This window comes from Pseudophryne corroboree, chromosome 12 (genome assembly GCF_028390025.1).
Source record: "Pseudophryne corroboree isolate aPseCor3 chromosome 12, aPseCor3.hap2, whole genome shotgun sequence".
Classification (NCBI taxonomy): domain Eukaryota; kingdom Metazoa; phylum Chordata; class Amphibia; order Anura; family Myobatrachidae; genus Pseudophryne; species Pseudophryne corroboree.
Window position 1 is genome coordinate 163,176,681 of NC_086455.1, and position 62,399 is coordinate 163,239,079.

Below are 62,399 nucleotides of genomic sequence, written 5' to 3' on the forward strand. Positions count from 1 at the left end.
GTGTTATATACAGGGTGTAGCTACCATAAGTGCAGGGAGAGCAGCTGCTATGGGGCCCAGAGCTGAGAGGGGCCACCTTCCCTGTCACAGTTACATGTGTTATGTACAGGGTGTAGCTACCATAGGTGCAGGGAGTGCCGCTGCTATGGGGCCAGAGCTGAGAGGGGCCACCTTCCCTGTCACAGTTACATGTGTTATATACAGGGGTGTAGCTACCATAGGTGCAGGCAGTGCAGCTGCTATGGGGCCAGAGCTGAGAGGGGACACCTTCCCTGTCACAGTTACATGTGTTATATACAGGGTGTAGCTACCATAGGAGCAGGGAGTGCAGCTGCTATGGGGCCCAGAGCTGAGAGGAGCCACCTTCCCTGTCACAGTTACATGTGTTATATACAGGGTGTAGCTACCATAGGTGCAGGGAGTGCAGCTGCTATAGGGCCAGAGCTGAGAGGGGCCACCTTCCCTGTCACAGTTACATGTGTTATATACAGGGGTGTAGCTACCATAGGTGCAGGCAGTGCAGCTGCTATGGGGCCAGAGCTGAGAGGGGACACCTTCCCTGTCACAGTTACATGTGTTATATACAGGGTGTAGCTACCATAGGAGCAGGGAGTGCAGCTGCTATGGGGCCCAGAGCTGAGAGGAGCCACCTTCCCTGTCACAGTTACATGTGTTATATACAGGGTGTAGCTACCATAGGTGCAGGGAGTGCAGCTGCTATAGGGCCAGAGCTGAGAGGAGCCACCTTCCCTGTCACAGTTACATGTGTTATATACAGGGTGTAGCTACCATAGGTGCAGGGAGAGCAGCTGCTATGGGGCCCAGAGCTGAGAGGGGCCACCTTCCCTGTCACAGTTACATGTGTTATATACAGGGTGTAGCTACCATAGGTGCAGGGAGTGCAGCTGCTATGGGGCCCAGAGCTGAGAGGAGCCACCTTCCCTGTCACAGTTACATGTGTTATATACAGGGTGTAGCTACCATAGTTGCAGGGAGTGCAGCTGCTATGGGGTCCAGAGCTGAGAGGGGCCACCTCCCCTGTCACAGTTACATGTGTTACATACAGGGGTGTAGTTACCATAGGTGCAGGCAGTGCAGCTGCTATGGGGCCAGAGCTGAGAGGGGACACCTTCCCTGTCACAGTTACATGTGTTATATACAGGGTGTAGCTACCATAAGTGCAGGGAGAGCAGCTGCTATGGGGCCCAGAGCTGAGAGAGGCCACCTTCCCTGTCACAGTTACATGTGTTATGTACAGGGTGTAGCTACCATAGGTGCAGGGAGTGCCGCTGCTATGGGGCCAGAGCTGAGAGGGGCCACCTTCCCTGTCACAGTTACATGTGTTATATACAGGGGTGTAGCTACCATAGGTGCAGGGAGTGCCGCTGCTATGGGGCCAGAGCTGAGAGGGGCCACCTTCCCTGTCACAGTTACATGTGTTATATACAGGGGTGTAGCTACCATAGGTGCAGGCAGTGCAGCTGCTATGGGGCCAGAGCTGAGAGGGGACACCTTCCCTGTCACAGTTACATGTGTTATATACAGGGTGTAGCTACCATAAGTGCAGGGAGAGCAGCTGCTATGGGGCCCAGAGCTGAGAGGGGCCACCTTCCCTGTCACAGTTACATGTGTTATATACAGGGTGTAGCTACCATAGGTGCAGGGAATGCAGCTGCTATGGGGCCCAGAGCTGAGAGGGGCCACCTTCCCTGTCACAATTACATGTGTTATATACAGGGGTGTAGCTACCATAGGTGCAGGGAGTGCAGCTGCTATGGGGCCCAGAGCTGAGAGAGGCCACCTTCCCTGTCACAGTTACATGTGTTATGTACAGGGTGTAGCTACCATAGGTGCAGGGAGTGCCGCTGCTATGGGGCCAGAGCTGAGAGGGGCCACCTTCCCTGTCACAGTTACATGTGTTATATACAGGGGTGTAGCTACCATAGGTGCAGGCAGTGCAGCTGCTATGGGGCCAGAGCTGAGAGGGGACACCTTCCCTGTCACAGTTACATGTGTTATATACAGGGTGTAGCTACCATAAGTGCAGGGAGAGCAGCTGCTATGGGGCCCAGAGCTGAGAGGGGCCACCTTCCCTGTCACAGTTATATGTGTTATATACAGGGTGTAGCTACCATAGGTGCAGGGAGTGCAGCTGCTATGGGGCCCAGAGCTGAGAGAGGCCACCTTCCCTGTCACAGTTACATGTGTTATGTACAGGGTGTAGCTACCATAGGTGCAGGGAGTGCCGCTGCTATGGGGCCAGAGCTGAGAGGGGCCACCTTCCCTGTCACAGTTACATGTGTTATATACAGGGGTGTAGCTACCATAGGTGCAGGCAGTGCAGCTGCTATGGGGCCAGAGCTGAGAGGGGACACCTTCCCTGTCACAGTTACATGTGTTATATACAGGGTGTAGCTACCATAGGAGCAGGGAGTGCAGCTGCTATGGGGCCCAGAGCTGAGAGGAGCCACCTTCCCTGTCACAGTTACATGTGTTATATACAGGGTGTAGCTACCATAGGTGCAGGGAGTGCAGCTGCTATGGGGCCCAGAGCTGAGAGGAGCCACCTTCCCTGTCACAGTTACATGTGTTATATACAGGGTGTAGCTACCATAGTTGCAGGGAGTGCAGCTGCTATGGGGTCCAGAGCTGAGAGGGGCCACCTCCCCTGTCACAGTTACATGTGTTACATACAGGGGTGTAGTTACCATAGGTGCAGGCAGTGCAGCTGCTATGGGGCCAGAGCTGAGAGGGGACACCTTCCCTGTCACAGTTACATGTGTTATATACAGGGTGTAGCTACCATAAGTGCAGGGAGAGCAGCTGCTATGGGGCCCAGAGCTGAGAGGGGCCACCTTCCCTGTCACAGTTATATGTGTTATATACAGGGTGTAGCTACCATAGGTGCAGGGAGTGCAGCTGCTATGGGGCCCAGAGCTGAGAGAGGCCACCTTCCCTGTCACAGTTACATGTGTTATGTACAGGGTGTAGCTACCATAGGTGCAGGGAGTGCCGCTGCTATGGGGCCAGAGCTGAGAGGGGCCACCTTCCCTGTCACAGTTACATGTGTTATATACAGGGGTGTAGCTACCATAGGTGCAGGGAGTGCCGCTGCTATGGGGCCAGAGCTGAGAGGGGCCACCTTCCCTGTCACAGTTACATGTGTTATATACAGGGGTGTAGCTACCATAGGTGCAGGCAGTGCAGCTGCTATGGGGCCAGAGCTGAGAGGGGACACCTTCCCTGTCACAGTTACATGTGTTATATACAGGGTGTAGCTACCATAAGTGCAGGGAGAGCAGCTGCTATGGGGCCCAGAGCTGAGAGGGGCCACCTTCCCTGTCACAGTTACATGTGTTATATACAGGGTGTAGCTACCATAGGTGCAGGGAATGCAGCTGCTATGGGGCCCAGAGCTGAGAGGGGCCACCTTCCCTGTCACAATTACATGTGTTATATACAGGGGTGTAGCTACCATAGGTGCAGGGAGTGCAGCTGCTATGGGGCCCAGAGCTGAGAGAGGCCACCTTCCCTGTCACAGTTACATGTGTTATGTACAGGGTGTAGCTACCATAGGTGCAGGGAGTGCCGCTGCTATGGGGCCAGAGCTGAGAGGGGCCACCTTCCCTGTCACAGTTACATGTGTTATATACAGGGGTGTAGCTACCATAGGTGCAGGCAGTGCAGCTGCTATGGGGCCAGAGCTGAGAGGGGACACCTTCCCTGTCACAGTTATATGTGTTATATACAGGGTGTAGCTACCATAAGTGCAGGGAGAGCAGCTGCTATGGGGCCCAGAGCTGAGAGGGGCCACCTTCCCTGTCACAGTTATATGTGTTATATACAGGGTGTAGCTACCATAGGTGCAGGGAGTGCCGCTGCTATGGGGCCAGAGCTGAGAGGGGCCACCTTCCCTGTCACAGTTACATGTGTTATATACAGGGGTGTAGCTACCATAGGTGCAGGCAGTGCAGCTGCTATGGGGCCAGAGCTGAGAGGGGACACCTTCCCTGTCACAGTTACATGTGTTATATACAGGGTGTAGCTACCATAGGAGCAGGGAGTGCAGCTGCTATGGGGCCCAGAGCTGAGAGGAGCCACCTTCCCTGTCACAGTTACATGTGTTATATACAGGGTGTAGCTACCATAGGTGCAGGGAGTGCAGCTGCTATAGGGCCAGAGCTGAGAGGAGCCACCTTCCCTGTCACAGTTACATGTGTTATATACAGGGTGTAGCTACCATAGGTGCAGGGAGTGCAGCTGCTATGGGGCCAGAGCTGAGAGGGGCCACCTTCCCTGTCACAGTTACATGTGTTATATACAGGGTGTAGCTACCATAGGTGCAGGGAGAGCAGCTGCTATGGGGCCCAGAGCTGAGAGGGGCCACCTTCCCTGTCACAGTTACATGTGTTATATACAGGGTGTAGCTACCATAGGTGCAGGGAGTGCAGCTGCTATGGGGTCCAGAGCTGAGAGGGGCCACCTTCCCTGTCACAGTTACATGTGTTATATACAGGTGTGTAACTACCATAGGTGCAGGGAGTGCAGCTGCTATAGGGCCAGAGCTGAGAGGAGCCACCTTCCCTGTCACAGTTACATGTGTTATATACAGGGTGTAGCTACCATAGGTGCAGGGAGTGCAGCTGCTATGGGGCCCAGAGCTGAGAGGGGCCACCTTCCCTGTCACAGTTACATGTGTTATATACAGGGTGTAGCTACCATAGGTGCAGGGAGTGCAGCTGCTATGGGGCCCAGAGCTGAGAGGAGCCACCTTCCCTGTCACAGTTACATGTGTTATATACAGGGTGTAGCTACCATAGTTGCAGGGAGTGCAGCTGCTATGGGGTCCAGAGCTGAGAGGGGCCACCTCCCCTGTCACAGTTACATGTGTTACATACAGGGGTGTAGTTACCATAGGTGCAGGGAGTGCAGCTGCTATGGGGCCCAGAGCTGAGAGGGGCCACCTTCCCTGTCACAGTTACATCTATTATATACAGGGCTTAGCTACCATAGGTGCAGGGAGAGCAGCTGCTATGGGGCCCAGAGCTGAGAGGAGCCACCTTCCCTGTCACAGTTACATGTGTTATATACAGGGTGTAGCTACCATAGGTGCAGGGAGTGCAGCTGCTATGGGGCCAGAGCTGAGGGGCCACCTTCCCTGTCACAGTTACATGTGTTATATACAGGGTGTAGCTACCATAGGTGCAGGGAGTGCAGCTGCTATGGGGCCAGAACTGAGAGGGGCCACCTTCCCTGTCACAGTTACATGTGTTATATACAGGGGTGTAGCTACCATAGGTGCAGGGAGTGCAGCTGCTATGGGACCCAGAGCTGAGAGGGGACACCTTCCCTGTCACAGTTACATGTGTTATATACAGGGTGTAGCTACCATAGGTGCAGTTGCTATGGGGCCAGAGCTGAGAGGGGCCACCTTCCCTGTCAGTTACATGTGTTATATACAAGGGTGTAGCTACCATAGGTGCAGGCAGTGCAGCTGCTATGGGGCCCAGAGCTGAGAGGGGCCTCCTTCCCGGTCACAGTTACATGTGTTATATACAGGGTGTAGCTACCATAGGTGCAGGGAGTGCAGCTGCTATGGGACCCAGAGCTGAGAGGGGCCACCTTCCCTGTCACAGTTACATGTGTTATATAAATTTTTCGCCATTGGGTGGTACTTAGGGGTCCTTTCAAACTTTTTCCTTGGGGCCTGCAATATATCTAGGTATGCCCCTGGACCTGCTCATTGTAGTGTGCTATAAAATGAACTGGAGGGCATTATAATGTTATATAATATGAACCGGGGCACTGTGATGAGGCACAATATGAAGGGAGCACTATATATCATAATGTGAATTGGGGGCACTGTGCGGCATAATGTGAATTGGGGGTACTGTGCGGCATAATGTGAATTGGGGGCATTGTGCGGCATAATGTGAATTGGGGGTACTGTGCAGCATAATGTGTACTGGTAGCTCTGAAATGTGACATAGGGTGAGCTTAAGCACTACTGCGATTCATAAAAGAAACTAGGGCACTACTATGGGGCATAACATTAAATAAGGCTCTGCTATGGTTCAGAAAATGAACTAGGGCACTATTATAGGGCATGACATTAACAACTGCTGCAGAGAAGTGTCTCTCTAGAAGCATTGGGACGGGGGCCCTTCAAAATGTGGCTATAGGGCCCACAAAGTTCTGGCTACGCCCCTGCCAACAATGAACGACCGCAGGGCCGCACATCGTTCATCGTTGGTGCATACACACTGAGCGATATGGATGATTTCTCGTTCATTAATGAATGAGAGCGTTCATATCGCCCTGCAACATTGCCCAGTGTGTAGGGCGCATAAGAGGGAACTGCAACAGATATCTCCAATATCTGCTGTGCTCTATTTTCTATCACATACATGCCATAGAGGTCTGTGTGTCAGGTGTGTGAGTGGGGCCGTCACGCAGGGTCACGTGGGTGGTACCATCATGCCCATGGCACTCGCATTTGGCTTTAAGACAGTAACACTGCTGCAGAGCCACCCGGAGCATCTGGGCAGTGCCTTGGCGGCCCTGCCTACTAAGCATGACATTATGATGTCACAGATCTGGGAGGCGGAGCCAGCACATATAGCCCTGCTCCGGGGACTGTGATCTGGCCATGTATATGAAGCTCCAAAAAGGTTAGCATTATGGAGATTACCTCCATGCCCGATAAATCATCACTTTACTTCTTACACTTCATTTTGATCGCAGCAGGAAATTTTTTAGCAGTTGGGCAAAACCATGTGCACTGCAGGGGGGCAGATATAACATGTAGAGAGAGTAAGATTTGGGTGGGTTATTTTGTTTCTGTGCAGGGTAAATACTGGCTGCTTTATTTTTACACTGCAATTTATATTGCAGATTGAACTCACCACACCCAAATCTAACTCTCTCTGCACATGTTATATCTGCCCCCCCTGCAGTGCACATGGTTTTGCCCAACTGCTAAATAATTTCCTGCTGCGATCAACTTGGAATTACCCCCAATGTTCCTGCATTAACTTTCTGACACGTTGCACATTCATTTATTATTGCTGTGATATGTGTCGATAAGGAAGGATAGTTATCAAGGCTTTTATGGCAGCGTTGATAATATACGCCCTCTGGTAAGGAATGTCCGCTCCATGCCCAGCGTATTCTAGCTCCATAAATAAGGCTGGGCTATTTATGTTGTTGCAGCCCAAAAGCTGGTGGCAGTGGTGACACTTAGTGCCACGTACCTCAGTGATGTCACTAGCCCCTCGTGAGCTGGAGGGCGTTTGACACATTAGCCGCTGACAGCTCAGCTGTGATGGCGACGTACTCTATCACCGAGACACAAATGAAACATGAAACAGTGCATGGGGCTGATTCAATTAGAGCTGACGGGGGGCGAATTGGCCCCCGAGTGGCCTGATGGGGCTGCAAACAGAAATCAGCGAGTCCGGAGCTACCGTAAGTGCGGCGTACTACAGTCACAGTAACATGGGCTTCATACCCTCCAACATTTTACACACAAAAATCGATACAAATTAGAAAAAGGGGCGTGACCACGGATAAAGGGGCGTGGCCACGCCCCTTTTCCTGTAATTTCAATGGAAGTTTGGAGTGCCAAAAATAGGTACAGACCATAAAAAAGGTACAGTTGGAGGGTATGGGGCTTGTGGGGCGAGTCTAACCGAAACTAACCCTACCTGCGGCCCATAGCAGCCCATACTCACACGGTCTTGTGGAGGTGAGTCAAATGCAGGCGTGTCAAACTCGAAGCCCACCAGCTGTTGTGAAACTACAAGTCCCAGCATGTGTGAGCGGCTAACAAGGATGTACCGCCTGCTGCTGTGCAGGTGTCGTCACTCCACCCACCTGTGCAACGCCGCCGCAGACGATTTCCAGGCACGCCAGAGACTTCACTCTCGAGACCACTCCTCAGGGCGGACACCACCTCACCGCGGACGACAGGGGTCTGGAAAGAGAGGAATATGTCGGTTGAGACGTACGCCCGACCTCCGCCTGGAGTACGGGACACGTCAGGGGTAGCCGCGACCTTAACCGGCTGGGCGGAAGGTCATCACTGGCCAATAGGCCTCAGCTACCCAATTCTCACACACTCGCACTCTCGCACGGTATACAGGGGGGATGACCGACAGACAGACACAGGGTGATACTCACTTCCAACTTGCGGGTCACCTTGATTGTCGCACCTCTCCACTCCTGTTGGGACAAGAAGAACAACCTCCCTACCTGCAGGCTACTCTACGGCTAACAACGATACAGCCAACTACGCCTGCCTAACAAACTAACTCAAACAACTGGAGGCTACTGGTTCTGCCCCAATCAACGGAGACTGTACTAATTAACACGTGCACTACCCGGCAAGTCAGTGGAACACTTCCCCGGCCTAACAGTATACCCCGATTTACTAGTCCTACCTTCCGGATGTTGGACACCAGCCGGTGCCTTCGGTTCACAAGGGAGGGCGGGGGTCTGGAACAGACTGGCCCACTTCCGATGACCGGGGGATGGCGACGTGTGGGACGGGAACGTTACTCCACACTTCCAATCCCCTGGGTCATACACCGCGTGGGGCCGGTCGGCTTCAAACAGCAACCTCTGACCCCTCGAGAGCTGCTGCACAGCCCACTTCCAGCCGGAAGGGCGCAGGCAGGAGCCTGAAGGAGGGGCACAGGCCTGGGGCCTGGAGTGAGGGCACAGGCCTGGGGCCTGGAGTGAGGGCACAGGCCTGGGGCCTGGAGTGAGGGCACAGGCTTGAGGCCTGGAGTGAGGGCACAGGCCTGGGGTGAGGGCACAGGCCTGGGGCCTGGAGTGAGGGCACAGGCTTGAGGCCTGGAGGGAGGGCACAGGCCTGGGGCCTGGAGTGGGCACAGGCCGGAGGCCTGCCTAACGTGCACACAGGCCGACAGGGCCTGACTCTGCCCGCAGGCCTAGTGCCTGTCCCTGGTGCTTTAGGGAGGATTATATATAGGTAGAGGTGGCCCAGGGCCGCCTACCTGTCGCGGAGGGAGAGGCTGCAGCGGGGAGCTTCGTTAGCTCTTTTGCTCTCCACACGCTGCAGCACTCTCCGCCGGACATCCGCCGCTGGTCGCCGTCTTCCGTCTTCCTGGGTGCCTCCGCCGACGTCTTCCTCCGCACCGCCGACGTCTTCTTCCGCACCGCCGATGTCTTCTTCTCCGCCGACGTCTTCTTCCGCAGGAGCTCTTCTTCCTCTTCTGTCCTCGTCCGCCGTCCGACTGACTGGTCCCGCTCCGCAGCGCCTCTTATATGGCGCCGGGAGCGGGCGGAGCTATGACGCGGCGAGCCCCGATTGGCTCGCCGCGGCGAGCTCTGATTGGCGGCCGAGGCGCGAGCCCTGATTGGCTCGCGCTTGGCGCGCCGTTTGAAATACGCCGCTGGGATTGGAGGGGCTTGAATCCTTTCGGATGCAAGCCCCTCCAGACTGGAAACCGCCCGCCGCTCCTCCGCCCGCCGCTCTGCCGCCCGTCGCTCCGTGGAGGGGAAAGTGGTAATCCCCTTCACATTTCCCCCCCCTTTGTCCTTTGTGGTCTCCACAAAGCAAGAATCCGACCACACAAAGTTCGGATCCGCGTAGCGAGGGCCCGGAACGCCCCTATTTGAGCGCAGAGAGCGCCTTGGCAGGGGAGAGGCCACTACTTCGGCTGGGGGTTGAGGTTCCGATGCCTCCTCCGGATGATTCTCCTCCACCGGCAACCACCATTCCTCGTCTGACAGAGGGGTCAGAGCGTCCTCGATAGGGGCCCCTAACCCGTCCTCCGCTGCCGGGGACTCAGCCCCGCTCGCCGGATCCGGGAACGGACAAGGTCGCAGTTTACTACGATGTAACGTGCGCAGGCGTCTCGTCCCATCGGTAGACTCCACTTGATACACTGGTCCCCCCGGGTCCAAGCGACGGCGAACAAGGTATGGGGTTACTTCCCACCGTTCGGACAATTTCCCCCCTGGGCGAACCTTTCGCACCAACACTCGCTGGCCCACGGCCAACGATCCAGGCTCGTGGGACCTCACAGGTGGATGCTGGTGGTCGGCGATCAGCCTCCCAGCCAACTCGTGCGCCGCCTTCAGACGTAGGCGATGGTCCTCGACCCATTCGGCAGGGGCGAGGGGCGTTACCTCCTCAGTCCCGGACAGTTGTAAGTCGTGTGCCTCCCGTCCGGGTCGGCCGAACAACAAGAAAAAAGGTGAAAATCCCGTGGTGTGGTGAACTCTGTTGTTGTAAGTCCAGACCAGCTCCTGAACACGTTCGGGCCATCGCTGCTTCTCGGCACGCTCCAACACGCGGAGCATCTGCAGCAGAGTCCGGTTGAATCTCTCGCAGGCGCCATTCCCCTGCGGATGGTAAGGTGTCGTGCGGGACTTTTGAACGCCATAAAGCTGGCAGAGGCGCTCCATCAGCTGCCCCTGGAAACAGGCACCCTGGTCCGAATGGATCCGCTCAGGACAACCGTACTGCCGAATGAAATGTTCGACGATCGCTCGTGTTGCCGACTCTGCGGTCTGGTTTCGGGTGGGAACCACTACCGTGAATTTAGTGAAGTGGTCAGTCATTACCAAGGCATACTGGTGCCCACTTACAGATTCCCCGACCAACACGTAGTCGATCATCAGCATCTCCAGTGGCCGACTGGTCCGGATCGTCTGGATGGGCACGTGTTGTTCCGGTGGTTTAACTACCGCACACCGCCTGCACTCACGACACACCTGGTCCACGACCGCTTGCAGCCGGGGGGCGAAATATTGGCGTCTCAACCAATGGTATGTCTTATAGGGTCCCAAATGGGCCCCTTGCTCGTGCGCCTCTTCCACCAGCGACCGCACCCGGGCTTCTGGCACGACCATCTGCTCCACAGTACGCATTTCCTGTTCCAAGTAGCAGCGTCTCCGCAAGGTACCAGCGCAGACCCGCAAATGGTCCCAACGACGTACCACCTTCCTACAGAACCCGGTCAGTCCATCCTGCTCTTGGCGGGATGGCACATGACCCCTCTGTACCCACTGTCGAACGAGGTCCAAATCCTCATCAGCCTGCTGTTCCTGTGCCCAGTCCATCTCCGTGTACCTAAGCAAGGCAGTCTGGGCGTTTTGTCGGTACAACTCTCCGGCCGTGGCCTGCCGCACACGAGTGAGATCCGGCATTTCTTCGCCGCAGTCCTCTTCTTCCCCACCAGGTTCGGGGGTTTCCACCGGAAAACGAGACAGGGCATCTGCGTTGGCATTACTCTTCCCCGGTCGATAGCGGATTTTGTAGGAGAACTTGGCCAACCTGGCCACCCATCGTTGCTCCAAGGCACCCAACTTGGCGGTCTCCAGGTACGCCAAGGGGTTGTTATCCGTGAAAATATCCACGTGGGTGGCGGTCAAGTACTCCGCAAACTTCTCGGTCACGGCCCACACCACTGCCAGTAGCTCCAACTTGAAGGAACTGTAGTTGTCTGGGTTCCTTTCGGTCTCTCGCAGGCTACGACTGCCGTAAGCAATCACCCGCTCCTGCCCATCCTGGACCTGAGCCAAGACCGCGCCCAACCCCTGTAGACTCCCATCCGTGTATAGGACGAAGGGCTTCTCGAAGTCTGCGTACCCCAACACTGGAGCTTCCGTGAGACTTCCTTTCAGTTGGTCAAAGGCCAGGTTCTGCGCTTCTCCCCAAGTCTCCAGGGCAGCTTTCTTAGTGGTCGCAATCCCCCTAAGCAAGGCATGTAGGGGTTCCGCGATCCGGGCGAAATCCTTGATGAAGCGCCGGTAGTACCCCACCAAGCCCAGAAATGCCCGCAATTCCGTGACGGTGGTGGGCACCTTCCATTCCTGGACGGCCGCCACTTTGCTGGGGGTTGGGTACACCCCATCACGTGACACTACATGCCCGAGGTACTCCAAGCTGGATTTCAACAGGTGGCACTTCCGGGGCTTGAGCTTCAGGCCGTATGCTTCCAACCGCTGAAGAACCAGGTCGAGTCGAGCAAAGTGTTCCTCCAAGGTCGGGGCGAACACAATGATGTCGTCCAAGTAAATCAGCAAGGCTTCAAAGTTCAAGTCTCCCAAGCACCGTTCCATCATCCGCTGGAATGTGGCGGGTGCATTGTTTAACCCAAACGGCATGCGGCAGAATTCGAACAACCCCATGGGAGTGACGAATGCGGTCTTCTCCCTATCCTGGGGGGCCACCGGCACTTGCCAGTATCCACTGGCCAGGTCCAGGGTCGAAAAAAACTTCGCATTGCCCAGTGCAGCTAGGGACTCCTCGATCCTAGGGAGAGGGTAAGCGTCCCGGACGGTGCAACTGTTCAGCTTCCGGTAGTCCACACAGAACCGGATAGTCCCGTCCTTCTTCCGGACTAAGACTATGGGTGCAGCCCAGGGACTTTTGCTCTCCTGGATCACGTGGTTGTCCAGCATCTGACGCAACATGCTCTTTACTTCCTGGTACAACCGGGGCGGTATCGGCCGATACCGCTCCCGAACCGGGGGGGCGTCTCCGGTGCGGATCTCATGCTGCAGGTCCTCCGTATACCCAAAATCTTCCTCATGCCGGGAGAACACCTTCTGACGGTTCCAGAGCATCTGGTCCAGCTTGGCTACGTCCCCGGCCGCGCACTCTTCCAGCGACACGTCCATCTGTGTACGGATCATGGTACCGTTCCACTCGGGGCAGGGCCCCTCCTGCTCCTCCACTTGAACGGATAACGCCCATGCCTCGGAAGCCTCTGGCCGTAGGGACAGTTTACGCATACCCTGAACGCTATTCTCGTGAATCGCCACCACCTGAGCGATAACTGTCCCAGCCGGGACTCGGCAAAGCTGGTCGGTAAGATTGCAAAAGCGGACGGAGACCTTTCCACCGGTCGCCACCGACACGGTCCGTGCCACCATCACTCCAGACCCTACCCTCAGCACATCAGTGGGCTCGACCATCACCTCCATGCCATTTAGGCGCTGATGGGTCCGCACTTCCAGAGGGATCAGGACTTCCTGGCGAGGTGGCAACTCCAGGCGCTGGTGGTGACCGACCTTCAAAAGGCCCAGGTGCTCTTCGATTGTCCCTAGGGCCCTGGTTCCCCGTCGTCCCACTTGTTGGAGTGCCTGCTGGACGGGGCGCTGGACTCCCAGGTTCCTCCAATATTGTGGCCCATTTTCCTGGAACAAGAGCTGGTCGAGATGTCGGAGTACATTCATCCCGAGGATCACTGGGCCATGGCTCAGTCCCGGGCTGCTGACTACCAGCAGCCCCTTCCTACCCAGCTCTCGGCCACAAACTACCATCTCCATCCACACCACCCCCACCACGGGAATGGGTAGGTTATTAGCCGCCGTGAGGGTAATGAAGCTCTCGGACACCTCACTTTTAAGATGGGCGTAATGTTCAAGAAAACAGGCCTCAGAAATGGTGGATACCTGAGAGCCGGTATCCAACAAGCAGGACTGATCTTTCCCGCCGAGGCGGCTGACTACCACGGGACACTCTCCTACCAATTCAGCCTGTTCGTTAATGGCTGATCTCTCCCCATCGCTCCCCCCCACGGGTGGTCCCGTTACCGCGAGGGAGGTCAGTTTAACTGTGCCTCCGGGACTGCTTCGGTACAGGTCCGCGCAATATGCCCATACCGATGGCATCGGTAACGACGAGGGCCCCGGCCCTCTCCCGGACGGCCGTCCGGTTCCGCGCCTCGCCCACGGGGCCGCCTGGTGTCCCGCTCACGGGACTCCGTGCCCCGCTGGTCACGCCGGTACACTTCCTCCCTCAGCTGGGAGACCTCTTCCCTCATTTCTTTAGTCACCCGAAGGAAGGCCTCTTTCAGGTCTTGCACGCAGGTCTCTAAGGGATTGGTCTCCCGGCTAGCCACGGGCGCGGAGATCGGCTGTACCCACTGGGGAAAAACGGCGTGTGGCCCGTAATTGGCATTGCGGTCCCTGGCTACGGCGTCGATCTCCACCTGATGGAAGGTCAGGGTGTCATCCTGGGATATCTTATCCAGCATCATCTGCCTCAGGGGCACGTTCCGGAGTCCCATGGCGAACTGGTCCCGCAATATTTGGCTGGTGTTGGTGAGCGCCCCAAACCCATCGGGGTCTTTCCGACGCACTTCTCCCATCATCTCTTGGAGCGCGTTTGCATACTGGGGGATGGACTCATCCTCCCTCTGGAACCGGTCAAACAGACGCTGCCGGAGGGTCCCCGCCGAGGAGGTGTCGCCATAAATATCCCCCAGGATATTATAGATCTCCTCCAGCTCCTCGCGTTCATCGTCGGGCCGCAAGAGAATCGTCCGACGAGCCTCGCCTTCCAGAGAATTCAGGGCGAGGGGCACCTGCAGGTCGTCGGGCACCCGATAGATGAGGAATGTCGCCTCTAGTCGGGCCTTCCAGTCCTCTAAGGTCATATTGCGACCGTCGTAACGGGGTAGGTGGGCGAGGGCTGGTCCGACGTTGAGTCGACGCGATGACCTCCGTCGCTCGTCGTCCGTTCCCCTCGCCACCACATCAGTGGAGCTGGCAGTCGAGCCTCTCCGAGTGCGTGGTTTCGGCGCATCTGTCCACGGCTTCTCGGCCGTGGGTAGTGACCGATCTTCGTCCATCCTGCCGACTACGCCAAGTGTGAGCGGCTAACAAGGATGTACCGCCTGCTGCTGTGCAGGTGTCGTCACTCCACCCACCTGTGCAACGCCGCCGCAGACGATTTCCAGGCACGCCAGAGACTTCACTCTCGAGACCACTCCTCAGGGCGGACACCACCTCACCGCGGACGACAGGGGTCTGGAAAGAGAGGAATATGTCGGTTGAGACGTACGCCCGACCTCCGCCTGGAGTACGGGACACGTCAGGGGTAGCCGCGACCTTAACCGGCTGGGCGGAAGGTCATCACTGGCCAATAGGCCTCAGCTACCCAATTCTCACACACTCGCACTCTCGCACGTTGTGTGGTGAGAGGGGGGTCCTCGCGTCCGCGAGCAAACCCTCCGGACCGGTATACAGGGGGGATGACCGACAGACAGACACAGGGTGATACTCACTTCCAACTTGCGGGTCACCTTGATTGTCGCACCTCTCCACTCCTGTTGGGACAAGAAGAACAACCTCCCTACCTGCAGGCTACTCTACGGCTAACAACGATACAGCCAACTACGCCTGCCTAACAAACTAACTCAAACAACTGGAGGCTACTGGTTCTGCCCCAATCAACGGAGACTGTACTAATTAACACGTGCACTACCCGGCAAGTCAGTGGAACACTTCCCCGGCCTAACAGTATACCCCGATTTACTAGTCCTACCTTCCGGATGTTGGACACCAGCCGGTGCCTTCGGTTCACAAGGGAGGGCGGGGGTCTGGAACAGACTGGCCCACTTCCGATGACCGGGGGATGGCGACGTGTGGGACGGGAACGTTACTCCACACTTCCAATCCCCTGGGTCATACACCGCGTGGGGCCGGTCGGCTTCAAACAGCAACCTCTGACCCCTCGAGAGCTGCTGCACAGCCCACTTCCAGCCGGAAGGGCGCAGGCAGGAGCCTGAAGGAGGGGCACAGGCCTGGGGCCTGGAGTGAGGGCACAGGCCTGGGGCCTGGAGTGAGGGCACAGGCCTGGGGCCTGGAGTGAGGGCACAGGCCTGGGGCCTGGAGTGAGGGCACAGGCTTGAGGCCTGGAGTGAGGGCACAGGCCTGGGGTGAGGGCACAGGCCTGGGGCCTGGAGTGAGGGCACAGGCTTGAGGCCTGGAGGGAGGGCACAGGCCTGGGGCCTGGAGTGGGCACAGGCCGGAGGCCTGCCTAACGTGCACACAGGCCGACAGGGCCTGACTCTGCCCGCAGGCCTAGTGCCTGTCCCTGGTGCTTTAGGGAGGATTATATATAGGTAGAGGTGGCCCAGGGCCGCCTACCTGTCGCGGAGGGAGAGGCTGCAGCGGGGAGCTTCGTTAGCTCTTTTGCTCTCCACACGCTGCAGCACTCTCCGCCGGACATCCGCCGCTGGTCGCCGTCTTCCGTCTTCCTGGGTGCCTCCGCCGACGTCTTCCTCCGCACCGCCGACGTCTTCTTCCGCACCGCCGATGTCTTCTTCTCCGCCGACGTCTTCTTCCGCAGGAGCTCTTCTTCCTCTTCTGTCCTCGTCCGCCGTCCGACTGACTGGTCCCGCTCCGCAGCGCCTCTTATATGGCGCCGGGAGCGGGCGGAGCTATGACGCGGCGAGCCCCGATTGGCTCGCCGCGGCGAGCTCTGATTGGCGGCCGAGGCGCGAGCCCTGATTGGCTCGCGCTTGGCGCGCCGTTTGAAATACGCCGCTGGGATTGGAGGGGCTTGAATCCTTTCGGATGCAAGCCCCTCCAGACTGGAAACCGCCCGCCGCTCCTCCGCCCGCCGCTCTGCCGCCCGTCGCTCCGTGGAGGGGAAAGTGGTAATCCCCTTCACACATGCTTTGCCAGCATACCTTCCACTAATCAGCTGGTAAAGCATGGGTTGGTTCTAGCTCGCCACGCTTCGGGCACGGTGGCTCGCTCCACTCCGCTTCGCTCACCACCTAATTACTAAAGGTAATAGTTGGTGGGGTGGATAGTAGAGGAACTATCCCGCTGGCCTAGCTCCTCCCCCTTGCGTCGTAACTCCTCCCCCTTACGGAAAAGGTCCCTTAGCCCACTTGATTCTAGCATCTACCGTAAAGCATGCCGGGACTTGTAGTTTCACAAAAGCTGGATGACCACGAATTTGACATACCTGGTCTAATAGAATTAACCCTTGTGTGGTCATTATATGTAGGCTTACCATACTGTCTCTTTAACCCGGGACACTTATGAATTACATAGGTTCTGGGGCTGGCTGACTACAAGCCTACATGTCACCTGGTTTTAATCAGCCCCAGAACCTGTATAATCCATGTGCGCCCCGGTTTAAAGGGACAGTATGGTCAGCCTAGTTACATGCTGTATATCCTGACTGCATTGCTGCTCTGTTACTTGGCCCATGTGCCATGTGCTGTATGTAACTTAACACTTTCCTACCAGGGGCTGTTCTGTGCAGAGACAATGTGGCAGCACACTCACACACATCATGTGTAACACTTTCCATTCTGTGGGAGGAGGGATTTCCCCGCACACACCTCACTTCCTGAGCAGGAGGTACACATACAATGTGCACAGTCACACAGGATGGACAGAACAGACCTGTGCACTGTGTAATTACTATGTGCTACACTGAGAGAGAGTTGTGCTGCAACAATGTTACCATAACATTCCCCTCGCAGCAGCAGCAGCAGCCGGGTGCTGGGATTGGGTGTGACACATATAGCTGCAGCCTTTGAACCTGGGCTGGGTTAGCACTGAGCAGGCTTCCTCTTCCTGGGAGGATCACCCAGCAGCTCTCTCCGCTCAGACCCCAGACTCAGCAGCTTGTCCTAGAGGTAATGACATGTACCCCCCTCCCCCACTGCTATAGCCATGTCTCTCCCCTGCACCCCCCTCACATACACCACTGTCTGTATACATATAGATTGAGCTCCCCCTGGGTAACATTGGGGGGGTCTGCAGATTGCTAGCTCACTGGGTGATGGCTCACAACTGTGGCTGAAGTTTGAACAGTTGAATTTCTGCACAAATGTATCACTTGTGTGTGTGTGTATATATATATATATATATATATATATATATATTAGTTCAGATGTGACCGTTGCAATCTCTCTGCATGTGTGTCCATCTAAATTAGTTACATATGTGTGCACCACTCCTTCAGTGACAGAATATTTCCATTGAGATTCATAGGGGGGAGATTAAATTGTTTGAAAAGTCAGTTGGGAGTCTGGTTTTTTTCCTGTTTATTAGATAGGAAAAAACAGACACCCAACTGACATTTCAAACATTTGAATTCCCCCCATAGAATCCTGGTGGGTGGGCTCCTGAGTGGTCTCCTAGTTATCAACACCTTGCACCTGCAATGTACAGAGTCACACACCTGGTCTATCCACCTGCAGTGCTCTTGCTGTATATAATAGTGGATGCGTATGCTGCACTGATGAGCATGCAGCTATATCTCTATTTATATTATAGGTTTAAGTTTAGAACATGGGACCCCCCCCCCCCCCTCCCTCCCTCCCCTCCTCCCCCCCTCCCCGGGTTAGCATAACTAAACTGCTTCAGAACATCATTGAGTAGGCTTACCGCACTATGCCTCTAAACCGGGACACTTATGAATTACACAGGTTCTGTGGCTGGCTGACTCCAATGCTGCATTTTCCCTGGTTTTAATCAGCTCCAGAACCTGTGTAATCCATGAGCGTCCCGGTTTGAAGGGACAGTATGGTAAGCCTATTATTTAACTTGTTCAGAACATTAAAACGTGTAGCTTTGCTCGCCGCACTTTGGGCAATGAGACTCGGTCCACTTCTCTCGCCGCAGGATACTGTTCCCGATAGGTGGTCACTTGGATGACCGTAGTAGTTGTTGTGAAATAGTTTAGTTATGCTTTCCTAGGGGGCCCATGTTCTGAACTTGAAACCATGGGATATAAATATACCATGTTCTAAACTTTAACATATATAAATATAGTAAAATTTTGCGTAGTGTTCTGTACCCTGCTTTTTCCTATATTGTATATGACGCTATACTTTTATAGGTCACACCAGTTACAGGGCATATAACCTAAATTACTTGTTGCCTTTTTTATAAAAGCATTATTTAGAATATTCCCAGTTGTTCATGCAGAAGTTTCTTCATTTACAACCATGTAATGATAATAAATAAGTATAATTGTAGGAACAGCATGCTCAGTGGTGCAATAGTGCAGGGCTGTACAGGTTACACAGTGGGTAGCGGCAGCTGTAATCTCTTCATCTTGGTGTAACACTTGCTAGCAAACGGGTCAGAATACAATATTATGTAATACAGAGCAGACCAAAGTGACTGACGGCTTTGCAAACTCACTGTGCAGAAATGCATTAACTGGGGCCAGTTCAGCTATGTCACAGCAGCTTCAGTGACTGCAAACCCAGCAGCTTCAGTGACTGCAAACCCAGCAGCTTCAGTGACTGCAAACCCGGCTTTTATTTTATTTTTTTAAACCTGTTTAACATCCCATTAGTGTTGACAGGTTCATTTTTAACTTCTTAGGGATGCCATGTCATCATGAAACAATATGTTTTTCCATTATGGTTCATATCTGAAGATTTTAACTTGGTATTAGTGGATCATGGGAACAATCTTCTACCTAAAATATTGAAGTCTAAAATTGTTCTAATATACCAAATATGTTTGTGGTAAAACAGTTTGTAGCCTCCAATTCACACTGTGGATTTGAAGTTTCTGACGCATGTTTCAGGTTCACAGTGTTAAAATGTTGGTCTTTTAACTTTATTTTTTTATTATATTTAGCTTCTTGAAATGTATTTAACTTCATTTTTAAAATTGTCCTGTTTGGCGTCTACAGTTCTTTATGGGGGGGATGTACTAAGCAGTGATACAAGTGGAGAGGCGAGCCATTGGAGAAGTTGCCCCTGGCAACCAATCAGCATTGACGTAACATCTATAATTTTGCATACTGCAAAAAGTATACAAAGCAGCTGATTGGTGGCCATGGGTAACTTCTTCACTGGCTCACTTCTCCACTTTTATCACTGCTTAGTACATGTCCCCCTTTCTAACTGAAAAGGAGAGAGGTTTAAAATTGAAGTCACTATTTTTTTTGCACAAGATTGCACAACTGTTGATTGAACAGGCGCACTCCTTTCAGAACCTGCTGGTTAGACCGAATCAATAAAACCTCTTTCAAATTAAAAATCCAGGTTGCAAGTTAATATGGAAGCTGCTCAATCAAATTAGTAATGCCCCTCCGGTGCTGAAAGGGTCGCACCTGGGATTTTGTACATGGGTTCCACCCAGATGCGACCCCTTTCAGACAGGCGGCTGGACGCGGCTTATTCCCAGCTCAGTGACATCACTGCACGCAGATGAGACCATCTCCAAGCGCCGTCTGTTCCTATGCTGTTAATGGGTCAGATCGACCTGGGTTACCAGTTTGACACCGGCATCCCAAATGTAAGTATAGTGGGCGGGTTAGGGCTTGGGGAGGGGGGGGGGGGGGAAGCTTAGGTGTAGGTGCCACCTGGGGGGGGGGGAGAGAGAATTTAGGGTTAGGCTGCAGGGGAGGGGGGGGGGGGAGAGAGAGAATTTAGGGTTAGGCTGCAGGGGAGGGGGGGGGGAGAGTTTAGGGTTAGGCTGCAGGGGAGGGGGGGGGGAGTTTAGGGTTAGGCTGCAGGGGAGGGGGGGGGGAGAGTTTAGGGTTAGGCTGCAGGGGAGGGGGGGGGGAGTTTAGGGTTAGGCTGCAGGGGAGGGGGGGGGGGGGAGTTTAGGGTTAGGCTGCAGGGGAGGGGGGGGGAGTTTAGGGTTAGGCTGCAGGGGAGGGGGTGGGTTTAGGGTTAGGCTGCAGGGGAGGGGGGGGGAGTTTAGGGTTAGGCTGCAGGGGAGGGGGGGGGAGTTTAGGGTTAGGCTGCAGGGGAGGGGGGGGGAGTTTAGGGTTAGGCTGCAGGGGAGGGGGGGGAGTTTAGGGTTAGGCTGCAGGGGAGGGGGGGGAGTTTAGGGTTAGGCTGCAGGGGAGGGGGGGGAGTTTAGGGTTAGGCTGCAGGGGAGGGGGGGGAGTTTAGGGTTAGGCTGCAGGGGAGGGGGGGAGTTTAGGGTTAGGCTGCTGGGGGGGGGGGGAGTTTAGGGTTAGGCTGCTGGGGGGGGGGGTTAGGGTTAGGCTGCTGGGGGGGGGGGGTTAGGGTTAGGCTGCTGGGGGGGGGGGGAGTTTAGGGTTAGTCTGCTGGGGGGGGGGGAGTTTAGGGTTAGTCTGCTGGGGAGGGGGGGGGGAGTTTAGGGTTAGGCTGCTGGGGAGGGGGGGGGAGTTTAGGGTTAGGCTGCTGGGGAGGGGGGGGGGGAGTTTAGGGTTAGGCTGCTGGGGGGGGGGGAGTTTAGGGTTAGGCTGCTGGGGAGGGGGGGGGGAGTTTAGGGTTAGGCTGCTGGGGAGGGGGGGGGGGTTTAGGGTTAGGCTGCTGGGGAGGGGGGGGGGAGTTTAGGGTTAGGCTGCTGGGGAGGGGGGGGGGAGTTTAGGGTTAGGCTGCTGGGGAGGGGGGGGGGAGTTTAGGGTTAGGCTGCTGGGGAGGGGGGGGGAGTTTAGGGTTAGGCTGCTGGGGAGGGGGGGGGGAGTTTAGGGTTAGGCTGCTGGGGAGGGGGGGGGGGGAGTTTAGGGTTAGGCTGCTGGGGAGGGGGGGGGGGGAGTTTAGGGTTAGGCTGCTGGGGAGGGGGGGGAGTTTAGGGTTAGGCTGCTGGGGAGGGGGGGGGGAGTTTAGGGTTAGGCTGCTGGGGAGGGGGGGGGGAGTTTAGGGTTAGGCTGCTGGGGAGGGGGGGGGAGTTTAGGGTTAGGCTGCTGGGGAGGGGGGGGGAGTTTAGGGTTAGGCTGCTGGGGAGGGGGGGGGGGAGTTTAGGGTTAGGCTGCTGGGGAGGGGGGGGGGGAGTTTAGGGTTAGGCTGCTGGGGAGGGGGGGGGGGAGTTTAGGGTTAGGCTGCTGGGGAGGGGGGGGGGGAGTTTAGGGTTAGGCTGCTGGGGAGGGGGGGGGGGGAGTTTAGGGTTAGGCTGCTGGGGAGGGGGGGGGGGAGTTTAGGGTTAGGCTGCTGGGGAGGGGGGGGGGGAGTTTAGGGTTAGGCTGCTGGGGAGGGGGGGGGGGGAGTTTAGGGTTAGGCTGCTGGGGAGGGGGGGGGGGGAGTTTAGGGTTAGGCTGCTGGGGAGGGGGGGGGGGGAGTTTAGGGTTAGGCTGCTGGGGAGGGGGGGGGAGTTTAGGGTTAGGCTGCTGGGGAGGGGGGGGAGAGTTTAGGGTTAGGCTGCTGGGGAGGGGGGGGGAGAGTTTAGGGTTAGGCTGCAGGGGAGGGGGGGGGAGAGTTTAGCTGCAAGGGGGGGTTAGGTTTAGGCACCACCGGGGAGAGATTAGGGTCATGCACTAAGGGGGGAGGTTATGGCTAGGCTGCGGGAAGTTAGGGGGTAAGGGAAAGGGGGGAGGACGACTCTTACCTCCATCCGGTCGGGAATTCAATTATTGGGATGCCTATGTCGGTATCCCGTGTGCCGACAAATCATACTGAACCCATCTACCTGTTTGTATTGTATTCTACATCATAGTATTAGGTTTCTATGTAACAATATAACCCATTCTCCCTAAGTGAAACAGGAAAATGACGTATTTCCTCCTTTACATGAAGTAGACTATAGGTGACAGATTGGATAGACGCAGAGGTGAAGAATGTGAACGTATGACCTTTGCTCGCTGTTTCTAACATTCCACTACATTGTCATTTGGGCAGGGCCGTGGGGGCCTCCAGGATATTGGCCATTGGGCTATACAAGTTATACTTTCCTTAGTGGTAGTTGTGTACAGTAAGTTCTGATCTCTGCAGCATCCCCTGTATCAAAGAGCTTGCAATCTATACAGCAGAGGAGGCTTAGAGAATAGGATAAATTACCTATTCCTGGGGACTGAGCAGTTTTTGGGCTGCACCGATGCCTATGACCATGCAGAGTATAAATTCAGAAGTTACTAGTAACAGATCATTGAGGCAATCGGTGCCTCATGTCTCAATGGTAACACTAGTCCTAGTAAATTAACAGTCTGACAATATGTCCAGCCTATGATATAGCTGCCCTCACTGGGGCCTGTGTAGAGATGAGCGCACGCCTGTTACTAATTTTGTACTTGGAGGATTATCTGGATTAGGCAAAAGCCACTTCTGTGGATTCAGAGTGCGATTTGGACGGGGTGATCTGCTGATTGCGGTGGACGAGTTGTATGATGTCATGTCTAATTTAGGCAGGGGCTCAGTTACTATGGGTCGTGTCTTTCCAAATTTAGCGCAGTTTTCTGGATGCGGTTGCAATGTGTCTTATAAAAATAGATTGACGAATATCCGGAATTGGTTCTCTAAATTGTATGTTTGATATATAATATAATATAGCAAGAAGCTATCGCACTATTCGGCTCTGCTTGTTACTATCAATGTCTAAAACACCTCCGAAGCTTGCACGTCGCGGACCTGCGGTGACTGCCTCCTTCTTGCGGTACCAACCAGTTCTCTGCCTATAAATTCCTAAAGAACCAGTGGCGGCACTGAGGTACGAGGTGCATATTGGTAGAACGCACACGGTAGCTGCCTCCATTCAGCATTGGGGGTCTAGCCATTCTGAAAGCTCCTTCCTTTCTGACTTTTGCTGCGTTCTTTAGGTTTACATTTTAAGATCGTCAAACAAGTTTTTCATTAGCTGCATAGGTGACATTTTTACCCGGCAACACCCATGGTTTATGGCAAATAGAAGAAGTCAAGGATAGGGCTGTGCTGGATTATTCGTAAGGCAGCCTAATAACTCTTGTGTCCCCAGGGAACAGGTTGTACGACTGAAGATTGCCTTGTGATATTAGTGGAGATGAATGAAGCCTTAGAGAGAGATGAAGTGGAGACATTGCCAATGGCAACCAGTCGGCTGCTAACTGTCATTTATCTTGCACAAGTAGGGATCACTTGGTGGTCTGTTAAGCTGTCGATATAAGTTTTAGGACATGTGTGAAGAAATGGTGGCGGGAGGAGAAAGTGTTCCATAGGTTAGGGGCAGCATGAGAGAAGTCCTAGAGGCAGAAGTGGGAGGTGGTGATGGTCACTGAGTGAGAGAGGAGGAGGCTTAAGATTGGAGATGTTGAGAGCTTTGTACGTGAGCCAATTGTGTTATGTCGCAGTATGTGGCCATCTTAGTTCCTTTATGTAATAGAGTAACAAAGTCTTCAACGCCACAGACTCTTAAAGGTCTCCTGAAGGCTACAGACTCTGTAGTCAGTCATCTTTTTTTTGGTGTCCTTTAGGTTAAAAAAGTTGAATAGGTGTTAATTTAAAAATTAAAAAAATTAAATAATTTTGTCGTGCTTTCCACCACCCTGTTTTATTAACGTTTATTATACTTGCCTTACAGTACGATGTCTGGAGAAGATGAATTCTCGGTAAGTAAATTAGTAAATATCCCATGTGATTGTGCTGTGATACACTGGGGAAAGATTCCTGAACCTGCACACCGCAGAAGCAACCATTTTGTAGTCTTGCCAATCTGCAAGGGATCGGTGACTTCACCGAGGACCTGCCCGGCTTATATCCAGGAGGACTGATGTCCGTTACTGGCCCCTAGTTATGTGACGGGCTACATTGTCATGCACAGTAGTACAGGCCACAAAATGGCTGCCTCTGCCGATTGCAGGTGACATTTTCACAGAGTAAATGTAGTTGTCCCTACAGTCCGCTTACGTACTTTCTTAAACTTTATATCAGTGACTGTGTAAGGTTGATGCCGCACCAATAGATCTATGGATCTGCTTCTACTACAATAGTGACCTCCTCATTACCTTGAGTAGCAATTCTCCATACAGTTACTGTAGGGGGAGACTGGTGTTGACCATGTTTGTGCGTTACACCCCGTCCTTGATTAGTTGAGTAACTCTAGTGCCTGGAGAGAGAGAGAGGGGGCACTAACCTCTGTAGAATATAGGTTATGACCATGTCCTGCTGGATTGCTGGCGGTCTTATATAGGTTATGGGGTTTATACAAATTAGAGATTTGGTGGAGGCTTTCAGGGAAGCTTGCATTACAAGTAGAAATGTTGTTAACTTATAGTTTTTTTTTTTTTTAATCTTTCTATATCCTCTTCCCTTTAAAGTTGTCTGATGCTTTACCAGATAAGTCACCTGCCAAAACGCAGAATGTAGGCAACCAAAAAGACAATCAACAGCAAGGTGGATGGTCCGGATCAAACCCCTGGGGCTCTGCTCCTAGTGCTCCTTCTGCCCCTGGTGCCACGCCTTACGGACAAGGTCAAGGAGGATCATATCCTGGTGCTCCTTCTGCCCCTGGTGCTACGCCTTACGGGCAAGGTCAAGGAGGATCATATCCTGGTGCTCCTTCTGCCCCCGGTGCTACGCCATATGGACAAGGTCAAGGAGGATCATATCCTGGTAGTGGGATTCAGCCAACTGCACCAACGCAACCATATCCATCTGGTCCCCAGCCAGGAGCACCAAGTGCCCATTCAGGGCCTACTGGGCCATATCCAGGAGCTGCACCTGGGCAACAGCCACCTGCACCAAATGCACCATACTCTACAGGACCCACCGGACCGTACCCAGGAGCACCTGCTGGACAGCAGCCACCTGCACCAAATGCCCCGTATTCTTCAGGACCCTCTGGACCGTATCCAGGAGCACCTGCTGGACAGCAGCCACCTGCACCAAATGCCCCATATCCTTCAGGCCCTACTGGACCTTATCCAGGAGTACCTGCTGGCCAGCAACCGGCTGCACCAAATGCCCCATATCCTTCAGGTCCCTACCCGGGAACACCTGCTGGGCAGAATCCAACTGCACCGAATCCCCAATATCCTTCTGGCTCTACTGGGCCTTACTCAGGAGCACCAAGTGGGCCACAGCCAGGAGCTCCATCTGGGCACTATCCTACTGCACCTGGGCAGTATCCTGGTGCACCCTATCAATCGGGGCCTGCTGGAATGCCAGGATCATATCCTAACCCTTCTGGAGCCTCCGGTCAACAATATCCAAATCCTTCAGCCCCTTATGGTCAATCGGGTCCCACAGGACCTTCACAGCCTTGGGGTTCTAGTCCATGGAGTTCCCAAGGTGGGCAGTACCCCACACCCCCAAATGTGCCATACCCAGCCACTGGTCCCTTCCCAACTCCTGGTGCTGCATCATCATCCATACCATGGGGTAATGTGCCGCCTGGTCAGTGGGGACCTTCGGCTTCATTTCCTGGAGGTCCTGGAACATACCCAAATCCAGGCTCCTATCCCTGAAGTCGCCTGATATTTGTGATTTCCTCCTGATCCTGCTACCCACCATGTAAGTGCATTGTTCTTTCCTGATTCTGTTTAGTGTCAAATGTTTACACGGCAAGATGTAAAAAGGGAGACTCTATTGGTCCAGATTTATTAGGTTGTTATACCATTAGGATGCGTTTATGTGTAGGTTAAGCTGGGACTTCTAGTTCATCAACATCGATAGAGAAACCAGGGGCCTGACCCTACTGGGCAGATTTAAAATGGGAGTTAAAGCATCATGTAGCGTAGACAAAAAAAAAACTTTTGTCGTGTAACCCTTCGGGAATCTTCTCAAAGTTTTATCTGTGGTCCATATTTGAGGCTAACCTGGGAACCACTAGTTTGCTGCACAAAACACTTCCTGTATTTCAGAAGATTTGTCTGGTGAGAACAAAAATATGGTAACGGATGGGAGCCAATGATGACCAACCATTTGCTACCACATGCTGGAAAACATACAATGGTTCAAACAAATCGGTTAAATTAGTTTGATTTAACAAATTTAAATAAACAATCGCTTTTGTCTGTTTTCCAGTATTTGGGAGCAAATGGTTGAATGTCATTTGCTCCCATCCATTACCAGATTTTTGTTCCCACCACACAGATAATTGGACAGATAAATCTATAGATGTGTACCCAGCTGTAGTCCATCCATGACACACATTAAGGGGGGGAATTCAATTGTTTAAAAAGTCAGTTGGGTGTCTGGTTTTTCCTGTCTATTAAATAGGAAAAAAAACAGATGCATCGGCGCAATAGGCTGTGTGTACGGGCGGTCCACCAAGTGCCCGTATACTTGCTGCAGAGGCCGCCGGTGACTAACGGCACAACTAGGTGGACGCATGTAAATGCCCGCACAGTAGTGACATCGGGCACAACGCATTGGGCCGACGACCAGTAAGTGTGTTTTGCACTTGCCGATCCTCGCGTAGGTCGGTGGCTCAGCCAGACGGACGATCTGTCGGCCTAGTGTGTACCCAGCATAACTTATTTACGCTCTCGCCGAATCCTTTTTCTTGCACAGATGTAAGATCAGCCGTGTAATGATACATTCATTCAAGGAACTTTGATTGCAGAGCGCCATCATCTTGCGTTATCGGTGGCAGGTAGCGGGGGAGAGTGAGCGGGCAGGAGCCAGGTACAGCCCCGTGTTAAAGACATTTATAACATTATTAGCAAAAATAACCCTGGTGGGCGCCCCATAAATCTAAGTACAATATGAAAAGCAAACTGCACCCGTAACTCAGAAATGGAGAGTAAAAAGATTACTGCTGAGCAATTCAAAAATAAACTATATTCTTAACACTTTGGGGACTAGCGTTTGCAAGTCGACGATTCTCGGGCAGTGAAATTTTAAACTGCATGTTTTGCATTTCGTATAAATGCCGTCTTATCTTTTGGGGTCAAACCAGATCTGCTGTGTGTACGGCAGCCCGGTGAATGTTGCATCAGTGTATACTGTATATAAGGTTTAGAGACTTTTTATTTTATTTTTTTGCATCGTAATAAATTGTTTTACTTTTCCAGATCTCTGCGCAATGGAAAAAAAAACAACAAAAAAAAAATAAGAATCATCGTCTGGACCATTTAAAACTGAGATTACAAAAACATCAGTGTCAAGATCCGCGGAGGATTTGAAACCCGCCTAAATCAGATCTCTTGTTAACATTCTCATTTGTGACACTATTTAATGCTGTAGAACAGACCTGAAGATAAAACCATATTAAATTGACCGCAGATGATCTGTTTGTCCATAGACAATTCAGTCCGGAATCTATAGAGAAAAGCACCAAAAATTATATATCTGAAATACGAGGGATTATAAATTTTTTTTTTTTTTTTTGTATTTTTATTTAATTTTCTTTTGGGGCATCTTACTAATGAAGAGTTTCTGAGCTATACTTTATGTAACCCTATATCTCATAGGCGAGTAAGTAATGTGTGCCATTTCCACATCCACACTGTAGATACATTGGGCTCGATTCAATTCACTGACCGTTGAATAGCACGGGGCACTTATGTTGGAGAATACCGGTTCTCCCGACAAAACACCCTGTATAGTCCGAGAGAATGGGCGGTCTCCTACTTACTAAGGCGCAGAATTGAATAGCGCTGGGAGCTAATTCCAGGTGCTATTCAATGCTCAGTGAATTGAATCGAGCCTATTATTTTTTGCAGGTATGCAGTAATCTAGAAATGTAACGTTGCTTCATTTTGCCGAAAAGCCTAAATGGTGGTCCAACCGTGTGAGGTTTAACGGGAAACTCCGCTCCTCCCTCATTAATGATTCCCCTTGCCCCAAGTATGTCCAAAATTAGCATCATGTGGGGTAATGGTTAAATGAATTTAATAGGTCTTCTATGCGTTAACCAGCATGATCTGGCACTTCTAAGAGATCACTGGCGCTTCCATCCTTCTTTGCGCTTTGACTTATGATGTTATTGTAGACCGTTGGGCTTTATTTACTAGAACCCAATGCTTCTGATCGTGCTTATGCTTGCAGTATAAAAGGGATAATGCTTTTACTAGGCAAACATAGATAGTAAAAGCACTGCCCTTAAAATTTCAGGCATAGAAACGATTGGAAGTGGCGAGTTTTAGAACCCAACGCTTAGTAAGTAAACCCCTCGGGGTTCCAGATCACCAATATGTTAATGAGTTACAAAGGCCCAGATTTATCAAGCCGTGGAGAGTGATAAATTGCACGGTGGTAAAGTAACAACTAATCCGCTCCTAACTGCCATTTTTCAAACGCAGCATGTAACATGGCAGGAGCTGGTTGGATGGTACTTTTATCCCGGTACTATTTATTACTCTCCAAGGCTTGATAAATCTGGGCAACTATTAGATCTTAGCAGAGCAGCCTGTGCCAGTCTGCATGACCGATCGCTGTCAGGAAAGTACAATTGCTAGGGGGGGAATGCCTGATGGAGCTTGTTTGGCACTGACTGGCCATGGCCCTAATTCAGACCTGATCGTAAATGTACTACATTTATCACATCTATGATCTGCTTCCCTGACATGCGGGGGGCCGCCCAGCGCAGGGCTAGTCCGCTCCGCATGTCAGGCCCTACCCCTCCCCCCGCACAGGTACAAAAGCATCGCACAACGGCGATGCTTTTGTACTTGAAGTGTAGCTCCCTACCGGCGCAGCTCCTGCGCGCTGGCAGGGAGCTACTCGTCGCAGTGGCTGCGTGTAACGTCACGCAGCTGCCGCGGCCCGACCCCTGCACGGTCCATGCACGCCTGCGTTGCCTGGACCGTACCCCTAAAATGGTGGCCAAACGCCGCTGGCCCGCCTCCTCCCACCCAGGGACCACCTCTGCCTGTCAATTGTGCAGAGGCGATCGCAGGGCTGAGATGGCCATCGGCTGTCTGGCATGTGCAGTTCAGACCTGCTCGGCTGACCCAATCAGGTCTGAATTGGGCCCCATGACCGCACAGCGGATGTGGTTCTTGTCCAACTCCAGCAATGGGTGTGGCTGCTCACCGTACGTAGGTCAGACACTTTCTCTGTGCTCCCAAATGCTGCGATTGACCACCCTTATGTTGCAATCTGACCTGGCTGCAAATAGTTAATTCACTAACACTGCTAACAGGTGCAAATCTGCACTACAGCCGCGGTCAGACCTGGCGTGTTGTCTTACCCTAACCACTCACCTGACCATCCAGACACCCAACAGATTTGGCCAGGAGTTTGCAGCTTGTGTGGAAGCTTTAACTTTCCCCAGTTAGACACAACTGGTTTATTGCAGATTTGCACCTCTCGGCAGTGTTGGTAAATAAGCCTCAGTGATCACACTGTTCTGAATTTCTGACTATCCGCTCCTTTACAAGGGCACAATTCTAAACCCCCCTCCTCCTCCTTTCCTGCCCTAGCGCAATTGCGAGGGGTAATCAATCTAAAGGAGTTCATATAGGAACCAGTTGCAGCAGCGATTTCATATGCAAGAGATACTACCATTATACAGGTCGTTACTGGATTAAAGAAACCTGCGTCCACTTTTTAGAGCTTCTAGGCAGCCGTTGCAGAGGAGAAATGTAATTAATCTGATTCCAAAGCTGATACTTCTATCATTATTCTCATTTGGTTGCTATTGGGAACGTTATCATTTTTCCTTTGCACCGTAAATATCCTCTATTATTGAGCGGAGACCGTTCTCGTAGTCTTATACGACAGAAAAACAGCCTCCCCCTGTGTCTTTCACTCTACTGTGCGGCTATTAGAAGGCACACAGGGGTAGGCGCATCAATCATTGGAGAGAGATAAAGTAGAGAAGTTGCTTCCGTCATTTTATAAACCGTGCTAGATAAGTGACAGCTAGGTGCTGATTGATTACTATGGGCAACATCTCCACTACCTCGCTCCAAGGTCTAATACTACTACTCCCAAAGGCTGTTCTATAAAGTCCCTTTTCTTCCCACCCATTAATCTGAGAGCTCTGCACTATGCACAATATTTCTGCCATTATAAAATACTCCGTACAAGTCCAGCTGTGTATATTAATATGCAAGGGATGACGGGATTGGCGCGTGTCTCAATTAAAATTTTAAGGCAAGATGAAAAAGAGCTGAAAGAGGAGAGAGGTAAAAGGTGCGGTAGAATGATATATTGGGGAGGGGGTGATGTCCTAAACGCCTAATTTAAATTAAAGTGTGTTTTAATCCACTACTGAGGGTAGAGAGCAGAAGTGCAGGGTGCGTATTAAAGACTCATTTAGGCATCCGGGGTAAAAACTATTTGTAAAATGTAATAAATGAATGTGCCATAGGTATGTCACCGCTTCCTAGTGAATGAATAGCCTCGGCTATTAGTAGGTGACAGATCCACTTTACGTGTGCCAAATAGACTTTAGGACTGTTCTCTTTATTCAAAATTTGTCCTTTTACCCATAGATGGTCCTCATAGGAACTTTACTTTCCGCATTTGCCCTTGCACAAGTGATTTGTGAGCAGGGGCGCCTCTAGAGGTGGGGGCTGCAGCTCAGTTCAAAATTCAAATAGGGGTCCACACCAACTGCCAGTGAGTCCGTTGGAGGCAGTTGGCGTGACTCTCCTATTTGAATTTTAAACGGACCTGCAGCCCCTCCTCTGGAGCCGTCACTGTGTGAGTGTTGTATACTGGCCCCAATGTGAATTTTAGCTCTGCGTACACACTCTGATGCGCTTAAGGCATAGCCCTAATTGGTGCTCGTCCCACCTCTCTCCCGTCTGATATCCCTTTAGTAGAACCAGTTTACCCACCAAAGAGCTCGGTTGTAGGCAGGTACATATACAACAAATATTTATGGTGTGTGCGAAAGAGGTTTACACATTGTATTATTGGCGGTTAGACATAACTAACTTAATTTAAATGATTTTTGCTTTGGCATATATTACTATACAATTGAAAACTTATTTCTTTTTTGTATTTTATTACTGAAAAAAAAAGCCATCTGCATTTATATAGTATGCACAGTATTTTATAACAGTAATTCAATAAAGATTGCTTATGTAGTAAATGAATTTGAGTGTAATTGGTGCATTTTCCTATATAAATGAAGATTAAATAATTAAAAAAAAGACAAAACTCTAGCCGTGGGGTCATTAATCTGGTCCAGAGGTGAGTGACTGTCAATGGTCAGTTTGTGGAACTATTTGCTATGGCTGAGGAAAAAAACCAAAAACACTTTACATATGAGGCAAGTATATTTCTCCCAAAAAATTGCTATGTACAGACACAACCCTCACAATTTTATATTACATATAGTACTTACACAACACACACACACACACACACACACACACACACACACACACACATATATCTATCTATATTGTGGCAGTCCAGTCCGGATGCCACCCCCCGGGTATTTGCAGGACAGGACAAAACAGTTCGGGTGCCCCGGGGTAAGGCGACCTGGGTTTAGGGCTGGACCAAGAGGGAGCCCCAGGGGAGGTGTTGGGACACAGCAGGTTGTCTCTTTAATGTTGTGTCAAATTTTCTGGCAGTTGAAAATGATATTATTGTATTGCTGTTGATACACAGAAATACCCGGCATTTTCATACATGAGATCCCATCCATGCAGGTCCAGTCCAGGTATTGGAGCAAGCGCTCCCAGCAATCGGGCACACCTGTGCCACACTTTTATAAAGCTCGTTAGGGCAAGGGCTCAGGGCTCCTGCTGCCAACAAGTGGCCAGTGATAGAGGGTGGGCCAGTGGGTTAGAGACAGGGAGCCTGAGATTGTGGACATGCTGTTTGTGAACCGGTGCCTAATTAAGGTACTCCATTGAAGTTGCTGTGAAAAAGTCTGTTTACTGTGCTGTAGAAGTAAATGGTCTGCATTTCTTATATAACCAAGGCTTGTGTTTGTGCATGGATTTCTCCCAAAAAAACTTCTACTTTTAGGGACTGTTCATGAACCATGGAGATAGAAAAAAAAAACAACCTGAATTTTTGTCTGTTCGGTTCGGCATCTTGCAAAGACTACAGGATGAATCTGGATGGCGTTTCACTATTGTATAGCTTAGTGACCTAGAAAGAAACTGAGGTATGTATGATCTCGATGTGACATCAGGGAGAGGAGCAATAAGGGAAAAACCAGACGCATGACACTTGGCACTGAAAGTTGGTGTTCCGATCATGCTTCTGGAGAACTTGACTCCACCCAAGTTATGCAACGGAACCCGACTTAAAGTGACTGCTCTGTAGAGCAGGCATTCCCAACCGCGGTCCTCAAGGCACACCAACAGTGCAGGTTTTAGTGATATCCAGGCTGCAGCACAGATGGTAAAATCAAAATACCTGAGCTACTAATTAAGTCACCTGTGCTGAAGCCTGGATATCACTAAAACCTGCACTGTTGGTGTGCCTTGAGGACCGTGGTTGGGAATGCCTGCTGTAGAGGAACCTAATTGAGGCAGAGATTCTAATGGGATGTGGTGCAGGTGAGACAGTGTTTATACCACGTATACCCCTTATCCCAGCAAGTCTCCATTACAGTTCAAGCTCCTGCAGTTTCCTGTAAGCGTCTGCTTCGCTATGACGATCAATAAGTTGCAGGGGCAAACGCTCAGGGCTGCAGGCGTAGATCTCGGGACCAGCTGCTTCTTCCATGGGCAGCTTTACGTGGCTTGCTCACGATTAAGTAGTCCCAAGCGTCTTTTTGTGATAATCCCTGAAGGAAAAACGGAAAATATAGTTAAAGACATTTTGTGATCTGTGTGTACAATATAAAATATACATCTCCACATTAGATGGCACTACTGTCTATATATATATATATATATATATATATATATACATACATATACACACATACATACACACACTGTTGAAGAAATATCACAGAGGGCACCGGAGCAAGTTTACAGGTCTTACAGAGTGCCGACCTGCTTTCTCAGAGAGTATATATATATATACATATATATATATATATATATATATATATATATATATATATATATATCTCTCTATATATATATATCTCTATATATCTCTATATATAACAGTATGGTATGCTTGCCAACAGCCCCAGTTTTCCTGTGACTGTCCTGGTACCAAAATAAAGGTTTTGTCTCGCCCTAAGCCAGTCGGTGAATCAGGTCATGCCTTACGTTTCCTGATTTTCCAGTCCGGGGGGTTTATATTTATGCATGTGAGCTGCAGGCCGTGAATTCCGGTGAGTATACCTGTAATTTTTAAGATGGCTATAATCGAAAAAGTAAAAAAAACAACAACCTGGCTTTGCCTTTTAAATACTGCTGCTTTAACAATACGACTAGACTTGCCAAAATTTCCGCAGCGCGTGCAGCTTGCTATTAAATAAGCCCCCACAGTGTTGGTGTAATGCTTGCATTTCCGTGGCTTCATCATGAAGCGCAGGTCTCTCCCCTAAAATTAAATTCCTCCAGTTCTATTTTATGGTTTATATGTGCTCCGGGAACGGGAAGTGCTTCAGGGGCTCAAGCCAGATCTGAGGGAGAACATGGTACTGGATAGAGCAGGACTTTGCTGTCAGGCAGAGAAAGAGGAACTTTCCCCGCTCTGTAGTCATGTAGCAACAACTACACGTTATTCAGGTTATACGCTGTATTCCCAGCTAGCTTGCTTCATCCTGATTTGAATAGGCCACACCCATTTATAGCCAGGAATAGCTCTTACTGGTAGGCAAAATCCCCTCTGGACACCTGCAAGGTGGATTGCCAGGAAATGTACAGTCCCATACGCCAGGGAGATGTTGCACCATAAAATAAGCATTTTGTGCAGCTTGCAAGAAGTGTCCAGAGCTTGAAGGGTTCCGTGCTGCACTGCAGGTGGGGCGGATGTAATATGTGCAGAGAGAGTTAGATTTGGGTGGGTTATTTTGTTTCTGTGCAGGGTAAATACTGGCTGCTTTATTTTTACACTGCAATTTAGATTTCAGTTTAAACACCCCCCACCCAAATCTAACTCTCTCTGCACATGTTACATCTGCCCCCCCTCCCTGCAGTGCACATGGGCCTAATTCAGACCTGATCATAGATGTGCTAAATTCAGCACATCTACGATCAGCTTCCCTGACATGCGGGGGGACGCCCAGCACAGGGCTAGTCCGCCCCGCATGTCAGGCCCTAGCCCGCCACACAAGTACGAAAGCATCGCACAGCGGTGATGCTTTTGTACTTGAAGAGTAGCTCCATACCAGCGCAGCTCCTGCGTGCTGGCTGGGAGCTACTCGTCATTGTCCGGGTCGCAGCAGCTGCGTGTAACATGATGCAGCCGCCACGGCCCGCCTCCCGCACGGTCCGGGCATGCCTGAGTTGCCCGGACCGCGCCCCTAAAACGGCTGTCAATCAGGCAGAGGTGATCACAGGGCTGAGACGGCCGTCGGCTGTCTGGCATGCGCCGGCGCATGTGCAGTTCAGACCTGATCGGCTGCTGTGCGAAAACACACAGCAGCGACCAGGTCTGAATTAGGCCCATGGTTTTGCCCATTAGAGAGAGATTTTGCTTTTGCGATCCATGCTGAATTAGGGCAGATACACATATGCCTCCACAGTGCCAGATATACTCCCACAGTGCCGGATACACATATGCCCCTACAGTGCCAGATACACCACCACAGTGCCAGATACACATATGCCCCTACAGTGCCAGATACACCACCACAGTGCCAGATACACATATGCCCCTACAGTGCCAGATACACCACCACAGTACCAGATACACATATGCCCCTACAGTGCCAGATACGCCCCCACAATGCCAGATATGCTCCCATAGTGGCAGATACACATATGCCCCTACAATGCCAGATATACTCCCACAGTGCCGGATACACATATGCCCCTACAGTGCCAGATACACCACCACAGTGCCAGATACACATATGCCCCTACAGTGCCAGATACACCACCACAGTACCAGATACACATATGCCCCTACAGTGCCAGATACGCCCCCACAATGCCAGATATGCTCCCATAGTGGCAGATACACATATGCCCCTACAATGCCAGATATACTCCCACAGTGCCGGATACACATATGCCCCTACAGTGCCAGATACACCACCACAGTGCCAGATACACATATGCCCCTACAGTGCCAGATACACCACCACAGTACCAGATACACATATGCCCCTACAGTGCCAGATACGCCCCCACAATGCCAGATATGCTCCCATAGTGGCAGATACACATATGCCCCTACAATGCCAGATATACTCCCACAGTGCCAGATACACATATGCCCCTACAGTGCCAGATATACTCCCACAGTGCCAGATACACATATGCCCCTACAGTGCCAGATATACTCCCACAGTGCCAGATACACATATGCCCCTACAGTGCCAGATACATCCCCACAATACCAAATATGCTCCCACAGGGCCGGATACACATATGCCCCACAGTGCCAGATATGCTCCCACAGCGCCGGATACACATATGCCCCACAGTGCCAGATATGCTCCCACAGTGCCAAATACACATATGCCCCACAGTGCCAGATATGCTCCCTCTATGCCAGATATGCTCCCACAGCGCCGGATACACATATGCCCCACAGTGCCAGATATGTCCCCACAGTGCCAGATACACATATGCCCCACAGTGCCAGATATGCTCCCTCTATGCCAGATATGCTCCCACAGTGCCGGATACACATATGCCCCACAGTGCCAGATACACATATGCCCCACAGTGCCAGATACGCCCCCACAATTCCAGATATGCTCCCACAGTGCCAGATACACATATGCCCCACAGTGCCAGATATGCTCCCACAATGCCAGATATGCTCCCACTGCGCCGGATACACATATGCCCCACAGTGCCAGATATGCTCCCAGAAGTGCTGGATACACATATGCCCCTACAGTGCCAGATATGCTCCCACAATGCCAGATATGCTCCCAGAAGTGCTGGATACACATATGCCCCTACAGTGCCAGATATACTCCCACAGTGCCAGATATGCTCCCATAGTGTCGTATACACATATGCCCCACAGTGCCAAATATGTCCCCACAGTGCCAGATACACAAATGCCCCCAGCGCCAGATGCACAAATTCTCCACAGTGCATAATCCCCCCCCCCCCCCCCACACACACACACTCTCTCTCTCTCCCTACTCACCGCTTCTGTTGTTACTGCCAGTGCCACTGCTGTGTGAGGGAAGGAGAATGCAGTGCGCGCCTCTCCTGCCCCTTAATGCTCAGTGAAGTCTGGTCTCCGGCAGCGTCTATCTCAAATGAGGAACCGGTTCGTTAGCCAATCAGAGATTGCGGACCGGCAGCCGATCAGGAGCCGAGGCTCCAGGTACGCAAGCTCTGATTGGTTAATGAACCGGCGGCGGGGCCGGAGACCGGACTTTACTGAGCATTAAGGGGCAGGAGAGGCACGCTGCAAGCCGGCGGTATTGCGTACAGGCTGGCAAATTCTTACTGGTTCTCAGTACCGGCCCGTACCGCCATATTTGCAGCAATGCCTACGCCCCCAGCAAGCCTAGCACCCGCTGGCCTCGCTCCCTATGCACCTACAGAGCTGCCCCCTCCCGGAAGAGGGGGGGCAGCAAGGTCGGCAAGTATGTGATAGGCAGACATTGGATTTTAACAAAAGCCAATCCGCATAAATAAAGTGTACATTACTAAAATACGTTTTCCTCCTCATTCCTTACTATGGGGCTGATGCTTTAAGGCAGAGGTTCTCAAATGCGGTCTTCAAGGCACCCCAACGGTCCAGGTATTAAGTATATCCATGCTTGGCCACAGGTGACTTAATTAGTACCTCAGTCAATTTGATTTAACCATCTATGCTGAGCCATGGATATACCTAAAACCTGGACCATTCGGGTGCGTTGAGGACCGCGTTTGAGAACCTGTTTTAAGCAGTGAAAAGAGTGGAGAAGTTGCCCATAGCAACCACTCATCTTGTACCTTCATAGAATGTACTTGATAAATCCTACCTGGATACTGATAGGTTGCCATGGGCAACTTCTCCATTTGTACATTTTTCCAGTCTTTCCACTGCTGGATACAGCTACACTTGAATCTCAGGAATGAGATGAAATACACGTCATATAATGTATAAAGACAACAGCGTCACCAGGACAGCCGGGGTAATGGAGTTCCAACAGGTAACAGCGGTAACGCCATGAATAAAGACACAACAGCGTCACCTGGACAGCCGGGGTAATGGAGTTCCAACAGGTAACAGCAGTAACACCATGAATAAAGACACAACAGCGTCACCTGGACAGCCGGCGTTGGAGTTACGACAGGTAACAGCGGTAACGCCATGAATAAAGACACAACAGCGTCACCTGGACAGCCGGGGTAATGGAGTTACGACAGGTAACAGTGGTAACGCCATGAATAAAGACACAACAGCGTCACCTGGACAGCCGGGGTAATGGAGTTACGACAGGTAACAGTGGTAACGCCATGAATAAAGACACAACAGCGTCACCTGGACAGCCGGGGTAATGGAGTTCCAACAGGTAACAGCAGTAACACCATGAATAAAGACACAACAGCGTCACCTGGACAGCCGGCGTTGGAGTTCCAACAGGCAACAGCGGTAACGCCATGAATAAAGACACAACAGCGTCACCTGGACAGCCGGGGTAATGGAGTTACGACAGGTAACAGTGGTAACGCCATGAATAAAGACACAACAGCGTCACCTGGACAGCCGGGGTAATGGAGTTCCAACAGGTAACAGCAGTAACACCATGAATAAAGACACAACAGCGTCACCTGGACAGCCGGCGTTGGAGTTCCAACAGGCAACAGCGGTAACGCCATGAATAAAGACACAACAGCGTCACCTGGACAGCCGGGGTAATGGAGTTACGACAGGTAACAGTGGTAACGCCATGAATAAAGACACAACAGCGTCACCTGGACAGCCGGGGTAATGGAGTTCCAACAGGTAACAGCGGTAACGCCATGAATAAAGACACAACAGCGTCACCTGGACAGCCGGGGTAATGGAGTTCCAACAGGTAACAGCGGTAACGCCATGAATAAAGACACAACAGCGTCACCTGGACAGCCGGAGTAATGGAGTTCCAACAGGTAACAGCGGTAACGCCATGAATAAAGACACAACAGCGTCACCTGGACAGCCGGAGTAATGGAGTTCCAACAGGTAACAGCGGTAACGCCATGAATAAAGACACAACAGCGTCACCTGGACAGCCGGGGTAATGGAGTTCCAACAGGTAACAGCGGTAACGCCATGAATAAAGACACAACAGCGTCACCTGGACAGCCGGGGTAATGGAGTTACGACAGGTAACAGCTGTAACGTTATGAATTCAGGTCTTGACTGATGATGATGATGATGATGATGATAGTAATAATAAGAACAACTGGAATAAGAACAGCCGAGAGAGAGAGAGAGAGCTAATGAGCTTAGGTACAATGATGACAACAGCCCCCCCCCCCCCTTCCCCGCTTCCCCCCCAAAAAAAAGTCCCTACCCAGGCTATAGGGAGACCACCCGGGGCCAATGCAAACCGTTAATTCCACCTGAAGACCTCTCGTTGACCTACAGTCATCGGCCCTCATTCCGAGTTGATCGCTAGCTGCCGTCGTTTGCTGCGTAGCGATCAGTTAAGAAAAACGTCAAATCTGCGCGGCACATGGGTACAACGAGCATCGTGGTTTTGCACAGGTTCTAGCGACGCTTTCAGTCTCACTGGCGGACGCAAGGTGATTGACAGGAAGTGAAAGTTTCTGGGTGTCAACTGACCGTTTTCTGGGAGTGTTTGGAAAAATGCAGGCGTGGCCGGGTGTTTGCAGGGCGGGTATCTGACGTCCTTATCGTGTCACTCGTCGCAGCAATCATCGCACAGGATAAGTAACTACAGGGCTGGTCTTGTTCTTCACAATGTGTTTGCAGGCACTCTGCTGCGCAGGCGTTCGCACTCCTGCAAAGCGAAAATACACTCCCCCGTGGGCGGCGACTATGGGTTTGCACGGCTGCTAAAAGTAGCTAGCGAGCGATCAACTCGGAATGAGGGCCATCGAACACTATCCGGTAGTGCGTACGCACTATATGATATCACTGATTTGTCATTCCGAATTGGCTCAAAACGACTAATTGTCTGATTTATCGTCTAGTGTGTACCCAGTTTTATTCAGCGGTGGAACTTATTTGCAAGCAAATGGAAACACAATGGGCCTAATTCAGAGTTGATTACAGCAGAAAATTTGTTAGCAATTGAGTAAAACCATGGCCCTCATTCCGAGTTGTTCGCTCGCAAGCGGATTTTAGCAGATTTGCTCATGCTAAGCCGCCGCCTACTGGGAGTGAATCTTAGCATCTTAAAATTGCGAACGATGTATTCGCAATATTGCGATTACACACCTCGTAGCAGTTTCTGAGTAGCTTCAGACTTACTCGGCATCTGCGATCAGTTCAGTGCTTGTCGTTCCTGGTTTGACGTCACAAACACACCCAGCGTTCGCCCAGACACTCCTCCTTTTCTCCGGCCACTCCTGCGTTTTTTCCGGAAACGGTAGCGTTTTTTCCCACACGCCCATAAAACATAAAACGGCCTGTTTCCGCCCAGTAACACCCATTTCCTGTCAATCACATTACGATCGCCAGAACGATGAAAAAGCCGTGAGTAAAATTACTAAGTGCATAGCAAATTTACTTGGCGCAGTCGCAGTGCGAACATTGCGCATTAAGCGGAAAATCGCTGCGATGCGAAGATTTTTACCGAGCGAACAACTCGGAATGAGGGCCCATGTGCCTCATTCTGAGTTGATCGCATGCTGCCGATCAGGTCACTACTGCGCATGCACCGCAATGTGCACATGCGTCATACGGGTACAAACGGCATTGTTGCTGTGCAATGCTTCTAGCGACGATTCCATTCGCACAGCCGTTCGCAAGAAGATTGACACGAAGAAGGCGTTTATGGGTGTCAACTGTCCGTTTTCTGGGAGTGTTTGGGAAATCGCAGGCGTGTCCAGGCGTTTGCAGGGCGGGTGTCTCACGTCAATTCCGGGACCAGACAGGCTGAAGTGATCGCAGCGGCTGAGTAAAGGGCCCTACACATATCACGATGCGCCGCCGAGGTGCCCGACGGCCGATACGGCCGACGAGCGACCCGGCGGCGGGGGGGCAGTGACGGGGGGAGTGAAGTTTCTTCACTCCCCCCGTCACCCGGCTGCATTGAAGTGCAGGCAAATATGGACGAGATCGTCCATATTGGCCTGCATGCACAGCCGACGGGAGACCAGCGATGAACGAGCGCGGGGCCGCGCATCGTTCATCGCTGGAGTCTCCACACTGAAAGATATGAACGAGTTCTCGTTCATTTATGAACGAGATCGTTCATATCTTTCAGAAAATCGTCCAGTGTGTAGGGCCTATAAGTCCAGAGCTACTCAGAAATGGCAAAAATCTTTTTCGTCCTGCTTGGCTACACATGCGATCGCGCACTTGCAAAGCGAAAATACACTCCCCTGTGGGCGGCGACTATGCGTTTGCACGGCTGCATAAAGTAGCTAGCGAGCGATCAACTCGGAATGAGGGCCCATGCTGCACTGCGGGTGGGGCAGATGTGCAGAGAGAGTTAGATTTGGGTGGGGTGTGTTCAAATTGAAATGTAAATTGCAGTGTAAAAATAAAGCAGCCAGTATTTACCCTGCACAGAAACAATATAACCCACCCAAATCTAACTCTCTCTGCACATGTTATATCTGCCCCACCTGCAGTGCACATGGTTTTGCCCAACTGCTAACAAATTTGCTGCTACGATCAGCTCTGAATTATCCCCAAAGTGCAGCCACATAAAATTTCACATTTTGTTACCTGTTCAGGGTTGGTAGCATACATAACTTCATGTTTGTACGCTATGACCGCAACGGAGCAATTATAAGCAGGCTGAGGATGTGCTGAGATCGCACTGCGCACTCACTAAGGCGCACTCGCACTGACATTTAGAATGCAGTGATTGACAGCAAGGGGACCATTTGGGGGAGGTAACGCGCTTAGCAAAAGTTTGTGCATGTACATAAAAAAATCAACTTGCAGCAAATGAATGAAGTTGCAAATTGCATTTACTCACTCAGAATAAAGGGCAAATGTATAAAGCTCAGACACACTATTTATAGCAGCCGGCAATCAATGATCAGATCTATTTTATTTTCATTTTTTTGGAGCTCCCCATCCCTCCTCCCTCCCTCAAGAGATAGTAAAACCTGACCGTAGTCTGATGTGGTGTCTACAATGATCTATTTGGATCAGCCTAATCCTCCAGATGCACAGCTACAGCAATAGGGACACCTGCAGGCTATTGGAGGGTACTGCAGAAGTGACACCTGCCAAACCAATTCTTGCAGAACAAAAACTAATTCCACTTATGATGATTACTGCAAATTATAACGACACAGTTATAAAGAGTCTCGAATTTAACAGAACAAACGCAGCATTAAATATAAGCATGGGCTGGCGGCAGGGTCGGGCTGGCCCACAGGGGAACAGGGGAAACCACCGGTGGGCTCTACTGCCTGTGGGCCCTCCTCCTCTAGGGATCAAGTTCCAGACTGTCCCAGTGCACTGGATTAATACATTATACATGTGTTACATTATACTTCACAATAATTTGGTTTATTATATATTTATCAAGGGGCACAGAACATGTAATGGTTAGCCAAACCTCTGTGGTTGCTGACCACGCCCCCACTGGAACCTGGCTACACCTTTAAGCATGGGCCCCTACAGCAGCATTCCCCCGGTGGGCCCTTCATGGCACAGTCGTACACTGATGCTGTCTGGGAGGCTGGTAGAGATTTCTGTCTCACTGCTCTGTTTGTGTGACCACCGTCTGCAGCTGAAGCTAAACACACAGGGAACCTGCAGGAATATGAAATGCACTGAGATTGAATGCAGGAAAACATGGCATGCTGATCCAATACAAACAGATAACACAAGGTAATGGCCCAGCTATCTGACAGGTGAACAGCTCTGACCACACATACAGGAGGGGATCCGGTCTGAAGATCGACAGTGTCTAGGTCGACAATGTTTAGGTCGACCACTATAGGTCGACAGTTGCTAGGTCGACATGGATGGAAGGTCGACAGGGTTTCTAGATCGACATGTGCTAGGTCGACAGGTCTAAAGGTCGACATGAGTTTTTCACAATTTTTTTTTCTTTTTTTGAATTTTCTCATACTTAATGATCCACGTGGACTACGATTGGAACGGTAAAGTGTGCCGAGCGAAGCAGTAGCGGAGCGAAGGCACCATGCCCGAAGCATGGCGAGCGAAGCGAGCCATGCGAGGGGAGGCGGTGCACTAATTTGGGATCCCGGTCACTCTACGAAGAAAACGACAAAACAAATCCTCATGTCGACCTTTAGACCTGTCAACCTAGCACATATCGACCTAGAAACCCTGTCGACCTTCCATCCATGTCGACCTAGTGACTGTCGACCTATAGTGGTCGACCTAAACATTGTCGACCTAGACACTGTCGATTTGATGAACCACACCCATACAGGAGACAGGCTGTAGTTACGCAGAACACAAACAGGAATGAGCCACAGCAGTGGCTCGTGACAGGCTGCAAGAGATTGGATGTGCGGCTGCACACTACATAAATCTGCTCAATTACAATGCTGATTATTTAAGTACCAGTAGCGTCATATAGTGTTCATAGTGTTTTTGCAGGATGAAATAGCTCAATGAGTAGGGAGTTTGACTGGAATACAACAGGTTATTATAGGTTTGAATCCTGGGTATGGCAGTATATTGAAATGTGTTATTTAATAAAGGGTATTGTAACTGAATAACAAGGCGCGCATCATAGCAGGGCTTTCTCTGGGATCAATCTTGTCATGACCCTTCTGCACGAGGCAAGCGCCTTATGTCCCTATTGGAAAACAGGGGGAGGGGTGCGCCAATTCTCTTTCTGGCATAGAGCACCAAAAAGTCTACTTACGGCTCTGTTTGTGGCGGCTTTTCCAGTAAGCGGAGCGAGACTGCGCACTATTTATATGCACCAGTACAAAACGTTTTGTGGTGTGTATCCAGTGTCATACATAGATTAGTTACACACAGTGATATACATACATTATTAGGGACTAAACAAAATTATGACCTTTTTGTGCGCATGCAAAAATGTGTCCACGCACTTAGGTTTCTGTAGCTGTATGCAGCGTGTAGGCACATCCGACGCAAAGATGCGGCAGGTGTGACATTAACTTGGAAACTTCACTATGGGATGGGAAAATAAACGCTTTGTAAAAAGCATATGCGAATCATCTTATGTCTCCACACCCCGTCTGTGCTGTACACACACGCGAACGCTCCTGACCTATCCGAGAGCAACTGGGTGCATGTAGAAAATACATTAAACGCAAAATACAGGCACAAGTTGCGCAGTGTGACAAACGTTACGTAGACCAGGCCCTACATGCAGAAGTGATAGCATGGCGGGTTCTTTGCAATGTCACCATTTCACCCTACACTACAATAACTGATTTTCAATTTTTCTTGATACAACCACATTTAATAACAAGGGCCAGCCTGCAATGTTATATCATTCATTGCGTCATGGAGCTTCAATTCCAGCTATCCAGATAAGCATAGCAAAGTCTACATGGTAATAATATACTGTATCTGTGTAATGATGTGGTCCCTTAACTGGCCGTCATGCTACTCTGCATCCTGTAATTAATACAGCATGTATAGCCTCGCCCTACAGGTGTCTCCAGGAGCCAGTCTCCCTTTATAATCCATTAGAGCAGCCGGTTAAATGGAATCTCCATCAGTCCTCTCTATATTAGGCTCGCCCTAGTTGTTTGCAGGGGTGTCAGTGGCAAATGCATGATTCCTAGAGGGGGGTTTCCAAATGCAGTCCATGATATCCCACTCTGTAGAACTCTAGAGCAAGTGCGGGAGTCTGGGGGAGCAGTAGAAGAACCCAGTAATGACCCCGGACATTACGTAAACATTGGTCTTTTTATACATTGGATACTGTATGGAAAACAGTATTAATATTTAACACTATATATGCAGAGTACTGCACTCTCTAAGCACACATTCTCCCACCTCATGGCAAGGCTCCTGTCTCTTCTTCCTGCTAGCTACTCTCTGGTCTAGTGCACCGAGTCACAGACTCAGTGACTCAGATCCACACACACAACAAACTTGGTAGAAGAAGCTGCTGCCACTGGTCATGTCTCTTATACTGCATGATGTGATGGCAGCTCCAGTAATTGTATTATATATTATTGCTATTGTCATAATTTGAGCAACTGGAAACCCCCCCTGTGTTTGCCTATGGGTGTTGCTAGTCTCCATGGACTGGCTATGGTCTTACACACTTTGGGCCCGATTCAGAGCTGATCGTAGCTGTGCTAAAATGAGCACATTTACGATCAATCAGAATCTGTGACATGCGGGGGACGCCCAGCACAGGGCCAGTCCGCCCTGCATGTGAAGCCCAAGGCCCCCTACCCCCCTCACAGCGGAGATGCTTTCGCACCTGGCGAGTAGCTCTCCGCCTAGGCTGCGGAGGCAGGCGGCTACCTGCCATGTTTTGGGTCACAGCGGCTGCGTGTGGCGTCACGCAGCTGCCGCGTCCCGCACCAGCAACGGTCATGACACACCTGCATTGTCCGGTCTGCTCCCCTCCAAAGGTGTTGAAATGACGCTGGCACGCCCCTACACATCTACTGGGGGGCATCCACTGGGGGCAAACTACTGGGTGGCATTACTACTGAGGGGCATCTACTGGGGGCATTACTACTGGGGGGCATCTACTGGGGGCAAACTACTGGGGGACATTACTACTGGGGGTCATCTACTGAGGCAAACTACTGGGAGGTATTATTACTGGGGGCAAGCTACTGGGGCCAAACTACAAGGGGGCTAACTACTTGGGCAAACTACAGGGGAGCATTACTACTGGGGGCGTAACTGCAGGGGCATTACTACTTGAGAGCATTACTACTGGGGGCTAAACTACTGGGGGCATAACTACAGGGGCTAAACTACTTGGGAGCATTACTACTGGGGGCATTACTACAGGGCCTAAACTACTGGGGGCATAACTACAGGGCCTAAACTACTGGGGGCATAACTACAGGGGCTAAACTACTTGGGAGCATTACTACTGGGGGCATTACTACAGGGCCTAAACTACTGGGGGCATAACTACAGGGGCTAAACTACTTGGGAGCATTACTACTGGGGGCATTACTACAGGGCCTAAACTACTGGGGGCATAACTACAGGGGCTAAACTACTTGGGAGCATTACTACTGGGGGCATAACTACAGGGGCTAAACTACTTGGGAGCATTACTACTGGGGGCATTACTACTTGGGAGCATTACTACTGGGGGCATTACTACTTGGGAGCATTACTACTTGGGGCATTACTACTTGGGGGCATTACTACTTGAAGGCATTACTACTTAGAGGCATTACTACTGGGGGCATTACTACTTGGGGGCATTACTACTTGGAGGCATTACTACTTGGAGGCATTACTACTGGGGGCATTACTACTTGGGGGCATTACTACTTGAAGGCATTACTACTTGGAGGCATTACTACTGGGGGCATTACTACTTGGGGGCATTACTACTTGGAGGCATTACTACTGGGGGCATTACTACAAGGGGGCATAACTACAGGGGCTAAACTACAAGGGGGCAAACTACAGGGGGGCATTACTACTGGGGGCATTACTACTGGGGGCATTACTACTGGTGGCTAAACTACAAGGGGCAAACTACAGGGGCTAAACTACTGGGGGCATTACCACTGGGAGGCTAAACTAAAGGGGAGGGGGGTAAACTACTGGGGTCATAACTGCAGGGGCATTACCACTGGGGGCATAACCACTGGGGCTAAACTACAGGGGGCTAAATGACTGGGGGCATTACTACAGGCAACATTACTACTGGGGGCAATACTACACAGGGGCATTACCATTAAGGGCATTACTACTGGGGGCACTACTAATGAGGGCATTGTAAAGGGGACACTTCATAAGGGGCATCACTCCTGGGGACATAAGGGTCACTACTACTAGGGAAATTGCATAAGGGGCACCATTACTATGGGCTCTATATATAAGGGGCACTACCACTGCGGGCATTATGCGTATTATGGGGTGCTACTACTGTGGGCATTATGTGTATTATGAGGTGCTACTACTGTGGGCATTATTACTATTGTGTGACCACACCCCTTTCTTTTTGAGACCATGTCCCTTTTTACGGCGCGTGCAATACCTTTATTACATGGGCGCTATGGGGAGGGGCGGGCGGGGGGGTTGGGTGGGTGAGTTCCACCACCTCACTAGGACCTCTTTTTTTTTTTTTGTAAATTCTGTTTATTAGATTTTCAATAGAGGAATATTACATACAATCCAGAATAAGATATCAATATCACAAAATGACTAGAGGAAATACCCCAGAAGATCCCGCACAATGAGATAGGTCCATCAGGATTTCAACTGTTACATACATTAGACCAGCAGTGGGGTCATTAGAGATGAGCGGGTTCGGTTTCTCTGAATCCGAACCCGCCCGAACTTCATGTTTTTTTTCACGGGTCCGAGCGACTCGGATCTTCCCGCCTTGCTCGGTTAACCCGAGCGCGCCCGAACGTCATCATGACGCTGTCGGATTCTCGCGAGGCTCGGATTCTATCGCGAGACTCGGATTCTATATAAGGAGCCGCGCGTCGCCGCCATTTTCACACGTGCATTGAGATTGATAGGGAGAGGACGTGGCTGGCGTCCTCTCCATTTAGATTAGGGTTGAGAGAGAGAGAGAGAGATTGACCTGAGGCTGTGATACTGTAGAAGAGAGTGCAGAGTTTAGTGACTGACGACCACAGTGACCACCAGACAGTGCAGTTGTTTGTTTTATTTAATATATCCGTTCTCTGCCTGAAAAAAACGATACACACAGTGACTCAGTCACATACCATATCTGTGTGCACTGCTCAGCCCAGTGTGCTGCATCAATGTATATATATATCTGACTGTGCTCAGCTCACACAGCTTATAATTGTGGGGGAGACTGGGGAGCACTGCAGTGCCAGTTATAGGTTATAGCAGGAGCCAGGAGTACATAATATTATATTAAAATTAAACAGTGCACACTTTTGCTGCAGGAGTGCCACTGCCAGTGTGACTAGTGACCAGTGACCTGACCACCAGTATATATAATATTAGTAGTATACTATCTCTTTATCAACCAGTCTATATTAGCAGCAGACACAGTACAGTGCGGTAGTTCACGGCTGTGGCTACCTCTGTGTCGGCACTCGGCAGCCCGTCCATAATTGTATATACCACCTAACCGTGGTTTTTTTTTCTTTCTTTATACATACATACTAGTTACGAGTATACTATCTCTTTATCAACCAGTCTATATATTAGCAGCAGACACAGTACAGTGCGGTAGTTCACGGCTGTGGCTACCTCTGTGTCGGCACTCGGCAGCCCGTCCATAATTGTATATACCACCTAACCGTGGTTTTTTTTTCTTTCTTTATACATACATACTAGTTACGAGTATACTATCTCTTTATCAACCAGTCTATATATTAGCAGCAGACACAGTACAGTGCGGTAGTTCACGGCTGTGGCTACCTCTGTGTCGGCACTCGGCAGCCCATCCATAATTGTATATACCACCTAACCGTGTTTTTTTTTTCTTTCTTTATACATACATACTAGTTACGAGTATACTATCTCTTTATCAACCAGTCTATATATTAGCAGCAGACACAGTACAGTGCGGTAGTTCACGGCTGTGGCTACCTCTGTGTCGGCACTCGGCAGCCCGTCCATAATTGTATATACCACCTAACCGTGGTTTTTTTTTCTTTCTTTATACATACATACTAGTTACGAGTATACTATCTCTTTATCAACCAGTCTATATTAGCAGCAGACACAGTACAGTGCGGTAGTTCACGGCTGTGGCTACCTCTGTGTCGGCACTCGGCAGCCCGTCCATAATTGTATATACCACCTAACCGTGTTTTTTTTTTCTTTCTTTATACATACATACTAGTTACGAGTATACTATCTCTTTATCAACCAGTCTATATATTAGCAGCAGACACAGTACAGTGCGGTAGTTCACGGCTGTGGCTACCTCTGTGTCGGCACTCGGCAGCCCGTCCATAATTGTATATACCACCTAACCGTGTTTTTTTTTTCTTTCTTTATACATACATACTAGTTACGAGTATACTATCTCTTTATCAACCAGTCTATATATTAGCAGCAGACACAGTACAGTGCGGTAGTTCACGGCTGTGGCTACCTCTGTGTCGGCACTCGGCAGCCCGTCCATAATTGTATATACCACCTAACCGTGGTTTTTTTTTCTTTCTTTATAGTCATACTAGTTACGAGTATACTATCTCTTTATCAACCAGTCTATATTAGCAGCAGACACAGTACAGTGCGGTAGTTCACGGCTGTGGCTACCTCTGTGTCGGCACTCGGCAGCCCGTCCATAATTGTATATACCACCTAACCGTGGTTTTTTTTTCTTTCTTTATAGTCATACTAGTTACGAGTATACTATCTCTTTATCAACCAGTCTATATTAGCAGCAGACACAGTACAGTGCGGTAGTTCACGGCTGTGGCTACCTCTGTGTCGGCACTCGGCAGCCCGTCCATAATTGTATATACCACCTAACCGTGGTTTTTTTTTCTTTCTTTATACATACATACTAGTTACGAGTATACTATCTCTTTATCAACCAGTCTATATATTAGCAGCAGACACAGTACAGTGCGGTAGTTCACGGCTGTGGCTACCTCTGTGTCGGCACTCGGCAGCCCGTCCATAATTGTATATACCACCTAACCGTGGTTTTTTTTTCTTTCTTTATACATACATACTAGTTACGAGTATACTATCTCTTTATCAACCAGTCTATATATTAGCAGCAGACACAGTACAGTGCGGTAGTTCACGGCTGTGGCTACCTCTGTGTCGGCACTCGGCAGGCAGTCCGTCCATAATTGTATACCACCTAACCGTGGTTTTTTTTTCTTTCTTCTTTATACATACATAGTTACATAGACATCTCTTTATCAACCAGTCTATATTAGCAGCAGACACAGTACAGTACGGTAGTTCACGGCTGTGGCTACCTCTGTGTCTGCACTCGGCAGGCAGTCCATAATTGTATACTAGTATCCATCTCCATTGTTTACCTGAGGTGCCTTTTAGTTGTGCCTATTAAAATATGGAGAACAAAAATGTTGAGGTTCCAAAATTAGGGAAAGATCAAGATCCACTTCCACCTCGTGCTGAAGCTGCTGCCACTAGTCATGGCCGAGACGATGAAATGCCAGCAACGTCGTCTGCCAAGGCCGATGCCCAATGTCATAGTACAGAGCATGTCAAATCCAAAACACCAAATATCAGAAAAAAAAGGACTCCAAAACCTAAAATAAAATTGTCGGAGGAGAAGCGTAAACTTGCCAATATGCCATTTACGACACGGAGTGGCAAGGAACGGCTGAGGCCCTGGCCTATGTTCATGGCTAGTGGTTCAGCTTCACATGAGGATGGAAGCACTCAGCCTCTCGCTAGAAAAATGAAAAGACTCAAGCTGGCAAAAGCAGCACAGCAAAGAACTGTGCATTCTTCGAAATCCCAAATCCACAAGGAGAGTCCAATTGTGTCGGTTGCGATGCCTGACCTTCCCAACACTGGACGTGAAGAGCATGCGCCTTCCACCATTTGCACGCCCCCTGCAAGTGCTGGAAGGAGCACCCGCAGTCCAGTTCCTGATAGTCAGATTGAAGATGTCAGTGTTGAAGTACACCAGGATGAGGAGGATATGGGTGTTGCTGGCGCTGGGGAGGAAATTGACCAGGAGGATTCTGATGGTGAGGTGGTTTGTTTAAGTCAGGCACCCGGGGAGACACCTGTTGTCCGTGGGAGGAATATGGCCGTTGACATGCCAGGTGAAAATACCAAAAAAATCAGCTCTTCGGTGTGGAGGTATTTCACCAGAAATGCGGACAACAGGTGTCAAGCCGTGTGTTCCCTTTGTCAAGCTGTAATAAGTAGGGGTAAGGACGTTAACCACCTCGGAACATCCTCCCTTATACGTCACCTGCAGCGCATTCATAATAAGTCAGTGACAAGTTCAAAAACTTTGGGTGACAGCGGAAGCAGTCCACTGACCAGTAAATCCCTTCCTCTTGTAACCAAGCTCACGCAAACCACCCCACCAACTCCCTCAGTGTCAATTTCCTCCTTCCCCAGGAATGCCAATAGTCCTGCAGGCCATGTCACTGGCAATTCTGACGAGTCCTCTCCTGCCTGGGATTCCTCCGATGCATCCTTGCGTGTAACGCCTACTGCTGCTGGCGCTGCTGTTGTTGCCGCTGGGAGTCGATGGTCATCCCAGAGGGGAAGTCGTAAGCCCACTTGTACTACTTCCAGTAAGCAATTGACTGTTCAACAGTCCTTTGCGAGGAAGATGAAATATCACAGCAGTCATCCTACTGCAAAGCGGATAACTGAGGCCTTGGCATCCTGGGTGGTGAGAAACGTGGTTCCGGTATCCATCATTACTGCAGAGCCAACTAGAGACTTGTTGGAGGTACTGTGTCCCCGGTACCAAATACCATCTAGGTTCCATTTCTCTAGGCAGGCGATACCGAAAATGTACACAGACCTCAGAAAAAGAGTCACCAGTGTCCTAAAAAATGCAGCTGTACCCAATGTCCACTTAACCACGGACATGTGGACAAGTGGAGCAGGGCAGGGTCAGGACTATATGACTGTGACAGCCCACTGGGTAGATGTATGGACTCCCGCCGCAAGAACAGCAGCGGCGGCACCAGTAGCAGCATCTCGCAAACGCCAACTCTTTCCTAGGCAGGCTACGCTTTGTATCACCGGTTTCCAGAATACGCACACAGCTGAAAACTAGAGATGAGCGGGTTCGGTTTCTCTGAATCCGAACCCGCCAGAACTTCATGTTTTTTTTCACGGGTCCGAGCGACTCGGATCTTCCCGCCTTGCTCGGTTAACCCGAGCGCGCCCGAACGTCATCATGACGCTGTCGGATTCTCGCGAGGCTCGGATTCTATCGCGAGAGTCGGATTCTATATAAGGAGCCGCGCGTCGCCGCCATTTTTCACACGTGCATTGAGATTGATAGGGAGAGGACGTGGCTGGCGTCCTCTCCGTTTAGAATAGATTAGAGAGACACTTGATTTACTAATTTTGGGGAGCATTAGGAGTACTCAGTACAGTGCAGAGTTTTGCTGATAGTGACCACCAGTTTTATTTATAATCCGTTCTCTGCCTGAAAAAAGCGATACACAGCACACAGTGACTCAGTCACATACCATATCTGTGTGCACTGCTCAGGCTCAGGCCAGTGTGCTGCATCATCTATTATCTATATATAATATTATATATATCTGTCTGACTGCTCAGCTCACACAGCTTATAATTGTGGGGGAGACTGGGGAGCACTACTGCAGTGCCAGTTATAGGTTATAGCAGGAGCCAGGAGTACATAATATATTATATAGTGAGTGACCACCAGACACACAGTGCAGTTTATTTAATATATCCGTTCTCTGCCTGAAAAAAGCGATACACACAGTGACTCAGTCAGTCACATACCATATCTGTGTGCACTGCTCAGGCTCAGGCCAGTGTGCTGCATCATCTATATAATATATATTATATATCTGTCTGACTGCTCAGCTCACACAGCTTATAATTGTGGGGGAGACTGGGGAGCACTACTGCAGTGCCAGTTATAGGTTATAGCAGGAGCCAGGAGTACATAATATTATATTAAAATTAAACAGTGCACACTTTTGCTGCAGGAGTGCCACTGCCAGTGTGACTAGTGACCAGTGACCTGACCACCAGTATATATAATATTAGTAGTATACTATCTCTTTATCAACCAGTCTATATTAGCAGCAGACACAGTACAGTGCGGTAGTTCACGGCTGTGGCTACCTCTGTGTCGGCACTCGGCAGCCCGTCCATAATTGTATATACCACCTAACCGTGTTTTTTTTTTCTTTCTTTATACATACATACTAGTTACGAGTATACTATCTCTTTATCAACCAGTCTATATTAGCAGCAGACACAGTACAGTGCGGTAGTTCACGGCTGTGGCTACCTCTGTGTCGGCACTCGGCAGCCCGTCCATAATTGTATATACCACCTAACCGTGGTTTTTTTTTCTTTCTTTATACATACATACTAGTTACGAGTATACTATCTCTTTATCAACCAGTCTATATTAGCAGCAGACACAGTACAGTGCGGTAGTTCACGGCTGTGGCTACCTCTGTGTCGGCACTCGGCAGCCCGTCCATAATTGTATATACCACCTAACCGTGGTTTTTTTTTCTTTCTTTATACATACATACTAGTTACGAGTATACTATCTCTTTATCAACCAGTCTATATTAGCAGCAGACACAGTACAGTGCGGTAGTTCACGGCTGTGGCTACCTCTGTGTCGGCACTCGGCAGCCCGTCCATAATTGTATATACCACCTAACCGTGGTTTTTTTTTCTTTCTTTATACATACATACTAGTTCCGAGTATACTATCTCTTTATCAACCAGTCTATATATTAGCAGCAGACACAGTACAGTGCGGTAGTTCACGGCTGTGGCTACCTCTGTGTCGGCACTCGGCAGCCCGTCCATAATTGTATATACCACCTAACCGTGGTTTTTTTTTCTTTCTTTATACATACATACTAGTTACGAGTATACTATCTCTTTATCAACCAGTCTATATATTAGCAGCAGACACAGTACAGTGCGGTAGTTCACGGCTGTGGCTACCTCTGTGTCGGCACTCGGCAGCCCGTCCATAATTGTATATACCACCTAACCGTGTTTTTTTTTTCTTTCTTTATACATACATACTAGTTACGAGTATACTATCTCTTTATCAACCAGTCTATATTAGCAGCAGACACAGTACAGTGCGGTAGTTCACGGCTGTGGCTACCTCTGTGTCGGCACTCGGCAGCCCGTCCATAATTGTATATACCACCTAACCGTGGTTTTTTTTTCTTTCTTTATACATACATACTAGTTACGAGTATACTATCTCTTTATCAACCAGTCTATATTAGCAGCAGACACAGTACAGTGCGGTAGTTCACGGCTGTGGCTACCTCTGTGTCGGCACTCGGCAGCCCGTCCATAATTGTATACTAGTATCCAATCCATCCATCTCCATTGTTTACCTGAGGTGCCTTTTAGTTGTGCCTATTAAAATATGGAGAACAAAAATGTTGAGGTTCCAAAATTAGGGAAAGATCAAGATCCACTTCCACCTTGTGCTGAAGCTGCTGCCACTAGTCATGGCCGAGACGATGAAATGCCAGCAACGTCGTCTGCCAAGGCCGATGCCCAATGTCATAGTACAGAGCATGTCAAATCCAAAACACCAAATATCAGTAAAAAAAGGACTCCAAAACCTAAAATAAAATTGTCGGAGGAGAAGCGTAAACTTGCCAATATGCCATTTACCACACGGAGTGGCAAGGAACGGCTGAGGCCCTGGCCTATGTTCATGGCTAGTGGTTCAGCTTCACATGAGGATGGAAGCACTCAGCCTCTCGCTAGAAAAATGAAAAGACTCAAGCTGGCAAAAGCAGCACAGCAAAGAACTGTGCATTCTTCGAAATCCCAAATCCACAAGGAGAGTCCAATTGTGTCGGTTGCGATGCCTGACCTTCCCAACACTGGACGTGAAGAGCATGCGCCTTCCACCATTTGCACGCCCCCTGCAAGTGCTGGAAGGAGCACCCGCAGTCCAGTTCCTGATAGTCAGATTGAAGATGTCAGTGTTGAAGTACACCAGGATGAGGAGGATATGGGTGTTGCTGGCGCTGGGGAGGAAATTGACCAGGAGGATTCTGATGGTGAGGTGGTTTGTTTAAGTCAGGCACCCGGGGAGACACCTGTTGTCCGTGGGAGGAATATGGCCGTTGACATGCCAGGTGAAAATACCAAAAAAATCAGCTCTTCGGTGTGGAGGTATTTCACCAGAAATGCGGACAACAGGTGTCAAGCCGTGTGTTCCCTTTGTCAAGCTGTAATAAGTAGGGGTAAGGACGTTAACCACCTCGGAACATCCTCCCTTATACGTCACCTGCAGCGCATTCATAATAAGTCAGTGACAAGTTCAAAAACTTTGGGTGACAGCGGAAGCAGTCCACTGACCAGTAAATCCCTTCCTCTTGTAACCAAGCTCACGCAAACCACCCCACCAACTCCCTCAGTGTCAATTTCCTCCTTCCCCAGGAATGCCAATAGTCCTGCAGGCCATGTCACTGGCAATTCTGACGAGTCCTCTCCTGCCTGGGATTCCTCCGATGCATCCTTGCGTGTAACGCCTACTGCTGCTGGCGCTGCTGTTGTTGCCGCTGGGAGTCGATGGTCATCCCAGAGGGGAAGTCGTAAGCCCACTTGTACTACTTCCAGTAAGCAATTGACTGTTCAACAGTCCTTTGCGAGGAAGATGAAATATCACAGCAGTCATCCTACTGCAAAGCGGATAACTGAGTCCTTGACATATATGTTGGTGTTAGACGTGCGTCCGGTATCCGCCGTTAGTTCACAGGGAACTAGACAATTTATTGAGGCAGTGTGCCCCCGTTACCAAATACCATCTAGGTTCCACTTCTCTAGGCAGGCGATACCGAGAATGTACACGGACGTCAGAAAAAGACTCACCAGTGTCCTAAAAAATGCAGTTGTACCCAATGTCCACTTAACCACGGACATGTGGACAAGTGGAGCAGGGCAGGGTCAGGACTATATGACTGTGACAGCCCACTGGGTAGATGTATGGACTCCCGCCGCAAGAACAGCAGCGGCGGCACCAGTAGCAGCATCTCGCAAACGCCAACTATTTCCTAGGCAGGCTACGCTTTGTATCACCGCTTTCCAGAATACGCACACAGCTGAAAACCTCTTACGGCAACTGAGGAAGATCATCGCGGAATGGCTTACCCCAATTGGACTCTCCTGTGGATTTGTGGCATCGGACAACGCCAGCAATATTGTGTGTGCATTAAATATGGGCAAATTCCAGCACGTCCCATGTTTTGCACATACCTTGAATTTGGTGGTGCAGAATTTTTTAAAAAACGACAGGGGCGTGCAAGAGATGCTGTCGGTGGCCAGAAAAATTGCGGGACACTTTCGGCGTACAGGCACCACGTACAGAAGACTGGAGCACCACCAAAAACTATTGAACCTGCCCTGCCATCATCTGAAGCAAGAAGTGGTAACGAGGTGGAATTCAACCCTCTATATGCTTCAGAGGTTAGAGGAGCAGCAAAAGGCCATTCAAGCCTATACAATTGAGCACGATATAGTAGGTGGAATGCACCTGTCTCAAGTGCAGTGGAGAATGATTTCAACGTTGTGCAAGGTTCTGATGCCCTTTGAACTTGCCACACGTGAAGTCAGTTCAGACACTGCCAGCCTGAGTCAGGTCATTCCCCTCATCAGGCTTTTGCAGAAGAAGCTGGAGACATTGAAGGAGGAGCTAACACGGAGCGATTCCGCTAGGCATGTGGGACTTGTGGATGGAGCCCTTAATTCGCTTAACAAGGATTCACGGGTGGTCAATCTGTTGAAATCAGAGCACTACATTTTGGCCACCGTGCTCGATCCTAGATTTAAAGCCTACCTTGGATCTCTCTTTCCGGCAGACACAGGTCTGCTGGGGTTGAAAGACCTGCTGGTGACAAAATTGTCAAGTCAAGCGGAACGCGACCTGTCAACATCTCCTCCTTCACATTCTCCCGCAACTGGGGGTGCGAGGAAAAGGCTCAGAATTCCGAGCCCACCCGCTGGCGGTGATGCAGGGCAGTCTGGAGCGACTGCTGATGCTGACATCTGGTCCGGACTGAAGGACCTGACAACGATTACGGACATGTCGTCTACTGTCACTGCATATGATTCTCTCAACATTGATAGAATGGTGGAGGATTATATGAGTGACCGCATCCAAGTAGGCACGTCACACAGTCCGTACTTATACTGGCAGGAAAAAGAGGCAATTTGGAGGCCCTTGCACAAACTGGCTTTATTCTACCTAAGTTGCCCTCCCACAAGTGTGTACTCCGAAAGAGTGTTTAGTGCCGCCGCTCACCTTGTCAGCAATCGGCGTACGAGGTTACATCCAGAAAATGTGGAGAAGATGATGTTCATTAAAATGAATTATAATCAATTCCTCCGCGGAGACATTGACCAGCAGCAATTGCCTCCACAAAGTACACAGGGAGCTGAGATGGTGGATTCCAGTGGGGACGAATTGATAATCTGTGAGGAGGGGGATGTACACGGTGATATATCGGAGGGTGAAGATGAGGTGGACATCTTGCCTCTGTAGAGCCAGTTTGTGCAAGGAGAGATTAATTGCTTCTTTTTTGGGGGGGGTCCAAACCAACCCGTCATATCAGTCACAGTCGTGTGGCAGACCCTGTCACTGAAATGATGGGTTGGTTAAAGTGTGCATGTCCTGTTTTGTTTATACAACATAAGGGTGGGTGGGAGGGCCCAAGGACAATTCCATCTTGCACCTCTTTTTTCTTTTCTTTTTCTTTGCATCATGTGCTGATTGGGGAGGGTTTTTTGGAAGGGACATCCTGCGTGACACTGCAGTGCCACTCCTAGATGGGCCCGGTGTTTGTGTCGGCCACTAGGGTCGCTAATCTTACTCACACAGTCAGCTACCTCATTGCGCCTCTTTTTTTCTTTGCGTCATGTGCTGTTTGGGGAGGGTTTTTTGGAAGGGACATCCTGCGTGACACTGCAGTGCCACTCCTAGATGGGCCCGGTGTTTGTGTCGGCCACTAGGGTCGCTAATCTTACTCACACAGCTACCTCATTGCGCCTCTTTTTTTCTTTGCGTCATGTGCTGTTTGGGGAGGGTTTTTTGGAAGGGACATCCTGCGTGACACTGCAGTGCCACTCCTAGATGGGCCCGGTGTTTGTGTCGGCCACTAGGGTCGCTTATCTTACTCACACAGCGACCTCGGTGCAAATTTTAGGACTAAAAATAATATTGTGAGGTGTGAGGTATTCAGAATAGACTGAAAATGAGTGGAAATTATGGTTTTTGAGGTTAATAATACTTTGGGATCAAAATGACCCCCAAATTCTATGATTTAAGCTGTTTTTTAGTGTTTTTTGAAAAAAACACCCGAATCCAAAACACACCCGAATCCGACAAAAAAAATTCGGTGAGGTTTTGCCAAAACGCGTTCGAACCCAAAACACGGCCGCGGAACCGAACCCAAAACCAAAACACAAAACCCGAAAAATTTCAGGCGCTCATCTCTAGGGGTCATTAGTAAAGTATACCTTTACATAAGTGATATCTACAATACATCTTGAACAAATAAACACGGAGGTGGGGGGAAACCAAAACACAGACAAGGGGAAGATAGGGAGGGAAGAAATAGGAAGGTATGAGAGAGAGGGCAAGCATCACGGATTGTCAACAAACATAAGTGGTAAAACGACAGCTGAGAGTGGTTTACGTGGAGGTGAGGGAGATATTTTTATGGAGAGAGTACTCGGTATGGTCAAATAGTGTAAATATGGAGTTTTGGCTTGCAGGATCGAGAGAAAGTATGAACAAGACCCATTTCTTATGGAATGTGACCGCTCCAGTGATGACATTTGACAAAGCAGATCTCCTGTCGAAAATACATGAGTTGCAACATCTTTTGGTGTACTTCGGAGAGTGATGGGGAGGTGCGCGCTAACCAATGTGTTAGAATTATTTTCTTTGCAACTGTAACTGTAATTGTCAGTAACGGGGTGAAGGCATATCTATTCAGGCCAAGCTTCCAGCTCTTAAAGTCCGCCAGTAAGCAGGCAAGGGGGTCGAGAATAGGTAAAAATTTGAAAAAGCGCTTAATATAATTAAGAAGTTTGTACCAGAAGCGGCGTATATGCGGGCACTCCCACATGCAGTGAAGAAAGGAGGCGGTAGCACAATGGCATTTAATACATTCAGCAGAGTTAGTCGGGTTAAAATGAGCATATTGTGCTGGTGAGATGTAGGCCCTGTGGAGTGTTCTAATATGAACCTCCTGTAAATAAGATGATTGGAGCGTCTTCAAGGCCTGAATAAAGTGATTGGTCATCTGATCTGGTTGAATGGAATATTTCAGGTCTACATCCCAAGACCTTCTGACACCTTCCCATCGTTTCTCCGAGTTACATGTAGTAAGGAGAGAGTACAGTAAACTAATGCGGTACCTTTTCTGTGCGCTGAGCACCATCAAAAGCCTCAATGGATCAGTGAGTGGAGAGGAGGTTCGTAAGGAGGTAGACCAGCTAAGAGAAGAAAGGTAATGTCTCATTTGGAGGTACATAAATAAATGGGTGTGTGGAAGCTCATAGGAGGCTACGAGGTCAGCAAACTGAACAAAATTGCTGCCCGGGACGAAGACCTTGGTAGAGTCGGACAGTCCCCTATCCCTCCAGAGCCGGAACAGGGCATTAGAAATAGAAGGTGGGAAAGCTGGGTTACCCCATAATGCAATAGAAGCGGCATATAACGGGTTCCTATTCAACCGTTTGTTAACCCCTCGCAATGACAGAAATATGTCCTTAAATAAAATATGTGTCTTTACCTGAGGGGGAAGGAGAGCAGGTGGTGTTAGGAGCAAAGCGGCTGGGGAAAAGGGGTAAAAAAGGGCTTCATCGACACTTATATCAGTAAATGTAGATTTGTCTGTTAACCAGTCAGTAACATATCGAAACATGATTGAGTGAGAATAAGAGGGGAGGTCTGGTAAACCCACGCCCCCCACTTTGCGAGGGCCTATAAGTTTAGAAAGGGCAATTTTAGGTTTCTTCCCCATCCACAAAAAGGAATTCATCATCCTCCTCAAAGCCCCCAAATCATATGTGTTCAATTAAACTGGTAGTTTTTGCATCACATAGAAGATTTTGGGGAATATTATACTTTGTATAACAGCAATTCGGCCCAGAAGGGATATTGGGAGAAGTTTCCATCCTAGGAGTAGGGCAGAGATCCTAGCAATGACAGGTGAAAAGTTTAGAGAGTAAAGTCGTGAAAGAGTAGATGGTATGTGAATCCCCAGATATTTAATGGAGGTGTTAGAGGAGCGAAATGGAAGGGAGGAGAGGAAAGGGGCTAAAGCAGTGTGCGTGGTGCCTAAACAAAGTAGCTCCGATTTAGAAATATTAATGCGGTAGCCCGCAATGTTGCCAAAAGAGTGGATCAATTCTAAAATAGCAGGGATAGAGCGTTTGGGGTCAGATATAAATAATAGCATGTCGTCAGCAAATAGTGACACCTTTAATTCCTTGTTACCAATTTTTATTCCAGTGAAAGTGGGGGAGGATCTGAGGGCAATGGCTAGGGGTTCTAGGGCCAGGGCAAATAAGAGAGGTGACAAGGGACATCCCTGCCTGGTGCCTTTTTTAATTTCGAAGGGAGCTGATAAAAGAACGTTGCAGGAAATTTGTGATTTAGCATTATAATAAAGGCATTTGATCAAGGAAATGAAATGAGGGGGGAACCCAAATCTATCCAAGGTAAGGAATAGATGTTGCCAGTCCACATGATCAAATGCCTTCTCGGCGTCTAGTGAAAGCAACAAGTTAGAGGTTAGGGGAGAGGCATCAGAAACAGAAACGGCAGAAAGAACTCGGCGAATGTTAATTTCGGAGTGGCGCCCAGATATAAAACCCGATTGATCCAGGTGGACCAAGAGGGGCATAAGAGGTTTCAATCTATCCGCTAGTATTTTTGTGAGTAATTTGTAGTCTAAATTTAATAGAGATATAGGGCGGTAAGATTCTGGTAGTGACAGATCCCTGTCTGGCTTAGGCAATAATTTGAGAGTAGCAGAATTAAAATGGGCTGGGGTTATAAGTGAGGACATCATAGCATTAAGGGCATTGACCAGGACCGGACCTACATGGGGAAGTAGGACCTTAGAAAAGTCCCCACTAAAGCCATCAGGGCCCGGGGCCTTGTCAGTCTTAGTATGGTGTATGGCCTTTTCCACTTCAGAGAGAGATATGGGTGCCATGAGCAATTCAGCATCACTAGGGGGCAGTCGAGGAGGGTGGATGGACTCCCAAAATGAAGCATCAGTGTGAGAACCAGGCAAGGAAGACGGGGGTGAAGGAAGCGGGTCAGAGTACAGCCGACTATAAAATGCACCAAGGACATCAGCGATCTCTAAATCGGAGGTAGTAAACACGTCAGGGGCCTTGCGGAGAGGATGAATCAGAGCGGGTGAACGGGTGCCTTTGAGGAGATTGGTGAGTAGTTTCCCGGTGTTGTTGCTGAACTTATGGAATCGGTAGTTGATTGAGAACATGTGGCGGTCACCCATAGATCCCATATATTCTTCAAAGTGTGTTTTGGATTGTAGATAAGATTGTCTATTGTTAGATGACGGACATCTTTTATATTGTTGAAAACTAAGGGTAAGAGCTGACTGAAGTGATAAATATTTGGAGGTGTATTGCCGTTTGGAATGTGCCACGAAGGAGATGATGTCACCTCTAAGAACCGTCTTTGCGGTCATCCAAAATAATATCGGATCCGAATCAAAGTGAGATCCATTGAGTTGAACAAAATCCTTCCAGGCCGACTCTAAACGTAAGCAGAAATCAGGAGATTTGGCTAAGTATGAGGGGAACTTCCATAATCTAGGTGTGGGGGTAGAGGAGTCCAGAGTTAGGGTAGCCGTCACAACCGCGTGATCCGAGATGACAATCGGTGCTATAGAGGAGTCCGTTACAGAGGAGAATAGGGATCGAGAGATGAGCAGGTAATCTATACGTGAGAGGGTAGAGTGTGCGGCCGACATACATGTATAGTCCCTGTCAGTAGGATGATGAGCCCGCCAAATGTCAACTAATTGGAGGTGGTCCGAAAGTAAGGGAATTCCCAGTTTGGGTAAAGGGTGAGTGGAAGTGGGGGTGCCTGATTTATCTAGAAACAGGGATGATACCAGATTGAGATCCCCACCAATGATAATGGGCATATCTAAGTAAGGGGTGAACAAACCCACCAATTTTTGGAAGAAAGATTTTGAGTATGATGTAGGGGCGTATATGTTCCCAAGAATCAGTGGTTTACCCTTCACTGTCAGGGATGTGATAACATAATGGCTGTCCGGGTCGTGGACAGTGCGGGACACAGTATGGGGAATATGCAGCTTGATCAGAATCACCACCCCCCGGGCTCTGGATGAATAAGGGCTGGAGGCCACCACTGACCAACTCAACATAGCTAGCTTGGTCACTTCCGAAGGGATCAGATGGGTTTCCTGTAAGAAAGCAATGTCGACATTCTGCTTATTAAGATAAAGAAGTACCTTTCTCCTCTTAGCCGGTGAATTGAATCCTCCCACGTTCCACGTCCCTATTTTTACATCAGACATAGTGCAGCAGGTGAAACAGAAAGGCCACTCATCTCTCTAGGTGTCCTCGACGTGACGGAAACAACAAGGGGGAGGGGGGGGGGAGGAGACAAACGCACATAAAACACAGAAACAATCGTGAGACACCACAGATATGTAGGGACTAATAGGAGTCGATCGAAAAACATATATCATGTAAGCAATATGCAGAAAACATAATAGACCCTGGGCTTCCGGAATAAAGTAAACAATATCCTAAGAGAGAGGTAAGCATTAGCGAAACTCAGCAGGCGTATGGGGGAGGGAGGAGCCTCTCCGACCCCGCGAACTAGAGAACAATAAACGTAAGGTGAGCACTACCACCAGCTCGTTAATGACGAGATATAATGGGTGCAACAGCTGCCGGAGAGGTAATCATGAAGAGAGAAGAACATATATTGAGCAGTTCAGCGGTGAGGTCCATACGGGCAATACATTAAAGTAACATACAGTGAGAACCAACCAGGATACCATATATGTTAATGTGGCAACGCAACATGGACAA

The 62,399-nt window shown here is 50.0% G+C and overlaps 1 protein-coding gene across 2 annotated transcripts; it reads left to right on the forward strand.

Annotated features, from left to right (window-relative positions):
* Window positions 1-6,596: 6,596 nt before the first annotated feature.
* MAPK1IP1L (mitogen-activated protein kinase 1 interacting protein 1 like) lies at window positions 6,597-31,411 on the forward strand. 2 transcript variants are annotated; one of them, XM_063948396.1, is made up of 4 exons: window positions 6,597-6,671; window positions 23,998-24,025; window positions 24,734-25,928; window positions 27,434-31,411. In XM_063948396.1, the coding sequence occupies exons 2-3, from the start codon at window positions 24,002-24,004 to the stop codon at window positions 25,880-25,882; spliced, it is 1,173 nt and encodes a 390-aa protein (XP_063804466.1). In that variant the 5' UTR covers window positions 6,597-6,671; window positions 23,998-24,001; the 3' UTR covers window positions 25,883-25,928; window positions 27,434-31,411. The 2 variants fall into 2 exon arrangements, with proteins under 2 accessions (XP_063804466.1, XP_063804465.1); XM_063948395.1 differs by lacking the exon at window positions 6,597-6,671 and adding an exon at window positions 17,176-17,426.
* Window positions 31,412-62,399: the final 30,988 nt, after the last annotated feature.

Coding starts and splice junctions, on each gene's coding strand:
- MAPK1IP1L (XM_063948396.1), top strand. CDS start 24,002: ATGTCTGGAGAAGATGAATTCTCG. Junction 24,026..24,733: donor CTGGAGAAGATGAATTCTCG/GTAAGTAAATTA, acceptor TTCCCTTTAAAG/TTGTCTGATGCTTTACCAGA.